Source organism: Cryptomeria japonica, chromosome 3 (assembly GCF_030272615.1).
Source record: "Cryptomeria japonica chromosome 3, Sugi_1.0, whole genome shotgun sequence".
In the NCBI taxonomy this organism is placed as follows: domain Eukaryota; kingdom Viridiplantae; phylum Streptophyta; class Pinopsida; order Cupressales; family Cupressaceae; genus Cryptomeria; species Cryptomeria japonica.
In genome coordinates, this window is record NC_081407.1 from 615,585,166 (window position 1) to 615,657,254 (window position 72,089).

The following is a 72,089-nucleotide window of genomic DNA, read 5'->3' on the forward strand; positions in this document are numbered from 1 at the left end:
GTCAAAAATATTGATGTTACGTATGTTTCTATTATTGTTATCTTTCTTTTTCCTGCAATTGATTAGATTTGAGATTATTCATAACTGATTTAATCTAGTGTAAATTGATTCACCCCCCTCTTTGTTTTCCTTCTTGTTGTTGCCAACAAGTGGTATCACAACTAGATCCTTTGAAAGAAGCTTAACCACTTGAGGAGATCTAGGATGGCAACTTATGTGTTTAAGAAGGAGAGTCCTAGATTTGATGAAAATAATTATACTGTGTAGAAGGACTGGGTGGAAGTTCATTTGAAGTGTCTTGGTGAAGATTATTGGAAGATTATAAAGAATATTTACAATGTTCCTCCGAATGGACCGGTTACTACTGATGAGATCAAGGAAGCATTGCTAAGTGCTTTGATTGATTTAGAGATGACTAATGTGATGGGACTTCAGATTGCACATGAGATATGGAAAAACTTAGAGGTTTTTTATGAAGGAGTTGCACAAGTTAAAGTTGCTAAATTGAAGAGTTTGAAGGGAAAATATGAAACATTAAAGATGGGAGAAGATGAGATCATAACTTCCTTTAAGACTAAAGTGAATGAGCTTGTTATGAAGATCAAATGTGCCAGTGGAACTCTTGAGGAAGATGAGATTGTTGCTAAGGTATTGAGATCCTTGCCTTCTAAGTTTATAAAGCTAAAGTTGTTGCTATTGATGAGATCCAGAGTGTGACTACTATGACAAGAGATTTTTTGGTTGGTAAGCTAGTTGCATTTGAGTTGAGAAAATTTGGAGAATCAAATGGTAAATCAAAGACTGCATTCAAAGCCTTTGTATCCAGGAAGAAACTATATGATCCGGGATAGAGTTAATCTTGAATTTCAAGATATGAAAGAGAGATGGAAGAATAAGAGAAAGAGTTGGATGAGCTTGAAGCACTTATTGCTTGGAGATTGCCTAAGGGAACCGATAAGTATGATGGAAATTTACCTTTGAAATGTTTTTCTTGTAATAAGATTGGACATTTTTCTTCTAGGTGTCCTGAAAGAATGTCTAGGTATGATAAGAATGAAAGACATGACAAGCATGATAAGCCCTACAAGCCCTATCAAAAGTACATAAATAAAAAAGATATGCTATTATGTTGTTGATGAAGGTGTCATAGACAAAGAATAAAACAATGGGAATTCGGGAGATGAGTTTTTGTTTATTGCTATCAAAGAAGATGATTTGGTACCAATGAATCTTGCAAGTTGCATTGTTGAGGAGAAAGATTTGGCTACTAATATTAAAGAGAAAGATGAATGGGTAATTGATAGTGACTGTTCACATCATATGACAGGTGATAAAATCAAACTTCTAAATATAGAAAGGTATGATGGTGGTATAGTAAGATTTGGAGATGATAAAGCTTGTGTGTTTCACGGTAGAGGTTCTATATCTTTTGATGGTAAGAATAACACTGATGATGTCTTATATGTTGAAGGATTAAAACATAATATTTTGAGTGTTGGACAGATGATTGAAAAGGGATATGATTTTCATTTCAAGAATGGTAAATGCAAGATTTTGAATGCCTCCAGTGTAGTCGCAACAAGGACTAAAACTAAAGGTGATATCTTTGATTTGAATGCTAGTGATAAAAGTTGTTTGATTGCTTAGATAGATGAAAGTTAGTTTTGGCATAGGAGGATGTGTCACATTAACTTCAACTATATGGTAAGGATAAGATATTCTCAAGCTATTAGAGATTTGCCAAAGATTATGAAGCCTTCTAATCTAGTATGTAAACAATGTTAGTTGGGAAAGAAAACAAAAACATCATTTAAAAGAAAAGTGTATACATATAATGGACTATTAGATATTGTGCATGCTAACTTGTATGGTCCTACCAGAGTGAGAAGCATGTTGGGTGACAGGTATTCATGTTGTTCATTGATGATTACTCAAGAATGACGTGGGTGAATTTTTTAAAGGAGAAATCCGAAGCATTGGAGAAATTCAAGATATTCAAAGTAGAGGTGGAGACTGAGACAGGGTTGAAGCTAAAGTATCTGAGATCTAACAAAGGAGGAGAATTTACATCCAGTGAGTTTGATACATTTTGTGAGAGGAATGGAATTAGAAGACAATTATCTACTCCTAGAACCTCTTAGCAGAATGGAGTTGTTGAAAGGAAGAACATAACAATATTGGATGTTGCTAGAACGATGCTAATAGAAGGAAATGTTGTGCAAACCTCATGGAAGGAAGTTGTTAGCACTGTTATTTACACATTCAAATGGGTGCATATAAAAGGTGATTCTGGTAAGACTCCTTATGAGATATGGTTTGGTTATGTTCCTACTATTAGATGTTTCAGAGTTTCTAGAAGAAAATGTTATATCAAAAGATATAAGGATATAGGAAATTTTGATGCAAGATGTGATGAAGGAATCTTTTTTGGGATATTCTACTAAGAACAAGGCCTACTGGCTGTAATACCCTAAAATTGGTCATCTAAACCATGGGCCCCTAATCTCGACAACATCACCAAGGTCCTAACCAAGGCAATTAAATCAATCTTGAGCACATTATTAATTCTTTAATTATCAAAAATCACATGGAAAATCAATTACTCAATATTAATTAAATATTTATTTAATTAATTGAATTATTTCCAAGAATATCATTTTGATCAATTATCCTATTTTAATTTATTAAATATCTTTGCATATTTAATTAATTAATAAATTTGCTATTCAATCATGTGAAAAGAATTAATTTACACAAAAAGAAGAATTTATTACAAAACAAAGAGTTGAATTGAAAATTAAATAAAATAATTGAATTGAGAGAAATCAAACTTAAGATATTATTTCTTTTTCTAAATTTAGAACTTGAAATCAGTAAAACAATTAATTGAATTATTAATTATTCTCTTAAATTGGAACTCGAAGCTTTTTAGAAAAAGAAGTTCAGTTGCATTAAAAAGACCTTTTTCTTGAATAAATCAAATATGTGCATGGAATTAATTTATTATTATTTTCCAATGCAACTTGGAATTCTAATTTGAATGCATTTCAATTAAACTATAATTGGAATCTATCTCAAAGTTAAGTCAACCTGATTTCTCAATTATTTTCAATTAATCCTAAATTGAGCTTTTTCTCTTGTGATTCTCTATAAATTCAGTCTCCAACTCTCATTCCAATTCACCCCAGAGATTTTTGAGAACACGCTTGGAGATTGTTATCATGTTGATTTTGCTCTGGAGTCATTGATATATTGTGCTCTTTTTTTTAGATTACTTGCATCCATTATTGCTTGAATTATTCATCCATCTTGCATCCATATAGCTTAAATATCATATAGATTAAATCTTTCATCTTGGTGTAGTCTAGTCACTGGTATTGCTTATAAAAATCTGAGAGCAATATTATACTCGCATCTTTTAGAAGGCAATTGGTCGATTTGTCATGGTTTTCTTATTAATGCTTATATCTGGCTAACCATGCATATAATGACTAAATTGAAGTGTTGTGTATTGCAAATACAGCTCCTTATCCCACTTTTCACACACCCATTTCTGGCGCCCACCGTGGGGCCCGAGACTACATTTTTCGGCCTCCAAGATTGATTTTTTTTTAATTTGTTATTTTTTCAAGTTTTTTGACTTTTTCGATTTTCGGTCGTACAACCTCTGCGTCACCTCGTACGATAATTTTTATAGGCTGAAATGACAAACTTTAGGTATTGTATGAAAGGCAATATTTTATCGTACGAGTAGATTTTTTGTCATATGAGCAAAAATCCTTTGTCGTATGAGCAAACATCATCAACAATCCTATTTCGTGCGATACTAAATCCTGTCTCATATGAGTTGAGAGTCTATTGTACGATTCTGTATTTTTTGGTAAATAGACAAATTTCATGATTTTATACATTTTTTGATTATTCTGACAACTGACCCTGACTGTTTATCCGTATGTCTTAGAATTTTTCACAGCCTAACTAGTTTTTGCAGGATGCTTGTTGAAGAATATGCTTGTCACACAAAGACAATATGACTATTGATTCATTGTCTTTGCAGGTTGCCTGAGGAGAATCGACTAAACATCATGTATTCTTTAAATTCATTTTTAGGCACCTAACTTGCTATCTGGTTAATGAACAAAATCTGTCTTTCATGTTTTAGAAAAATCTGAGAGGTAGGAGAGTATGCTCTTGTCTTCTTTTAGACAATCAGAAATCCAGACCCTTGAAGTGCTTTCTTAAGATTGATTGCAACATCTTTAGTAGGCCTGCCCTCCCGAGGAGCTAATAACTCTATAGCCTTTAGGGCCAGTGAGAGGGGAATAACCTAAGTGGGAATTGCTAGATGCCAAGTACTCCAACCCACTATGAAATAAACATGATTTGATGAAAATCAAGTCAACCTTGGCTTTCAAGGCTGGGAGACCTCTTAATTGATTTTATACCTCAACGCACTGAATGAACCCCTTACTAAATCCAATTAAAATTAGAAGCTACCCGGTTCACCTTTGAAAGGGAGATAATCTTTGTACAAGAGAGATAGTAACTCTCCCAAGATACTTGTCATTTCATGCCCCCATTAGCATTTGGAGTCAGATAATACGACATTGAGAATCTATTGCATGAGACTCAGCAACCATATTCTGATTAGCTATTGGGTGTGTACTTGAGTCTACAAGCAAAGGTTTTCTTTCCTCACCAAATTCCTTAGGGTTTGCATGCTGTGATTGGAGTCACTATACATACTACTTGTTTTCTGTGTTTTCATCCCTGAAACAAAAATTGAAATACCAAAAATTAGTGAAGACCAGAAGCAACTCAGTGAGTCGAAACTCTGTCCATGTCATAAACTAGTCCATCTTAAGTTGAAACTCTGTCCGTGTTAGAAACTAGTTCATCTTAAGTCAAAACTCTATCCATATCAGAAACTAGTCCATCTTAAGTTGAAACTCTGTTCGTGTCGGAAACTAGTCTAGTCTGGTCAAAAATCAGTCCATCTCAGAACTTGTCATACTCAGTTGTCATACTCAGCAGTCAAAAAAATCAAAATTTTTAGTCTCTACCCTGAGAAAAGTCGTACGAGTCTTCTACTTTATCGTGTTGCACCAGTCCTGTGTCGTATGAGTTTACTGATTTATCATTCCATAGTAGATTCTCAGTCATATGAGTCTACATCATTTATCCTCCTACACTATGTCCTATCTCATACGAGATAGAATTGACCTTAGTCTTTTGTCATCCTACGCATGCCCATCAGTCGTATGGTATAAGGCAGCAACTCATATGAAATAAAAACTTTTGTTGTCCTATAACTGCTAAATTGTCGTTTGGTTCAGAAGACCCAGTCATACGAGTCTCTAGTTTTGTCAGACAAAATAGTCAAAATTGCCAAAAACACAGTCTACAATGAACATAATACTGGTTATCATTTTCTTGAGCATAAAATAGACCAAAATAGTGTACCTCTGCCATTTTTTATTGTTGCATGATTTGGTTGATCACCCTTTAGCTAGTTCAAATCAAACCACCTATCAAACTCAAGTCACTTAGATAATGTCTTACATAGGATATATCTTTCCTGAATCAGACTGAATCTTAGTTGCTATTTTAGAATCAACCCAGGTAAATGTCTTATATGAGATAGATCTTTCCTGAAACCAGACAAAATCTCAGTTGTTTCTCTCAAGCAATACTTTAATCAAACAAACTAGCACTGAAATTGATCTTGACCTCTGCATCCAAAGACAAGATTTGGATCACACTAATCCATAAAGATGCCTATACAAACCAGGAGTTCTAGTAAGAAAGAAGCCAAATGTAAGGAACTGGTCTTCACATACTACCATAATCCATTTTATCAGGAAGACCCACTCACTGACATACCTTCATCATCAAGAATACCGACTTTTGATGAATGTCAACCTCCTCCTATATATGAGACAGTATACGACAACAAAAATAAGGACAATAGTAATGTTCACAAAAGTGATGATTCCTCCTCTAGTGACATTGATCAAGATGTTGAACCTTTCAAAAAAAAAATTCTTGACTTACAAAAGGACAAAGACTTTAGAAAAGTGATGAATGCTATCCTAGCTAGAGAGAAGGAAGACTATATCTTAGAATTAGCAAGACAAGGTGCCAAACTTCCTGTTGGATATGATGTTCAGACACTTGTCACCAAAAAGGAAGATTCACCTATCCTCACAATACACAAACAACTACTAGCTTTGAAAACTGAGATCACCAAATTGAAGAATAAGGATAAATCCCTAAAGCAATATTCCTTGGAGACAATATCCCCATTTCCATTTGACAAGAGTCTATACATGCCTCCATTTCCTTCGCAAGTTGAAATCCCAAAATTTGATAAATATGATGGTATCTCAGATCCCCAAGATCATGTCAGAGAGTATTGTGCTGCCTGTATGGAATTCATGCATGATCACACCCATGTCATGCGTCTTTTCCCAAGGAGTCTGGAAGGACAAGCCATGGAATGGTTCTCAAGTCTACCTCAAAGAATAAAATCATTTGAAGAACTAGTCCAACTATTCTTGCAATAATACTCATACAACATTCAACATCCTATGACTATGATTGATCTTTGCAATACTAAATAGAGGATGGGAGAACCTTTTCTCAGTTTCCTCCAGCGTTGGAGAAGAATGTTCTCTAGGTACCCATGACCTATCCCAGACTCTGAGAAAATGGATATATTTGTCAATAACTTGGTCCCAGAATTGAAATATAGTATCCAAATGCAAGTACACCCATCATTTAATAGGATGGTAGACAATACCATTCGAATGGAAGATGTGCTCATCAAAAAAGGGGATATTTCACCTTGGAAGGAAAGACAACTAGGATCTAGTTCTAAAGAGAAGAATAAGTATTGGAAATTTGGAAAGGACAACAACAAGAATGTTGTTAATGATGGAGTAGTAGATACTATTAAAACCACCTCACAGCTTGCAATATTCAACTTGGCTAGTTGTACACAAGCACTCAAAGCTACTGAGATTGCAGCAGAGAATACTCCTAAGAAAAAAGAATGGTTCAAAGAGAAACCTTGGCTCTCTAAACCTAAGCGTTATTTCACTCCTCTTGAAGAATCATATGAATCCACTTTCAAGACTCTATTGGAAAACAACCTGATAACGCTACCAGATAACTCTAGACCATACGATCTAGAATTCAAACCAAGATGGTGAACAGAAGTTGAATAGTGTGATTTTCATTGAAACAAGGGTCATAACATAAACAATTGCATGAAACTAAAACATGAGATTCAAGATCTTATAGATGCTGGTAAAATCATTGTTAGAAATCATCCAACCAATGCTGATCACAAAACATTCAAAGATCCTTTACCTATTTATGAACAAGGTGATTCATCAAAGACCAAAGGAGGTGCTAAGGTAAATTATACCTATGCCAACCAGGACAACGTTATCAACATGATTGAGCCTTCACACTTGGAATATTGCAATGTGATTATAGTTCAAGATAAACCAAATGAATCACAACATGCAAGAGCTCTAACCCAATCTCAAAAGAAAGTCACTCTCCAAGGAGCTAGTTCTTCTAATCCGGCTCAAGAAACATCAAACCCAACAACCTTACCAAATAAACAAAAGGAATCAACCTTGGACAAATTTAAAAGGTTAACTTTGTCATCATCCTCTGGATACAGTGTAGTTGAACAATTAAAAAGGACAAATGCTCAAATTTCAATTTTTGAATTGCTACAACTCTCATCGGCTCACAAGGAAATCCTAGACAAAGCATTGCTCACTACCAACATTCCAAAAGATTTAGACATTGATCGGTTTCAGTATATGGTGGGTCATCTAACTTCACCTCACTATTTGACCTTCTCTGAAGAAGATGAAAATTCATTAAATCATCCACATAACCAGCCATTGCATATTGAGGCCATCAAACATAGAGTCAACTGTGTTTTGATAGATGGAGGCATGAGGTTGAATATTTGTACTTACCATCTACTCACACAACTAGGATTCTCTGAAAATGTTATTGATCCAGGCAAGAAAATAACAATTACAGCCTATGATGAAGAAGAAAGGACCTCCAAAGGTCTAGTATCATTACTAATTAGAGTGGGACTGGTAGAGAGAAGTCCTTTTCTAGGTTCTTGATATTCCATTGTCATACAATATTTTACTAGGCAGGCCATGGATTCATGAAATGAAGGCAGTACCATCAATGTATCACCAATGCTTAAAGTTTCCTTATAATGGAGATGAAGTTAGTATTCCCGTTGATACAAATGTCATCTATAATGCATTGACAAAAGGTGCAGATACTTTTGTGCCTCATAATAGGGAAGCCTCTCCAAATGAAGATTCAGAAAAATTGATGAAAGACTTCGAAAAGAGATTGAAGATTACAGATACCGACATGGATGGCTACAAGATAGAATTGGTACTATCATTAGTTTCTCTTCCTCCATCACCAAAATAGTTGGGCAAACCATCAGAGAACATGAGAACATAGAATTCAACTCCTAATATCATATATGATGGTCTTTTTGTACAGTCTTCTACCTCCTTGGCCAATGAAATAGAAGAGGATGTTGCACTTAATCGACTCTTTAAGGAAGATAGTCAAAATGAAGAGGTATGACACTATGAGATTTCTCCTACTCAGTATGGTCCTGGTTACAAAATGATTCAGTGCATGGGGTATTCTGGTATGGGTCCTCTAGGCAAACAAAAGGAAGGTATTACTGAATGAATTCAGCTACAAACCAAATCCACAAATGATAAGGCTGGACTAGGACATAATCTGAAAAAGACATTAGACCCAAAACATGTTTCTAAGTCTAGGTGCTCGAAAAAGATATCGCCTTTAACATTACATGAAGCAGACACTAAACAAACAAAAGTAGAGTGTAGAGAAGAGAAAGAGGAATCAATAGTCAGTGCTCAGGCTTCGATGGTATCAGCTATGATAATACAAGAAGTTGAGGTCCCTGAGGATATAAGAGATGAAGTTGTAAGAATCAGAGAATTGTTCACACCATTAAAAGTTCCAGTCACATATACTGGCAGGCAACAAGTAGATGATTCAGAGACTGATTCAAACGAGTATGAATGGGGTCCTGACTACCTTTCAGACACATCCACTACAGAAACTCCAAAAGAATCTAGTGGTGTCATAGATGATGCTCAAGAGCTGATGCGTATGAAACTAGACAAAGAAATACAGGAGATCAGATGAAAGAGACAAGCCAATTATCAACAAGCATTGACAAAAGGAACAATACCAGAGAACTTTTCATCCATGTACCCCCATGCTAAAATAGAACAAATCAAGTACAACACTACACAAGAAGAGTTAGAAGATACACAAAATGAACAAGTCATCAGTCCAAAAGATGCTGAATGGAGTAGGTGATAAGAAGTTACAGAAACAATGGGATCATGTCAATAGGTGTGTCAGGTACAAATAATAGATGAACCACAACATGAAGGAACTTGTAGCATTAAAGATGTTGGCATTGATACCATACATATGCTTAATAAATCACCTGAAAGAGGTTTGGAAACTTCATCTGATGACTCTAATGACAATCTTATTCATGATGATATCCACTCAGCTTCAAAATCAGAATCATCAGATACAAACAATGAAAAGTTGCCTATTAGTTTTATTGTTGTTAAACCATGATATGATATCTAGTTTGGCATAGTAAATGACGTTACAAGTATGCCTATTGGATTAGATCGATTAAATATTAACATGAACTCTAATAATCATGATCTAACTTTTCCTAGTCTCGAGACACTAGCGCAAGGTATACTTCTAGAACTCAACTTCTTGATTCGTAGCTATGATAACAATACTGTGAATGCTCTTGAACCTACCCCAAGTTTATCCTTAGTACACCCTGAATTGATTGACTGCACATTACAAAACCAGCCAATGGATGTACCTAGTTTTTCCAATGATTATACATTAGCCTATTATCTCAATGCAGTCGAACCTATGGACTCTTCCACTAGTGAACAAAGTGAAAATATGACTGAAGCAGATATCAAGTATCTTAGTCACAAAAACATAAAAGGTAAAAATAAAAGATCTGATGGTGAAAACCACATTGTGGTGGTGTCAAAATCTAAAAAAGAGAAAATAAAGGATGTACCTAAAGGTGAAAACCTCTTTGAGGTGCCTAAAGGTGAGATACTTGGTATATTACCCAGTCATTTCTAGGAGTGATCTTCCATATTGATCGAGCCAACTCAGCCAGTGAATATCGGGAGTTAAGAAACACCACAAATCATTCACTTAGCTCAATCACGATCAAAAGAAGAATTGAAGGATTTCACTCAGCTATTCTCAGAAAAGAAAATAAACTTTACATGGACATACTCTGATATGCTAGGCTTGGATCCTGATCTCATTATGCACCATCTTTCAATCACACCAGGAGTAAAACTAGTCAAGCAAAAACTTTGTAAGATGCACCCACATGTGGCACTATTAGTCAAAGCTAAATTAGAGAAGCTGCTTAAAGCTAGATTTATCAAGGCGATAGATTATGCTAAATGGATTTCCAACATAGTACCTATGTCGAAGGCAGATAAATCTATTAGAGTTTGCACAAACTTTAGAGATCTCAACAAAGCATGTCCAAAAGATGACTTTCCATTACCAAATATTGATGTGATAGTCAACATGATAGCTAGATATGAGATGTACTTGCTAATGGATAGATTTTTTGGCTACATTCAGATTAAAATCTATCCTGGAGATCAAGAAAAGACAACTTTCACCTGTGCATGGGGAACCTTTTGCTGGAACGTCATGCCATTTGGGCTAAAGAACGCAGGAGCAACCTATCAAAGAGCAGTCACTATAATTTTTCATGATATGATGCATAAGAATATGGAACACTACGTTGATGATACTTTAGTGAAAACTATGAAAAGATCAACACATATTCAAGAGTTAGGTCCTATCCTCAACAGAATGGAAAATTTAAAACTCTAGTTAAATCCAAATAAGTGTGCATTTAGAATGAAATTTGGTAAGCTACTTGGATACATTATTTCAAAAAAAGGAATCAAAGTTGATCCTAAGAAAGTCCTAGCCAAAATGGAAATGTCACCTCCAAAGAATATCTGTCAAATGAGAAGTCTACAAGGATGTCTCCAGTCTATCAGAAGGTTCATTTCTTAGCTAACAGACAAGGCTCAACCTTTCATGAAGGTACTAAGGAAAGGTGTATTATACAATTGGGATCAAGAATGTGAGCAACATCTTCAGAAAATCAAAGAGTACCTGTCAAATCCACCAATCTTAATGCCACCTATTCAAGGTAAACCACTAATCTTATATATATCAGCAACAGATTCATCACTAAGGGCACTTTTGGCACAATAGGATGACAACAAAAAGAAATGAGCTATCTATTACATCAATAGGACATTAGTGTCTTATGAAATGAATTATACTATAATAGAAAAAGCATGCTTAGCATTGGTCTTTGGATCACAAAAACAAAGACACTACATGCTAGCACACTCAGTCAAGTTAGTGGCTAAAATTGATCCACTCAAGTATCTTCTTAGCAAGGCAACACTCATAGGAAGATTGGAAAAATGGGTCATGATCCTTATAGAATTTGACATTGAATATGTGGAACACAAAGCCATAAAGGGACAGGTAATTGCTGATCAACTTGTTGAAGCTCTGATTGAAGACTCACAGCCACTGCGCATAGAGTTTCCAGATGAATCAATAATGCACCTTACACAAAAACCCTGGAAAATGTTCTTTGATGGGTCCTTTACTCAAAATGGTTTAGGTGCTGGCATATTATTCATTATTCCTCAGAAGTACTCCATCCCAAAATCTTACAAGATTTTATTTCCCTACACAAACAATATTGCAGAATATGAAGCCTTGGTAAATGGGATAAAGCTATCCATGGAATGGAAGGTTGTTGAATTACATATTTATGGATATTCTCAGCTGGTAGTCAATCAAATCAATGATACATATCAGACTCGAGATGAGAAGTCGATGCCTTACAAGAGAATGGTGGATGATCTCAAGAAGTACATTGCTTTTGTGTCATTCGAGCAGATCCCAAGGTCCGCTAATAGAGTAGCAAATGCTATGGCCACTCTGGCATCCATACCTGAGTTACAAGAGTTCAATGCTCACTTTGAATTCCTGGTGGAAGAGTTACATTACCTAGCTTATGATTCCCCTGAAACCCAAATAGCCTGTTCTATTATTAGACACGACTCATCCAGATATAGCCACATCTACTCCTATTTATGTAACCATGTTATTCTTGAAAATCTTACCCAAAATGAGAAAAGAAACCTAACTCGAAATGCTTCACTGTATGTTATCATAGCTAACGATTTATTTAGATGAGGTTTGGATGATAAATTGCTTAGATGTCTAGAAACTAAAGAATCTAAATGTGCATTATCGGAAGTCCATGAAGGTATTTATGGCTCTCATTTGAATGGTTTTACTTTAGCTCAGAAACTATTATGGGTTGGCTACTACTGGCCAGATATGGAAAAAGATGCCATTAAATTTGCTAATATTTGTGAGAAATGTTAGCTTCATGGAAATCTCATACATGCCCCGACAAGGGACCTCATACCATTTATAACACACTGGCCTTTTCAGCAATGGGCCTTTGATCTCATTGGTCAGATATATCTAGCTTCATCCAATGAACATAAATTCGTCATAACTACCACTGAGTATTTCACCAAGTGGGTAGAGGTAGTTCCGCTCACCAAAGCAACTGGTAAACAAGTCACCTTATTCATCCTAAACTATATAATTTGCAAGTATGGAATACCTTCATCCATCATGACTGATAATGGAGGACAATTCAAGAATAAAGATCTGGATGAACTTTGTGAGAAATTCAAAATCAAACAACACTAGTCATCAATATATTACCCTCAAGGCAATGGATAGGCCGAGGCATCTACTAAGAACCTATTAACTATCTTGCACAGAACAGTGAACAAATCAAGGAAGGATTGGCATCTGCAGATCAATCCTACATTATGGGCTTACAGAACAAGAATCAGAACACCTACTGGGGCTACACCTTTTTCTTTGGTGTATGGGTCCGAAGCAGTATTACCTATCAAAGTAGAAATACCATCTCTAAGAGTTTCATTGCAAGGCCTCGTTACCGATGAAGATCGTAGAATATCTAGATTGCAAGAACTTGAATTGCTGGATGAGCATCGACAAGTGGTGTTTTATCATCTCAGAGTGTATTAGAAGACAATGTCCAGAGGGTATAACAAGAAAGTTTGACAAAGATAATTTCAGGTTGGAGACCTAGTACTGAGAGAAAATCCAAAAAATCAACAATTTCGCGACAACAAAGGGAAGTTTGAACCCAACTGGCTATGTCCCTATATCATTACTGTCATCTTCAGCTCCAATGCCTATCAGCTCTCAACATTAGAAGGAGAATAGCTCTGAGAACCGATTAACACCATCCACCTGAAAAGATTCTTTACTTAGCATTCTCTGCTCCAACAAATTGTACAGTTGAAAAAGTCCTAAAAAAAAAGAATCCTAAAAATTAGAAAAAGTCCTAAAGAAAAGCAAAAAAAATAAAAATGAAAAGAACAAGAAAAAAAAAAATAGAAAAGAACAAGAAAAAAAAAAATAGAAAAGAACAAGAAAAAAAAATAGAAAAGAACAAGAAAAAATAAAAATAAAAAGAGAAAAATTGCCTTAGTGAAAACCTAGTAAACAGGCACCTTGGTAAAAAAAAAAAATGAATCTCTACCAAGTAGGTGAAAACCTAGAAAACATGCACCTCGTGTATTCAAGCACTCCATCTATCAATGCAACGTTGGCATTTCCCACTTTCAAGCATCTTTTGCTTTTGCTTGTACATATTTTCAGTCACTTTTGTGACATCCTGGTTCATTGGAACCCTCATGACTTGAAACTGATCAACATCCTAGCCTTAGGTTACTCAACATAGCACATTGCATATCCTAAGCATTGTCAACCAAGTCATTATTTCGTTAGTGAAACTTGGTTGTCCACTCTGAGTCAGTTACCTGTCTCCTGACTACTATAGAGTTTTTATCACTGAGTTCACAAGCAAAACAATATAATAGAAAACAATTACTAAACAGTTTGAGCTATGAATGATAATTTTCTTTGTATGCTATCTTTTATATTGATTTTTGATTATTATCCCCTTGAGTAACTCGAGGAAGTTTGTATTGACTAAGAGGTACGAGGATTGGGGGCATAATATTTTCTTTGTTTTCTGCTTGTAGGAATGATCCCGATGATCTGGAAACATACAAATTAGCTGGGTGTCTGTGATAAGAGCCTTCACATTAAGGTGAAATCACCTCACATACCTCAAATCCGCTTATTTGTATGCTACAGGGAGGTCCATATCATTTCTTTGTCTATTTTGAGGGAATTTCTTTATGATGCAAGTCACATCATTTGCGAAAATTTCCAAAGGATATGAACAAAAAAAGGGTCATTGCGTACAAGATAATTAATATTGCACATTGAAAAAGAAAGGAACTCTAACCTGTCTATTGTGTTTGTTATGCTCAGTGATAAATCTTAAATATTTTAAATCCAGTGACTAGGTTTAGGTTGCATTTCATTCTGCATTTTTGTGAATCTAGAGTGATTTCGGTATAGTAATAATCTTTTTATCTTATGAATGAGAGCTGAGAGCATCATCATTTCTTATGCTAAGTGGTCTTTTTTATCATTATTTCTTCGATTGAGTACTTGTGTTTTGAGATGTTTAGCTACATACATGACATTTCATATAGATTCATTCATTCATTTCATTATTATTCATTTATACTGATCTTATTGCATAGAAAAAAAAAATTTGCATTACTCATTACTCATTACTCATTTTCATTCATTCATTTATTTGCATATAAAAAAAAGAAAGAAAAACATAAACATCCATATTCATTTGCATTACATACATTCATGCTGAAATAAATGCATACATATAGAATAAAGCATATAGAAACATCTCATAGTCGATCAACACGAGTACGATGAAGTCAAATTAGATCTCGTATATATATAATGTCAAGTATGAGGGTACAAAATGATGTCCAATGACATATAAAAACTCCCATCAGAGCAAGAATAGTATTGGCTACAAAAAAATGGGTGTGTAAACAAAAAAATATCCAAGCTACAAAAAGAATCATCTAGTTGGTGCCCTCTCCCTCGTCGCCTGGTGGAGGAGGAGGAGCCTGATGCACGAGATCCTGTCTAGGTGCTCGTGCTCCATTTGATCTAGCCATATATTGTGAATAGGGTTGCACCTACTATGCAATAGGAACTGCAACACTATACGCTGCTACATAATACGCAGCCCTACTGCTCTAGAGAAGCACCTCCTATCAAAGAGACTCTATCTCTGCTCTCGACTCAGCTCTCAATGTTGTGATCTGGTGATCATGCTCAGCCCTAATCTCGACCAGCTACCGGTCTCACTCTACTAGCTGAGTCTAAGCCATTGTCAACTGTGACTGTAGCTCTACAAGGCATGCTCTCATCGACCATCCTGTGTCGACCCCCTGCTCTCTTGCAGGCTCTCCACTGCCATCTCCACCTGTGGCTCCACCCTGCTCATCCTGTCGCTACCATACCTACCTTGGAGTTGCCCGCTCCTCCTCTCTGCCACCCAACCTAATGCCTACTCTCCCAAGGGATCCACCCTCACCCCTCTACTATCCAGCATCAGCTCACACTCCACTACTGCTAGCACCAAGATCACCACCAGTTCATCGTGGAGCATTTGGTCTCTGTGCCTGTCTTTGTGCCTGTCCCTATGCCAGTGTAGGGGCATCATCCTCCACATCCTCAATATGAGGAGCATGCTCTCCAAGATCCATAAACCGAGGGAATTGATACTACTAAAAGTAATCCCTATATTGGGGCAATACCCCCACATCTACTATATCATCCAGGTAATCCCACCTTAGACGGTGTAAACCTATCAGCTCCTGCATCGCTAAAGCATAGGATAGCCTAGGTGACCATCCCTACCTCTCCTCATCAGCATATCGAGCATATGTCATATACTCTTGAGAGATCCCCTATGGCTAGTTGTACTACCTCATCACTCATGAAAAAATGAATCGCTCCACAACAGTCTGCAACCTCCCAATCAGTGGGCATGTAACAAAAAGATCTCTCTAAATCGCCCACCAGTCATCCCATGACTCCAACCCCCTGTATGGTCTCCATATGATAGCTATTAGATCATCAAGCTATCATTGCCAGAAGTCTGTCTTGCCCAGATGGGGCTGCATAATATATCTGGCATACCTATAGATAATAGGCTACTCGGGCTCTCTACTATCATCAACTATCGACTGACAAATGGGAAGGTGCTCCCAAGCCCACACCTATAAAATGTAAACCCTTGCAGCGATGCTCCACCCATCTCTATAAATAATCTCATGCATCTCCCAATACATGTGGGCTAATAAGCAAGAGTCCTAGCCAAGTCTATAAGGGGTCTCTATCAACCTCTCCAACATATGACCCCATCCGCTCTGAAAACCCTATTGCCCTCTATCTAGCATCAAGAAGCAACCAATGAAACCTGCTAGGACACATGCCAGTGAATACTCCTCACTATACCTACCCATCAATATATCCCAACTCATAGAATGAGTCAAGATGTCAGGATCCCTGAATATGTTTCTAAGAGCCTATAGTCCAGGTAACAATGCAATATCATAATCCACCTGATCCCCAGCAAAAGGGATACGAAGGATCCCATACACATCCTCAGGAGTGATAGTCAACTCCCCAACTAGCAAATGAAAGGTATTATGCTCTAAATGAAATCACTCTACCAATCCTATCAACATCCCATGGTTCACATGGATATCAGGTAACCTCATCAGGTGAGTAAAGCCACACATATCAATATGAGCTTGCTCGACCTCAGACAAATCACAAACCAAAGCCATAGTGGGAGGATATATGCATCTAAAGAGCACAGGAGGTAAGCACACCTGCAACAATCCAACAATGAAGCATCAGAAAACATTCCAAAAGAGCCTACAAGAGAAGTTCAACATCACGCAAATCCAACTAAGTCAAATGCAAAACCAAAATTTCATGTTTACACTTTCAAAAATGGTCACTATTTTTTGAACAACAAAACATAGTTAAGCAGAATCTTGTACGAGTCAGGAATGGCTCTCGTACAAGAAAATAGCTTCAAACAACACTTTATTGGACTCCGCACGACAAAATAGTCTCCTAACCGACCTGTCATACAACACAAGGGTGGATCTAGTACGACAAATCTAATGGCTTCAAATGATAAAAGAAAAATTGCCAGTTTTTCGTATGAGATAGGATCCTGTCTCGCACGATGAAACGTGACACCCGACCCAAAACCCATGAAAAACGTGAAAAATGCATAAAAAAATTCAAAATTGGAAACATAAATAGGCTTAAGATCGATCACTTACTACTAGCTCATAGTTTTGGGGTTGATTATGTCTTCTCTGGTGCTCAAATCGATGCTGACGAGTAGGGACCACCATTTTTCTTCGCAGAAGGCTTTTTGAATTTTCAAACTTGGAGGGTTAAAATGAATTGAAAATGACACTTTCATCCCATATATAGCCAAACACCTAATTTTTCAACTTGCTTCGATGGACATGAAAATTGTACCCTTAGCTAATGTGCCTGCTCTGATTCCATTTTCGAGATTGAAATCAAAATTAGAGATCATCTTGCTAGTCAATTTCACAATTTGGACCACTTATCATTTTGTTCATCAAATTCTTAGTCTTTCTTCAATTTGCGCTCAATTTCTCAACAATCAACACTGAATATCAATTTCAAATTTACAAATCAACTTTGCGATCAATTTAATCTTCAAAATTCTTCAAAATCACTTCGTGCTCAAATAACTAATCATTGCTCAAAGCCTAAAATCAACTACATTCGCTATTATTTTGATTTCGCTCCCGAGGGGGCATATTCATGACCTTATGACCTCACATCTTACAAGTCAAGAAAATTTTCAAATCTTCATCAAAAGTCGAGCAAAATATTTTTAATTAAAGAAAATGAATCCTTATCACTAAGAGGCATCTCAAATTCATCGCTTCACATCAAGTTGAGATCTCTCGATCATCTGAATATAATCAATCGCTAGGGGCATATTAGTTTCATCACTTCACATCAAACTGATATTTTTCCTTCCTCTTAGCATTAATCAATTTCATCGCTTCAAATCAAACTGATTATTCATTTAAACTTAAACAAAAGTTTAAAGAGTTTCTTTGATCACACTAAATCTAAGTAGGTGTTCAGTATTCATTTCCTGATCAAGCTGGACGGTTTATTCTTCGCTCATGGTGTCTTGATCAATCAAGTTCTAGATCAGTAAGATCCGCTTCTTGATCAATCAAGTTCAAGTTTGGTATCTTTGTTTTCTATCGTTCCTCGGTTCAATCAAGTTCGGGATCAGTATCACTTTAATCAACTTTGTCGCTTCAAATCAAGCTAAACACCTTGCTTTTCATCTAGTTCATGATCAATCAAGTTCAGAACTAGTATCTCCTAGACATCACTCATTCTTTGAACCAACGCACTACACACACATTAATTCAAAGAGGGGCAAATGTAATACCCTAAAATTGGTCATCTAAACCATGGGCCCCTAATCTTGACAACATCACCAAGGTCCTAACCAAGGCAATTAAATCAATCTTGAGCACATTATTAATTTTTTAATTATCAAAAATCACATGGCAAATCAATTACTTAATATTAATTAAATATTTATTTAATTAATTGAATCATTTCCAAGAATATCATTTTGATCAATTATCCTATTTTAATTTATTAAATATCTTTGCATATTTAATTAATTAATAAATTTGCCATTCAATCATGCGAAAAGAATTAATTTACTACAAAAGGAAGAATTTATTACAAAACAAAGAGTTGAATTGAAAATTAAATAAAACAATTGAATTGAGAGAAATCAAACTTGAGATATTATTTATTTTTCTAAATTTAGAACTTGAAATCAGAAAAGCAATTAATTGAATTATTAATTATTCTCTTAAATTGGAACTCGAATCTTTTAAGAAAAAGAAGTTCAGTTGCATTAAAAAGATCTTTTTCTTGAATAAATCAAATATGTGCGTGGAATTATCTATTTTTATCTGATATGCATGGAATTAATTTATTATTATTTTCCAATGCAACTTGGACTTCTAATTTGAATGCATTTCAATTAAACTATAATTGGAATCTATCTCAAGGTTAACTCAACCTGATTCTCAATTATTTTCAATTAATCCTAAATTGAGCTTTTTGTGATTCTCTATAAATTCAATCTCCAGCATTCCAATTCACCCCAGAGATTTTTTGAGAACACACTTGGAGATTGTTATCATGCTGATTTTTCTCTAGAGTCATTGATATATTGTGCTCTTTTTTTTAGATTACTTGCATCCATTATTGCTTGAATTGATTATTGCTTGAATTATTCATCCATCTTGCATCCATATAGCTTAAATATCATATAGATTAAATCTTTCATCTTGGTCTAGTCTAGTCACTGGTATTGCTTATAAAAATCTGAGAGCAATCTTATATTCACATCTTTTAGAAGGCAATTGGTCGATTTGTCATGGTTTTCTTATTAATGCTTATATCTGGCTAACCATGCATATAATGACTAAATTGAAGTGTTGTGTATTGCAGATACAGCTCCTCATCCCACTTTTCACACACACACCAGTGTTACAATAAGAGGTTGAAAAAGGTAGTAGAAAGTGAAAATGTAAAAGTTAATGAATGTTTTGGTAAGCAGATTAGAGCATGCGGATATGAGATTGATGAGGAAGATATTGTCTTTAATCCTACACATATTGAGATCCTTAAGCAGATTAATCTGGTAGAGACAATTAATTCAGTTATTGTTGCTATCGGTAATGGACCTCAAGAGCCTGAGAATAAGAATAATTTCAAGACTTTGAGGTATGTAAAATTGAATCCCTCTGAGAATAAGATTATTAGTGATAAGAACAAGGGTGTGATGACTAGGAGAAGACTTGTTGTTGAAGAGATGTGTCTGATTTCTAAGATTGAACCTAAAGATGTTGTTGAAGCATTTAACAATGACAATTGGATAAAATTTATGGAGGAATTGAATTAGATTGAAAAGAATAACACTTGGGAGCTTGTTCTGAGACCTAAAGAGAAAAATGTGATTGGCGCTAAATGGGTGTTCCAGAATAAACTGAATGAAGTCAATGAAGTGGTAAGAAACAAATCAAGATTGGTATGTAAGAGATGCTCTTAGATGGAAGGTATTGATTATGAAGAAAATTTTACTCCTATAGATAGAATTGAAGCTGTTAGATTATTGCTAGCTTATGTTTCTTACAAGAATTTCAAAGTTTATCAGATAGATGTCAAGTCAGCCTTTTTGAATGGTGATCTGAGGAGGAAGTCTACATTGAGAAACCCGAAGGATTTTCTTTATCAGATGAAGGAGACATGGTATGCAGATTGAAGAAAATATTGTATGGACTGAAGAAAAACCTTAGAGCCTGGTATGCAAGTTACATAAGTATTTGATGAAGTTGGGATTTTGTAAAGGTATTGGTGATAGTAAATTATACTTTAAGGTTGAGAATGATAACATTTTGATTGTTGAAGTATTTGTGGATGACATTATTTTTGGAGGAGATGATGATTTGAGTATGAAGTTTGTTGATGATATGCAAAAAGAATTTGAGATGTCTATGATTGGTGAGATGAAATTATTCTTAAGATTGCAAATTACTTAGACCTATAAAGGTATTTTCATTTCTCAATCTAAGTATGTGAAGGAACTATTGAAAAAAATTGGGTTAGCTAATACTAAACTTGTTGGAATTTCTATGGTGACTGGATAGAAGTTGTCTAAGAATGATAAATCTAAGAAAGTAAATAAGACCTTGTATAGATCTATGGTTGGTGGATTATTGTACATGACTCATACTAGACTAGATATTATGTATGTTGTGTGTCTTTGTGCCATATTTAAAGTTGATCCTACAAAGACTTGTGTTACTACTATTAAAATAATATTTAGATACTTGAAGGGAATTGCTAACTATGGGCTATGATATCCAAAGAACAATGATTTTATGCTATGTGCCTATACTGATGCTGATTGGGCAGGTGATGTAGATGACCAAAATAGCACTACCAATGGATATTTCTTTTTGGGGAAAAAGTTGGTGTCATGGGAAAGAAGGAAGCAAGATGCTATATCTCTATCTACTACTGAAGTTGAATACATTGTTGCTGCTACAAATTGTACTCGGGTAGTTTGGATGAAATAGATGTTGAAAGACATTAGAGTTGTGTATGATGAGCCTAATATTACTTAATTTGACAATTCAAGTGCTATTAATATTTCCAAGAATCTAGTACTGCAATATAAAATGAAGTATATATCAATTAAGTATCATTTCTTGATGGAGAAAGTTAGTGATGAAAAAGTAAAATTGGAGTATGTATCTACAAAAGACCAGATTATAGATATTTTCACTAAGCCTTTTCCTATAGATACATTTGTGTATTTGAGAGACAAATTAGGGGTCCCTGCCCCTCCTGATGAGAACTAGGTGCATTGAGATGAATCAATCTGGTGGATTTCATAATATTATCTCTTTATCTGGGTTGATGAGTTGATGTGGAGTAGTTAGTGAGTTGTTTAGAGTTGTGAATTTATTCTAAGGGGGAGAGATTGTTCTTCTTAGTAGGTGAGAAGCTTGATTAGTTTATATCTTTGGCATTGCTGCCAAAGTGGGAGAGAAGCATGTGAAAAATTGTTTTACCTTTGGAGCTTTGTGTGTATGATCTTAGGGGGATTTTGTTGTAGATTGTTGGTATTGATCTATTCCTTTGCATTGATTATTTTTCACATTTATATGTTGCCATCAATGCCAAAGGGGGAGATTGTTGGATAGTGTTGCTACTAGGATATGTTGTTGTCATTTATGTCAACATATTCCTATGTTTTGAGTTAGTTGTTTGTTGTTCCGATGATTTATTGAATTGATATGGTAGGTTTGTCTAAGGGTAAGTGCAGAGAGATGGTGTCCAGAAAAGTGGACACACACCTAAAAAAACTTGTGAAAACAACATCGTGATCACGGTACTAAAAATCCAAATCACCCCGTATGTGCCAAGGTTCATTGTCCTTGACCCTAAAGGGAAAAAAATGACCATGTAAGTGCTTCGTAGGTCTTAGAACCATGTGCACTACTTTAGGACTTAGCACCGCGTATGCGGTTTTAAGTCCTAAAACGTAATGTACGTGGTACTTGTCAATAATGTTTTTTTGGCAGATTGTGTTTTACTTTTCACACGATCGCAAGTTGGAAATTGGGGTTTTTTCTTGATAAACCATGCATGGGCTCACTCGTTTCTCACCCAAATGCTATGGATCAAGGTTGGTTTTGCTTGATTTTTTTTTTCTTTTGCATTTGTTCAATTCTTTTTATGTTTTGAATTTAAATTCATTTATTTTGATTAGGTTTTTTAATTTTTTGTTACACAAACCAAATTCTAAAAATCCACAACAAGAACAACAAGATGCACCTCCTAAAACCCCAAACAAAACCAATAGAATACACCTCCAGCTCCTCCTTTTGACTGTACACCTGATACACAGGAGAAATTTCTTAATCAGTTAGGGAAAAATGCAACTAAAATAAATAGACTAATTAATAAATTAAAAATATCTGAGGTTGAGTATCATAAATCCCTCGCCACTAGCCTAGAAACTTTAACTACTGGTGCCATTGCAGTTTCCACTCAAATTACAAAATGGGGAAACTATAGAGATAGGTGTCGTCAATTTTATGCTAGTGGGTTATCATATGAGGGAGTGAAAAATAAAAACATCAGTAAACAACAAATATGTGCCCTTTTTGTTGATCCTAAAACTAGTTAGTCATTACCTCTTAATGCAAAGAGGTTTCCCATACATTGGTGTACCAATGTACATATGAAGAATCTTTTTTGGCAGAGGTGGTGGATGGTGTTTGATGAACCACCTTGTAATAATTTTGAGGTGCCATTGTATTTTTTGAGGAAAGTATACTATGAGTTTTTCCTTAATGTGCTGCCTAATTATTTTGACATGAGAGAGTTTCATGGCAGAGGTGGCAACTCTGTCCAAGATAGACCTAGAGCCTATAGGCGAGTAGCCTAGGAGAGTCGTCACCCCCTAACACCCAAAACCAAGGTCCATTTGACTATCCCAGTAGACTTGAAAGAGTCAATGGAGCAACAAACTCTTCAGGCAACCACAACATTGACTGATGTGATCATCCAGCATGGGACATAGTTAGCACACCCTCTTGTACTGGATGATGAGCCATTAGTTGCCACAAGTGGCGCTAGTGAGCCCATTTAGCACGTGTGTTCCACTTGCTCAAGGGTATGCACAGGAATGGATGATGAGGCCATTGCAGATCGATCCACATCCCATTCATGCATGATTTGCGAGAGTAGATGTTAGACCTACATGACTGAGGATGTGGCACTAACAGATGAGTTGATAGACATGTTGTTTGGCAGTCAGTCGTAGATACAAGTGTGTTGATTTGAATTCATAGCATTTTATTTATCAATCACTTAAAATTTAGAATTGTAAATGAATTTTCATTTATAGATCAATTTAAATTGATACAAATAATATGCATTTCAGGATGTAGTAGCAGCATCTGATATTCCTCCTGCAATTACTGCAATGACAACTTCGACGTCTAAGGTATAAATTTTGTAACATGTTAAAATAGAATAGTACACTTTGAATTCAAAAAAATTACAAGATATACTAACTATCTTTAATGCTTGACAATTTTTTGTTTGTAGGCATTGTTAGGGGACCAAATGTCCTAGATTGATGATTTCACACTCTCAGTGATCGATTATGGCCTACAAGGCTATATGATATCATATTTTATACACCTTATTTCATGTATTCTTTTGATGGAATATGCAAGTCATTTCATTTTATATTTGTTAAATTATGTTTAATATCATCTATACTAATATATCACATTAATTTTTTTTTTTTAGAGTACCCCCACCTGTGTGTAGGCCTCACGTCCTCAACAAATCAAATACTTGAGGATGCCAAAATGTGGGAAGAAGGTAATTGAACACATTTTTAGTTATACAATTATTTGAAAAGGTTGAAATTTTCTGAGTTGGGATTTGTAGATTGATTAGTGTTTTTTGTCTGTTTTATATGTACAATGCCCATTAAGCTATGTAGATATGTTGAATGTACCTGATACGTCTGAGGATCGAGTGAGGGCAAAGGTATGTATCTCTACTATATTTTCTTGATCTGATGATTATATGCACATTTAAATGTGAACTTGTCATAAATTATAATCTTATCATTTTTTCATACAGGAAATATCCATAGTTGCTTCATCAATGGTGATCCCTCCTCCGTGTACTGGAGAAACATCTTAGGCTCTGGTACACTTTTCGTTGATATATTACATTAATTGTTTTTAACCTACAATACTTATCATTATATTAATTGTATTTAATATTGATCATTTTTTTTACAAGTAATAGCAACAACTACTCCATCGATTGTGAGCCCTCAGTCTATTAGAGAAGCATCTCAAGCTCCAGTATAGTTTTATTCTCTATATTGTAGATTTTAAGTATTTTTTAAGTATATATGTTAGTACATTGTGTTTCATGTAAAATTCATCTTTATTCAAAGTATCAATTAGAAAAAAAGGGAAATCACGAATCCCTATCTAATCCAAGAATTCTAACAAACAGACAATGAAATAATGCAATTAAGAAATAGGAATGTAAAATATATTAATCAAAACTCCCTATTCCATGATTGCATATAACCTCCATTGCTCTTCTCTTCTCTGTGGTATGATGGCTCTCAGATATTGCATTGGTAACCTACAAATGACACAAAGATTCAAAGTTCGTGATTGTTGAAAAATGGAGATTGAATGCTCAATTTATATATTTTTGGAGAAGATTGATTGAAAGGTGGAACAAATTGATCTAGAGGTGGAACTCAAGTGAGCTCACATGAAAATTGATAGTTGAACTGCTGATTTAGAGGTGAAACAGAATAGATTGAATAGATTAAGTGAGTTAATTGATTGAGAAAAGGCTAACTGAACGAAGAAAAAGAATGATTGGAGGAAAATTAATTGATGACAAAGAAAGCTTTATTTAGAAAAAGCTAACTAGAAGATGAAAATAAAGATTAGAAAGATAATTGATTGAATTAATTAATTTAGCATGTGCTTGAACTTTAACTTAGATTTTCAATTTAATCCTTGCATGAGATTTATTCAAATAATTGAATTTATTTTAAATTCAATTTTGTATTTGAATATATTTAGAACTTGACTTTGATTTTTAATTTGATTAAAATCATGCACGTGTATTTGAATTTAGAAGAAATTAGAAGAAATGTGAAATTAAAAGAAATTAAATGAAATTAGAATTTGGGGATTTGGAATTGAAGAATTAATTAGCTAATTAAATAATTTAAAGAAACTATTTAACTATTTTAGAAAAGGAATTTAATTAAATAATAAAGATTATTTAAATTAAAGGATTACATCACAATTAATTAAATAATTTTTAATTAGTATTTAGAAAAGGGTTGAATGATTAATGATTAGAAATAGAAATTGAGAATTAATTAATTTAAATAATATAGATTATTTAAATTGGGGAATTAATCAAAATTAATTAAATAATAAATATTTAATTAACATTAGAAAATGGTTAAATGATAAAATGATGAAAGAATAAGAAATAGAATTAATTAGTAAGATGATGAGGAAATATGAAATTAGAAGAATAAGATTAGTTAGTTTAATGAAATAATTAAAGAATTATTTAATCAATTAGACGAATAATTAATACATGATCAATAAGACATTTTTAGGTGTCTATATTTGCCCCTCTTTGAGACAAAGTCGGAACGACTTCATTTCAAAGAAAAGGAAAAACTCTACCTTAGTATGCCTTCGTGTTGAAATGTGGCGACTGATCAACAAAGTACTATACACTCAGCACGTATCCTCGCTATTTTTCATTGATGAAAACTGACATTGTAATAAAACCCTAAAATGGTCGACTTTGTTTGTTGCCCTAAAATGCATGTTATAAGCGGTTGGGATGCTTAAGGCATTGTAAGGTTGATGTACTATTTTTGCTAGATAATAAGAAAGATTGGATGACTGTGTATGGTGGACGTAACCCATTTTGGGTGAACCATGTTAAATCTCTGTGTTATCTATGTCTTGTTTTATTTCTTTATCTTTTGTATTTAAATCTGCATATAATTGTTAGTTCATATTTCCTTTGGATCTGCTTGAAACCCTAACAATTGGTATCAGAGCGAGGTTTTCTGTAAATTGGCAGGACTTTCAAATTTGAGTGGGAGCAATGGAGGATTCCAAATTCAAGGTCAAAAAGTTTAATGGCCAGAATTATCAGTTATGGAAAATGCAGATGGATGATTACCTGTATCAAAAGGATTTGTGGCGGCCATTGGAAGGAAAGGCAAAGAAACTGACCACAATATCAGATGAAGAGTGGGACATTTTAGATAGAAAGGCACTGGGATCCATTCGATTGTGCCTTGCATCGTCTATAGCATTCAATATAACATAAGCAAAAATGACTATAGATTTGATGGCAACATTGGCTAAGTTGTATGAGAAACCCTCAGCTTCGAATAAGGTATTTCTTATGAAGCATTTGTTTAATTTGAAAATGAGTGAGGGAGGATCTGTAGCGGAGCACTTAAATGAATTTAATACAATTACCAGTCAATTGCCTTCGATAAAAATTACCTTTGCAGAAGAGGTTAGGGCTCTCTTGATTTTATGTTCTTTGCCAGAAAGTTGGAATAGCTTGGTTATGGCTATAAGTAACTCTGTCTCTGGTAAAAATACTTTGGTATTTGATGATATTGTTGGTGTTATCCTAAGTGAGGAAATGTGAAGGAAAAGCACAGGTGAGACTTCAACATCATCGGGTAGTGTTTTGAATGTGGAGAACAGAGGAAGATCAAAGGAAAGAGGAAAAGGCCCTGGGAATGAGAAGTCACAAGGGAAGTCAAAGAAAGGATGCTCTCAATCTAGAGGAAAGAAAGATTGCTGGTACTACGGAAAGCCTAGTCATCTAAAGAAAGATTACTGGTACTACGGAAAGCCTAGTCATCTAAAGAAAGATTGTTGGTCTCGAAAAAACAAAGAAGGAGACAAAACTGAAAATGACAGTAAGGAAGCTAATATTGCAAGTAATACTTTACAAGATGCTTTAATCTTATGTTTGGATAATGTTAATGATTCCTGGGTAATAGATTCTAGGGCTTCATTTCATGCTACACCGCATAGAAAATATTTTCTAGATTATGTTCAAGGTGATTTTGGAAATGTATATTTGGGTGATGATGAGCCCTGTCAAATTGTTGGAAAAGGAAAGATAAAGATCAAGTTGCAAAATGGTAATGACTTGTTTCTGCAGGAGGTAAGACATGTTCCTAATTTAAGAAGAAATTTAATTTCTGTAGGGCAACTAGGTAGTGAAGGTTGCATAGTTACCTTCTTAGACAGTATGTGGAAGGTCACTAAAGGATCATTAGTAGTAGCTAAAGGTGCGAAGGTAGGCACATTATATCTATGTACTAGTAACACTTACTCTACCTTAGCTGCTATAGATAAAGTTACTGCAGGGACAACAACAATAAATGTTGCAAGAACAGATTCGATAATGTGGCACCATAGGCTTGGGCACATGAGTGAGAAAGGGATGAAAATCTTTCACTCCAAAAATCTATTGCTAGGACTAAAGAAGATTGATTTAGAGTTTTGTAAAAACTATGTTTATGGTAAATAGAAAAGAGTCAGATTTCTCAAGGTTGGGAAAGAGAAGAAGAGTGAGAAGTTAGAGCTTATACATTCAGATGTATGGGGACCGACTCAGGTATCATCTCTTAGTGGCTCTTGTTATTATGTTATTTTTATTGATGACTTAACCAGAAAAACATGGGTATATTTCCTAAAACAAAAATCAGATGTTTTTGAAACTTTTAAGAAATGGAAAGCTTTGGTTGACAATGAGATAGGAAAAAAGTTGAAGTGTCTTAGATTGGATAATGGAGGTGAGTATTGTAGGAAAGCATTTGAAGATTACTGTTCCTTAAATGGGATTTGAAAGCAAAAGACAGTTCCAGGAACTCCATAGGAAAATGGTGTGTCAGAGAGAATGAATAGGACCATCATGGAATGTGCAAGGAGCATGAGATTGCATGCTGGATTGCCCTTACATTTTTGGGTAGATGTTGTACATACTGTTGTCTATTTGATAAATAGAGGACCTTCAACCCCTTTGGATGGTGGTATTCTAGAGGAGGCATGGACTGGTAAAAAGGTAAATTATTCTTTTCTAAAAACTTTTGGTTGTGAAGCTTTTGTCCATGTTGATAAAGAAAATAGAACCAAGCTTGATGCTAAATCTCATAAATATACCTTCATTGGATATGGGATAGATGAATATGGCTATTGGTTATAGCATTTTGAAAATAAGAAAATAATTAGAAGTAGAGATGTTATATTCAATGAGAAGGTTATGTATAAAGAAGAAATGCAGGAAAAGAAGCATGAATAGGACAAACAAGAATATGTGGTGTTGGATGAGATTCCTGAAAATGAAATGCCATGGGTACCTGATGCTCAGCAACAACAGCTTGTCCCACAAACTTCTGCAAGTGTTAGACATTCTATGAGGACAAGTAGACCCCCTAAAATATTTTCTCCTTCTTTGTATTCTATTTTATTAACGGATTCTGGTGAACCAGAAGTATATGAAGAAGAAATGCAGGTGGATGCCAAACAACAGTGGCAGCTAGGCATGAAAGAGGAGATGGACTCCTTGATGAAAAATAAGACTTGGGACTTAGTCCCTTTACCTGCAAAAAAAAAGAGCCTTGCCTAACAAATGGGTTTATCAGCTGAAGGAGGAGGAAGGAGGTCAGAAAAGATACAAGGCCAGACTTGTGGTAAAAGGTTTTGCACAGAAAAAGGGTATAGATTATGATGAAATATTTTCTCCAATTGTAAAAATGACTTCAATTAGAACTGTACTAAGTCTTGTGGCTGCAGATGATTTACATCTTGAACAATTAGATGTTAAAATAGCTTTTCTCCATGGAGATTTGGAGGAGGAAATTTACATGTTGCAACCATAGGGATATGAGGTCAAAGGTAAGGAGAACTTGGTGTGCAGGTTGAAGAAAAGTCTGTATGGCCTAAAGAAAGCACCCCGACAATGGTATTTAAAATTTGATAGTTTCATGGCTGAACACAATTATCATAGATGTCATTCTGATCATTGTGTATATTTTAAGAGATTTGATAATGGTAGTTATATTATCCTGTTGCTTTATGTTGATGACATGCTTGTTGCTGGGTCTAACATGCAACATATAAATGATCTTAAACAGAAATTAGCCAGGTCATTTGCTATGAAGGATTTGGGTGCAGCTAAGCAAATTCTTGGTATGAGGATTACACGGGACAGGAAAAATAGAACCTTGAATTTGTCCCAAAGTGAGTATATAAAGAAGGTGTTGAAAAGATTTAACATGCAGGATGCAAAAGTAGTTAGTACACCTTTGGCTAGTCATTTCAAATTAACTAAGGAGATGTGCCCAAAGGCACAAGAAGAGGTTAATAAAATGTCTAACATCCCATATTCATTAGTTGTTGGCAGTCTGATGTATGCAATGGTATGCACAAGGCCACATATTGCACATGTAGTGGGAGTTGTGAGCAGGTTTATGAGTAATCTGGGTATGGAACATTGGAATGCTGTGAAATGGATTCTTCGGTATTTGAAAGGAACTACTACGAAGGCATTATGTTTCAAAGGATCTAATGCTACTCTAAGTGGATTTGTTGACTCTGATCTGGCGGGTGATATTGATTCATGGAGGAGTACTATAGGGTATGTTTTTACTATAGGGGGAACTGTAGTCAGTTGGATTTCTACGTTGCAAAAGGTTGTTGCACTTTCAACCACTGAAGCTGAGTATGTTGCTGCTACAGAAGCCAGCAAGGAGATTATTTGGTTGCAATGTTTTCTAAAGGAATTGGGTCAGACACAAGAGGATAGCCCATTGTATATTGATAGCCAGAGTGCCATTCATCTTGCAAAGAACTCTACTTTTCATTCAAGGACAAAGCACATTCAGCTCAGGTACCACTTCATCCAGATTGTTTTGGAGGAGGGTCAGTTACGGCTTGAGAAGATTCACACAAGTGAGAATCCTGCTGATATGTTCACAAAGGCAGTTCCATAGGAGAAGTTGATTTCTTCATCAGTTTCTGTTGGTCTTCTTGATTGATAAATGTGGAATTTATACTAGTCAAGTCCTAGTGTTTTATACAGTGGATGTTGCATGTACAATGGTGTCGTGTAGTATTAGTCTCCAAGTGGGAGATTGTTCGGTGTGGAGCCTGATCAATCTCCAAAAGGGAGATTGTTGAAATGTGGTGATTGATCAGTAAAGTACTATACACTCAGCATGTATCCTTGTTGGGCTGGGCCCCGGGTAGGGGTTTGGGGGCGACAGTCCCTGAGAAAAGTAGGGGTTCGGGGGCAGTAGCCCCCGAGAAATTTTTTTTTTGCCATTTTTTGTTGATGAAAACTGACATTGTAATAAAACCCTAAAAAGGCTAACTTTGTTTGTTGCCCTAAAAATGCATGTTATAAGCGGCTGGGATGCTTAAGGCATTGTAAGGTTGATGTACTATTTTTTCTAGATAATAAGAAAGATTGGACGGCTGTGTATGGTGGACGTAACCCATTCTGGGTGAACCACGTTAAATCTCTATGTTATCTGTGTCTTGTTTTATTTCTTTATCTTTTGTATATAAATCTGGATATAATTGTTAGTTCATATTTGCTTCAGATTTGCTTGAAACCCTAACACTTCATACCACTATAGTGTAAATATGCCCCATCGGAAAAGGTGGTCGAAAAATTCAAAAATTGAGACCATATTTTTGATATTAGTATAATAAGTAATCATGTGAAGTTTCATTCAATTTCGAGATCATTTGAGTAGGCTACAAGTTGTTTGAAGCTAGCAGGGACCATAGGTGTCGAGGTGTCAAAAAACCCTAATTTTGAGCTATAAATAGAGAATTTAGGTTTTCATTTGCTCATTTGCAATTTGGTAAGTTCTTGGTTTTCTCTATGAATTTTGTGGTTTCTTGCGAGTATTTGATCATCATGGTTGGCTATAGAGCTCAATTACACCTATCTGACTGAGTACATTCATATCAAAGACCTCCTGGGACTGGTGGCATGGTATTTTTCTAAATTTTTGCCTATTTTTTGCCTATTTTTTGCTATTTTTCCAAAAAAATAGCAATGTCCAATTTTTCCTTTCTGCCATGCAATAGCTTGTCAGTTTTTATGCATTCATGCTTAATGTTATACAAATTCTCATAATGTTACACATTAGTTCTAATCATATTGCATTCATTAATTTCTTTACACAATAGTGTTTATTATTATGCATGCGCTCATATCATTACGCATTAGTTCTTAATGTCACACATTCTCCATATATGTACCGCATTAGTAATAAATGTCACAGATTCATTGTATGTGAATGTTTTTTGTCATGCGTCTGATAATTTTTTACTTTCTCGTGATTCGATATCTGATGTTTTGAACTTTTTCTCTTTGCAAGAGAACATTGGAGTGCTATACTGCCAATAAAGAAGACCCAATGGACTTGATCTTCATGTTGATTTACCTGATGAGGAGATTGAGCATATCCAACAACTTGGGTTATATTATGTGTTACACTTGCGAGAGGTTATGGCCAACAAGGCCATGATTACAGCTTTGATAGAGTGGTGGCATTCTAAGACATGTTCATTCCATCTACCTACTAGGGTGGCATCCATTACCTTAGAGGATGTATGGCATATATTGTGTATTCCAATTCATGGTGAGAGGGTTGCATATGACCATGACAATGGCATTGCTAGGTTGTGTGCACTTTTTGAGTGTGAGATTCAGGACTTGCAGATCAGTGGTTGGTATGACATCCCTTGGGATCATCTAGATTATGATGACATGACTATTGTACTATGCAATATTGTCGATGGTTTGTTGATACCTGACAAATGAGGTCATGGATTTCTAGTAGGATGTGGCAGAGTGCTCATGATATGATTGTGCATCGACAAGTATATGCTTGGGGTCCTTGTCTTCTACCCATGTTGTATTAATAGATACACAACATTGTATATCTTGGATATCGGTCTATCAGTTGCTGGGTGACATTGATCCAAACTTGGGCATGGGAGCACATTTCCATTTCGATACCTATCATTCATGTTGATTTGTAGCCTGGTGAGCCTTATGCTTATAGGTACACAACGGGTATTAGGCATAGGGGATCGGGTAACACCTTGTATTAGAGACAACAACTTGACATTCTACAACATTTTATTTGGAGACCATACTTAAACTACCCCAGTTGGGTGGATGATGCAGTAAACTTGCCTTTCTACTGACAGTATAGATATCTGATTGGTAAGACATTCGAGACACAGTGGATCATTGAGATGTCTCTTCCAAGATGGGTACTGAGATAGTTTAGGGAGGTATAGGTTACACCGGTGGTTACTGCTTACTTTGCACATGTATCTTAGGAGGTGTCTAATTGGGGGGTTTGTATACAACCACATGTTTCTTCTGTTGAGTTTTATGCTCTTCAACCATTACTTTGGGGGTGGGGTAGAGGTGCAATAGATCCAAGGACTATGCCAGAGTATGATGCATGGTGGGCCAAACATAGGCCTATTCCACTTACTAATCCTGCTATTCTGATTACAACACAATAGATACCACATCCTAGATAGTGCCTGAGGATAGACAAGGAGGAGAGAGTTAGAGGAGGAGAGGAGGGTGGATTAGCTAAGGGAGGAGATGAGGGAGGTGGAGGAGATGAGGGAGGAGGAGATGAGGATGTAGACATTGGTGGAGGCACCGAGTCTACTAGCAGTGGGGATGACAATGATTCTTTAGGGTCATCGAGCAGTGAGGATGGTGATGATGATGAGATGCTGGAACTAGAGGACGTGCCTATTACAAAGGGTGGGTGATAGAGATGATGATCTGTAGTTCCTTAGAGTGTAGATTTAGAGTCTAGAGCAGGAGGTCACTAGATGGGATGTCAAGTGAGAGGCTTACCGTGTAGACTATGATTCTTTAGAGACTGAGAGGGATCATCTCTAGAGGGAGAGAGATGAGGCAGTCAAGAGAGCTCAGATCACCATGGATACACATGATCATCTGACCAGTGACTAAGGCACATAGCCAAGTAGATAGGTATTTTGTTGCTGCACAAGAGGCTATTTATTATTGACAAGCTTATGAGAGAGCCTAGTTTTAGTACCTTCATGGGGAGGAGATCAAGTCGATCTACTTCTCGATGAACTAGCAGTGGAGGAGTCATGGGTTCACTTTGACATCCTGGGGTGGGATCTAGTGGGAAAGACCCACCTGTTGATAGAGATATTGTCGGTTGAGACATTTTGATCATGTTATTTGAGCCTTTGGGCATGTTTATTGTATTCACACACATTATCATTTTTGAGTTATATATATGACATGCAATTTTTTGGTGGCGATTGATTATGTTTTGTCTTCCATGTATGTCTATATGATGCTATGAGTTATATGATGTATATCTATTTGACTCTATATGATTCATGAATGCAATGGTTACTACATGATTTATCAATGATTTTTATGAATGCAATGGGATTTATATGTATGCATGAATGATGTTTATGAATGCAATGGGATCTATATGTATGCTTGAATGATGTTTATGAATGCAATGGGATTTATATGTATGCATGAATGATTTTTGTTTTGGGTAATGTTGGAACAATTTTTTAACTCAGATGTACCTTGAAGAAATGTTAGTAAGATGAAGGAGAGAAGAGATTGTTGAAAGAATAATGTTAGAAAAGAATATGATTTAGACAAAAGATGGGAAATCAATAGATTATCAAGAAACAAATGAGATGAGAGTGAAATTGAATGAATCACAAACCCGTGCCATTTATTTTATTGTGCAATGTATATTCATCATTGAGCCTTATTATTGAACAATGAAGCTTAGCACATCATGGTATAAGGAACCAAGATGTAAAGATATCTCATTGTAGAAACAAACACATAGAATAAAAGGAGTGAACCCCTCCATTTTGGGAAATACACTAGGGGTCGAGGTATGTGTGGCATTCAATAGTTGAATCTTCCTATCATAGACACCCACCAGAGAAATTTCCCTAGAACTTCATCAGTTCACACCACAAACAACAAACAAAGAAAAAGATAATGCCCATCATGGCTCCTCTAGTCACTTGTGGACATCCTTGAGTAGCATAGGAACATAATTTGTTGCCAAATGATAAAAGATAAAGACTGACTCTGACAAAATTCAGCAGCTATACTGACCTTGTGCCTTCGTTTTTAGTTGCTTGATGTGATGGTTAATAATGTCTGATCTCAGAAAGTTGTGGACCCTGTTTAAGACTGACCTGTCTAATTTTGAGTGTATCCTCTCTTGTTTAAGACAAGATAATGATCACTTGATATGGATATGATAGAATTGATAAGACAATTTGATCAGTTGATTGCAGATGTTTGACTGGATAGTCTTATCCTTTGTTAATTTCGTGCGAAGCATTTGCTAGATATCTGCTAGGGTATTTGTTTCTCACAAGACATTTTATTGCAAGTTTTTTGATTGACTGATTTTTTATTTTTAGTTCTTTTCCAAGATCTTTTTCCGATGTTTTTGACTGATTTTTTTAGGACATTTTCTAGATGTTTTTGGTATTTTTAAGTTTTCACATATTTGAATGTTTTTGATTGATTTTTTCAGGACTCTTTCCAATGTTTTTGGTATTTTCAAATGATGTTACTTGAATGTTTTTGGTATTTTCACTATTATTTCCAATGTTTTTCGGTATTTTCAAAGAAGTTATATGAACGTTTTTGGTATTTACTACTCTTTCCAATGTTTTTGGTATTTTTGAAGGACGTTATATGATTTTTAGGATTTTTTCAAGACTTTATATGATTTTTAGGATTTTTTTCAGGACTTTATATAATTTTTAGGATTTTTTTAGGACTTTATATGATTTTTAGGATTTTTTCAGGACTTTATATGATTTTTAGGATTTTTTCAGTTATGCCCCTAGTGTGCAGACCTATATGACATGATGATCTGTATAATTCATGCGAAGACAATGAATTTTTGACATGACCTATGTTAGTGCAATATGCATGATGAAGATGCATTTCCTATTCGAACTTTGTATGCATGATATTTCAGTTATATATCATTTCTCTTTTTCCTTGAGATGGATATTTGGCATAGCACTTTTTATTTTTATATTTTCTTGCCTTAACTTGTAAGTAATGAAACCTACTTGCGTGTGACAATTACAGCGATGCTGAAGTAGAATTTTAGTTTTTTCACTAGTCATATGATCAACTAGGTGTCTAGAATGAATTAGAGATTTATTGTATTTGATATATAGCAATTGATAGATTCTGGGTTAACAAGTCTCCAATAGTGAAATCACTACCCAACCATAAGTAAAGCATTGTCATAGGGTAATGTTGAAAATGAATGACCTTAGGATCTCAAAGACTTCATGTCCAAATATCTAAGAAAGGAGATGATCCTTATTTCTCTAAAATGTAAATGAATGACAAACTTGGATAGTTGTCTTGTTTTATTGGTGCTACTATATGAAATTTCAAAAACTTTGTGCATGCGAATTTTGAATATGATGTGCTTTGGAAAGAAACTATATGTAATGCAATGCTTTGAATAATATGATATGCAATGCGAAAAGTAAAACCTAAACTAACCTAGCCCTTAGGTATAATATCATTTAAGGTGCATGCTATTCATAGGGCCAGAGTGTGGATCTCCCTCCATGATAGCAAATTGTATGCTTCATTTCCTATAACCCTTGTTATGATGAAAGGACCTAGCTAGTTAGGTTCAAATTTCCCTAGCTTTTCTCATTCTGCTAGATTCCTTTGGGACTCTTTGAGAACTAGATCTCCCACTTCAAAAGTTCATGGGCAAACTTGTTTATTATAACTCCATCTCAGTCTATTTTGATAACCTTGTAGATGATGGAAAGTTGTTTGTCTCTTTTCGTCAAGCGTTTCTAGCTCTTGTAATCTTTCCACCCAATTATTTTCCTTTGATATGATGTTTTGTAAGGAGAATCTTAGAGATGGTATTTCTATTTCAATATGAAGTATTTCTTTTGTACCATAGACCAAGGAATATGGTGTTGCTCCTGTAGGGGTGTGTATTCCTGTTCTATAAGCCCAAAGATTAGGATTTAACTAGAGATGCCAATCCTATCCTGTGTCAATGACAAATTTCTTAAGGATCTTCAATATTGTCTTATTGGTTGCCTCTGCTTGTCCATTTCTTTGTGCATAATATGGTGTTATAAATCTATGTTGTATTTGAAATTAGTCACACAATTATTTCACTTCTTGATTTTTGAATGGATGCCTATTATCTGTTATGAAGCACATTGGAATCTCGTATCTACAGATAATGTAATTGAGCATGAACTTTTCTATTTTCTTTCTAGTGGTGTATGTAAGAGGAATTGCCTTGACCCATTTGGTAAAGTACTCAGTAGCTATTAAGATGAACCTGTGCCCATTGGAAGAAGTAGGATTGATTTTACCCACTAGATCTAATCCCCATTGTGAAAATGGCGATGGTGATGTAATAGGTTGAAGATATTGTGTTGGCGCATGAATGAGATCTCCATGCATTTGGAATTGCTTTCATTTCTGTACCTATTTATAGGCATCTTTCTCCATAGCTGGCCAGTAATAACTTGTTCTTAACAATTTCTTTGATAATGGTGGGCAACTTTGATGCACCCCCCAAATTCCATCATGGACTTCCTTTAAAGAAAGTTGTGCTTCATTTTCATCCAGACATCAGAGAAGAGTTCCATCAAAGCCCTTTCTATGCAATGTATCAGCTATGATAGTGTGTCTAGATGCTTGACGAATGAGAGTCTTTTTTTTTTTTTTTTTTTTCTGGACAGATCTAGTGACATGTACTGGGTGTGTAAATATGTGTATATCTCATTGTACCAAGGGGATTCTGGACCCACAATTGCACATACATATTCTATTGAGGGATTCTCATATGCCGACATCATCAAATATTCAATAATAAACTCAAACTGGGTTTCATTAGCAAGCATATTTAGAAGAGATCCTATTGTAGCCATGGCATCTGCTACCTTGTTTTGTATCCTTGGGATCTATTCAAAAGTAATTTTGCTGAAGTGCTCCTTGTAATCTTCTATCATTTTCTTATAAGGAATGAGTTTTTCATCTTTCATGTTGTAGTCATCATTGACTTGGTTTACAATCAGTTGCGAATTACCATAGAGTTGTAATTCTTTTATTCTCCACTATACAGCTATATGAAGTCCTATGAGGAGAGCTTCACATTCATCTTTATTGTTTGTGAATGGAAAATTTATCCTAAATGACTTAGGTATAGAATCATTTTGGGGGGTGATGAAAATAATCCTTGCTCCAGACCCATGACTTGTATATGACCCATCAAAGTATAATTTCCACATTATAGATGTTGACAATGTAAATACTAATTCATCTAGAAAGTCTATGAGCAATAGGTGACTGTCTTGTAAAGGAGCCTCTGCTAACTGATCTGCTATAATTTTTCCTTTGATGGCCTTTCTGTCTATGTACTCTATATCAAACTCACTCAGGATCATGACCCATTTGGCCAATCTCCCAGTTAATGTTTCTCTACTCAATAGGTACTTGAGTGGATCAAAGTGTACAATGAGTTACACCTTATGACTCAGCATGTAATGTCTAAGCTTTTGAGATGCGAAGATTACTACTAAGCATGCTCGTTCTATAGGAATGTAATTCAGCTCATAGCTGATCAAGGTTCTACTTATATAGTAAATAGCTCTTTCTTTTCCTTGTTCATCATGTTGTGCCAACAAAGCTCCTAAAGTTGAGTTTGTTGCTGATATATATAGTAACAAAGGTTTTCCTAGGGTAGGTGGCACTAATACCAGTGTGTTTAGAAGATAATCTTTCAGAGCTTGGAAAGCTTCTTGGCATTGTTTTGTCCATTTAAAAGTATCTCCTTTCTTGAGTAAATGCTAGAATGAATGACATTTATTTTCCAATTGTGCTATTAATCTCCTTATGGATTGCAGTCTTCCTTGTAACCCTCTTAATTGGTTTAGTATTGACGGAGGTTGCATATCTATGATCACTTTGACCTTGGCAGGGTCTACTTCAAATCCTCTGTTAGACGCAATAAACCATAACAGTTCTCATGTTGTTACACAAAACACACACTTCTTTGGGTTTAGTCTGACATTGTCCTACTCCAATCGATCAAATATTTGTGCAAGGACCGCAAGGTGACCTTCTCTTGTTTGTGATTTAGCCAATAAGTCATCCACATAATATTCCATTATGTTGTGGATCATGTCATGAAATAGCATTGTCATGGCCCTCTGGTATATTTCTCCTACATTTTTGAGACCAAATGGCATCACATTCCTGTAGTATGTTCCCCATGGGCAGGTAAAGGCCATTTTATGTTGATCTTCTGGTGCAATTTTAATCTAGTTGTATCCTGAGAAACCATCCATTAATGATAGAATTTCATTTCTAGCTGTTAAATCAACTATCATATCAATATTGGGTAGTGGGAAATCATCCTTAGGACAAGCTTTATTTAGATCATGGAAATTAATACAAATTCTTATACCTCCCATGGGCTTAGTCATAGGTACTAGGTTGGATATCCATTTTGCATAGTTGATAGGTCAAATGAAACCTACATCTAGTAGCTTTTGGAGTTCTATTTTAACTGGTAATGCAATTTGTGGATGCATTTTTCTTAATTTTTTCTTGTAAGGTTTAACTCCTGGTAGCAAAGGTAAATGATGTAACACCAACTCAAGATCTAAGCCTAGCATATCTGCATAGGACCAAGCAAAGTTGATAGGTCACTACTTGAAAAAATGACTGAACCTGTCCTTTTCTTCTTTGTTTAATTATTTTTCTAGGTTTATGTTATGTACAACCTCTCCTTTTGCTATGGTTACCTCTTCAGTTTCTTCTATAAGAAATGCTGAATTTTGTCTTTCGATAGGGAGGTTACCTAACTCGCTATTGCCATTATGGTTATTTTGATCTATATCTTCTATTGTAGAGGTACTTGCCTCTCCAAAGTATGTTATCCTATTTAGGTCTACAACAAATCTTGCTTTGTGGTCACCTTGTGGAAATCCCTCCCTGACTCTAAGGAATTATGCAATGGCTTTATCATTTTCAAACCAATCTAGAGTTGGTTTTCCTTCTTGCCCCCAATCAATCATGTGTGAGTGTATAAGGGCTAAGTCATTACTCCCTTCTATACTAGATTCTAATAACATGAGGACTTGATTGTTTGATTGACTTGGTGTATTTGCATCTTGTATAGGCTTTATTTGATACCTTAGCATGACACTTGTTCACGGTCTAGAAACATGAAGTGACAAGAACTCATAGTCATGAGAGTCTATCTCACTTTCAATGTATGTTTCATCGTCTAAGGTATTATCACTTATCTCCTCTTGTTCCTACCTCTGATCTTGTTGTAGATTGACTGGTCTTCTTTGGATAGTAGTTACCCTTCTTAAGCCTAGTATAAGCCGTTGCAATCTTTCTACATCTGATTCATTTCCCATGGCAGAAGTATTGATAATAACTAGGGGTTAGGTTCATCTGCTGGTGGTAAACCTACATCTATTGCAACATTTGCTTATGTTGTTGTGTCAAGAATTTTACCATTTTGTGACTTAGTTTTGGGCTTTTGCAGGAGTTGTCTCATGTCTTCCCCACCTGATTCTACACTAGGCGATGTTGGTACTTGATTGCTTGTTTGAGATGAAGAGGGAAACACTCATGTGGACAACTCCATTTGAGATATGTAGTCTGACGGTATCCTTGGTCTGTTTAGTATATCTAGGGTTCATTGTCTTGATTCTGTGATATGAGGTACATGCCTAAACCTCGATTTCTTGGATTGTCATTAGGAACAAGAGGTTTTAGTCTTCCTTGTTTCTGTAACCCCATGCCTATGGTACCATCATATCCATATCTCTCGAGCATTTTGAATCCATTGCCATACTGATCTAGGGGTATTATAGGTATTGTCATATGATCCTCTTCTCTATATATCCAATGGTTGACATCTTCATTCAGGGATTCTTCATGTAAGTCACCCCATCTAATGAAAGAGAATGAGTCTGTGTATCTAACAATTTATTTTCCTTTGTCTTGTTTTTGTACTACATTTTTAGGCTTCCCAAAAGACTTAGGAGATAGAGACAATTGTTTTCCATTTGATGTATTTGCAATAGAGTACTCTCCACAACCCATATCTTGCATCTGTAAAGAAGATGTTGTAGGCGTATCCTTCTTTGTTTCTATGATTGTTAATGCATCTAGTTGTGTAGTGAGAGGTGTTGCTTGATTAATAGGTACTTGATGTTAGGTCTCAGAGACAATGGAGAGGGGGGGGTGAGTCAGTTGTCAAATAAATTCAAACCAGAAACAACTTAACCAACCTTAATGCTTAATACTGATAAACCAAACTTTATGCCAGTAGACAGTTTATCAGTTAGTTGCAGTACTGATAAAGGTTAAAGCATGAAATAGAAAGACAATAACATCCACAACACATAATACCAATATTTGTATGTGGAAACCCTGTAAGGGGAAAAACCACAGTGGGAAACCTTACCCACAATTAGATGATACTACTATAGATAGTATGTGTATACAAATGGGGTCTACACATGTAGAAAGGCTAAGCACCTAGAGCTCACTGCTCAAACACAAATAGGAGTCACAATGACTACAATTGGATGGTTAAATCCAATAATGATGTACTTCTCAAAATAGCATCTTCATATGCTAGATTCAATACCGGTTCAGTTCTGATATGCCTTCACAAAAACCTTCTTCACCTTCAAATGATGTCTACATGTATAGCTCTGATTATTCTCACATATAACTTCTTACAGTTCCTTTTTCCAATCATACATCAATCTTACAAATAAGATCTTACATATATACCATAACCTAAGACCAATTTTAGTAGGTCGGCTCTAAAAGATATTACAGTAAAATCAATTACAAGTAAATCAATAACCGATGCAATATTTGATTCAACATGTTAGCTTAATGCATTTACAATAACAACAAAATCATCTCCAAAGTGTGTCATGCTGATCTAGAATAGATAAGCCTATCGGTGCTTATTCTGGACCTATTTGCCGGTAACAACAAATATGCAAACATGAATATGCCAATGAAAAAATCTCCAAGACAAAGTTTCCAAATGATGTCTTTGTCATAACCAAGTATTTTCCATGTTATTCCAAGTGTCGGTGAACAATATATCCTGCCAGTGTACTAGATACTGATGACTCTGCATAAGTCACTTTCTTGCCAGTGAACATTGCCAATCCTGCAAAGTGCTACATTTGATAAGTGTTAATAGGTGTTGACATCAATGACAAAACCATATCAACATATCCAAAATACCAACACCTGATTATCCACACTTTCTTTCAAGTAATTGCAGTGTTGGAAAGGATTTGGATCACCTTTTATAGTGATTTCAATGCTAGATTTCAATGCAAAATTATGAACCACTGTATCGCATTCTGATACTCGTACCCAAACCAATAACTTAGCCACATACTTGTAAGTTGTAATAGCACAAGAATTAGTGATGAGATGCTATCACATACCCTTCTTAAAGCTTTTCACCCAATTGGATTTTATCTAGAGGAACCTTGGTGTTGTGTTACTTTCTTCTTTATTTAATTATTGCATTCTTTCTGCTATTTCAAATGTTATTGCTGTTTTAGTTATATACTGGCAGGGCAGCAATAAAGAAAATAGTAGGAGCGATTTAGTCTTAGATCCATAAAGAGAATAAGAGTGATTTAGTGTATCACTATGGTTATCAACCGTGTGGTTTATTGATCACCAAAATAAATATTCTTACAAGATTTATCCTCTAGAATTTGTAAACAATTATTTATCAGAATTAATTTGACTTTTATCCATTGCAAAACATGCATGCCTCAATCATTTAAGCTAATGAACAACACAAGACCATTTTTTATATTGCTTCCCAAGAAAATCATTAGGTGCTTAAATGAAATAGGAGAAAAACACACCTTCATTTTCACTTGTATGCATGAATCCTGACATCACTGACAGTCCTCTGATCATCCTCGGAAGTAGACTCTTCCGGCTTCATCTTTTCATAAGTGAAGGGAACACCCATGTCAACTAGCTTATTCCCTTTAATTGTTGATACACTAAATCACTCTTATTCTCTTTATGGATCTAAGACTAAATCGCTCCTACTATTTTCTTTATTGCTGCCCTGCCAGTATATAACTAAAATAGAAATAACATTTGAAATAGCAGAAAGAATGCAATAATTAAATAAAGAACAAAGTAACACAACACCAAGGTTCCTCTAGATAAAATCCAATTGGGTGAAAAGCTTTAAGAAGGGTATGTGATAGCATCTCATCACTAATTCCTGTGACACACTGATGAAATGTCGATGGTACTGCTTGCATGGTGTGAATCCATGGGTGGCCCAATAACATGTTATATCCCAATTTCCTGTCCAAAACTTGAAAAGTAACCTCTATTGTTATAGGTCCTATTTGCATAGGTAGCATTACTATACCTTTGGAGGGACATTCTTCATCATAATATGCTTTAATATTTATTCTCTTTGATGAATCAATATGAAGCTCAGAATATCCCCATGCCTTAACTAGCTTTAAAGTAAAAATGTTGAGATCGGCTTCTCCATCTACGAGTACTATTATGATTCTTCTCTTATGTATGTAAGCTTCTAGGTGTAGTGGGTCATTATGGAGCAATTTGTCACTAGGAGTGTCTTGTTCTATGAATGAAATGTGAGTGCCCTATGCCAAATTCCCTACCATGGATTGGAAGGCATTTTTGTCTATATCTTTTTCCACTACTGAATCTTGAAGTGCTTTGTCCAAAATAGCTTTATGTGTGGGTGAAATTTGTAGTAATTCAAATAGTGATATCTGTGTCAAGGTTTTCTTAAGTTCATCAACAAAATTGTAAGTCCCTACTATTGGTGGGTGATTTGGTGGTAATCCTTGTAAATTTACCTTTGATCTGCAAGTAACTACCACATGGTCTCTATCTCTAGGAGTTATTGTGATTGTAGCCACCATATCATCTCTTTTGCAGGTATTGTTGGTATCATATTCTGTGTTGTCAAGGTTTATGTTAAATCCCTCCTCATAGTTTTCATGTGTATGTTTGACATCCATGATTTGTTCTATAAGTTCATCTTCAAACCATCCAGAATGAAATGGTTCATCATGCCCCCAGTCTCTGAGACAAATATTTATATCTTCATCATATTTTGGTGCCTCTGACAACATCCAAATGTTGTTGTCATCTACGTGAGCATCTAGATACTACTGATCTTGATCAAGTGTTTCTTGTGAATCATTGTTTACTACATCTCTTGAGATAATGGAATTAATAGTGTAGTCATATAAGACCTTTGTGTAGTTAGCTATATTATCTTGAGTACCTGATGTAGGAGCCTTCCCTTTATCATGTTTGACAAATGGATCCTTAAAGATTGTGTGATTCGTGTTTGCTGAAGTTTTATCCATATTGATCATGATGTCACCTTGGTCTCTCATATCTTGGACCAAGTTTTTCAACTTATAGAAACTCTCCATTTTGTGACCTTTAGTACGATGATAATCACATAAATCATTATCATTCCACCATGTAGGTTTGAAAGGACCTGGTTCATATACTCTTATTTCTGGCAATGTGATCATGTTTGTCTATATTTACTTTTTTAGCACTGATTCAATAGGTTCCCCTAGAGGTGTGTAATTCCTTCTTGGAGCATTTACTCTGGGGTATTTTGTGTTCATGTTTTGTGTAGCGTTTACATTTGTTGAGGTAGTGTTATTCTCTATATGCAGATTTGATGATTGACTCGTGCCTAGAGATAAAATTGGTTGAGTTCTATTTACTGTTCGAGTGTCTACAACACCATTGTTGGTCACATTTTTGTTTTTCGATCAAAATTTGGACTTATCATTGTTGTTGTTGTTGCCATACTTAATAAGATGTTGTTCCACTAGTCCTTTCTCACATTTTAGAGCTTTTTCAATGATTTGTTTAAATGTGGTCAAACATTGCATTTGTATTGGGTACTTGATCTTAGGGATTGAGTTTTCTGTGAACATATCCACTTGCTCTATTTCTAGAATAATAGTTTTGCACCTCCTATAGAACTCTCCATCATTGTATGAAGGATGCAAATGTTTCATTCTCATATTGTTTCACAACACACAAATCCATTAAAGTGAGTAGGGTTTTAGTGTTATGTGAAAAATTTGCAATAAAGTGTTAAACTAATTCTCCCCATGACGTGATCGTTGGTGGGAAATGTGAAAACCACGCTAAGGCTGAGCCTCCTAGAGTTTTAGGAAATAGTCTCATTAAGTAAGTGTCCTCTATTGCAACTTCTTTGCATGCCATAAAAAACTCTTTGATGTGGTCTCTAGGATCACCTTTCCCTCGGTATCTATTGAATTTGGGAATTTCAAAATGTGGTGGGAAAGGTGACATGTACAATGTGTGATCAAAAGGATAAGGATGCAAGTCCTATAGTGTGTAGCTCTTTTTATCATTATCGGTTTGCATAGTGGTTACTTGTTGTTGCAAATTGTGTAACTGTTGTGTTAGAATATCCGTTTGAGTCAAAGGTACACCTTGTGTCTATGCGTGTCCCACAAAAGGATTCGTGGTAGCATAACTAGGAGGTTGTTGGAAGGTACCATGATTATATTTTATCGTGTTATACATTCCACTAGGTATTGTGAAATAGTTGATATGTGAACCCATGTTAGGTTGAGTTTTAGTGGTTGTATTTGCAAGAACTATATTTGCATTTTGGTGACTATATGTCGATCCTATAGAATAGGAAACTGGAGGTTGGGTCACACTCATTGTATGAGGAATCCATGTTGAAATAGGTGTTGAGATACTTGATATTATCAGTATGATCTATGTTGGTATGCTAACATTTATCATTGAAGATGATGCACTTGATTGAGAGTTTGCATTTGTACTGACATTTGTTTGTGTAGGTGCATTCTGAGGAAAACTGGAGGTCATTTCTTGTATATATGTTATATGTGGTATTTGATTGTTATCTTGACCTAAAGTCTTTCCTACTGGTAAGATCTTTGTGACATCAAAATAGAGATTACTTTAGTGGTGAATATTCAACAATGGCAAATTTTTCACATTGGCCATGTTGGAAATGGCAAATATTTTGTACCATTTGGGGGTGGCCATGCTACCAGAACATTATCAATTTCTATCAAAGTCACAGCCCGATCACCATATGTTTTATGCAATTAAATGTTTCTATGTGATGATTTCGCCAATACAATATATGGTGGACTCAAGGTAAATTTAATTTTTTCATCTACACTCTCCGAGGTTTCCTTAATAGATTACCTTAATTCACCTATAAGCATGTGAAGATTTGTTAGCCAGGGGGACCCAATTCGCCCAACATTTTGTGATGCCTATCTCCATTCACCCTAACTTTTTCCAACTATATTGTATTCACCTATTATTTGGATGATCTATAATCACCTCAAAAATTACATAAGTCATGTTATTGTTACGCAGGATTCGCCAAATATTTGTATACCATATAAAATTCTCACAGAATTCACCATATAAGGATTGGTATAAATACATGCAAAGATTAGATCTATGTCAACACAATCTGGTGGGTTCTAGGCTCTAAATTATGATCAATAGAGAAGTTTCAGACCAAGGAAAGTTATTGTTGTTGATTGTATTGGTGACTGTTAGTGACCTAAAGCCTAAAGGTGAGCGATCATATTTTTGAAGTGGTATATTATACATTATAGTCTATTATTGCTTCTTCAGCAAATTGATATTTTTTTGGCAGCCTTTATTTCATTAGAGATGTCAAACAGGAAGAGGGGTAGGAAACCTGAATGTGGGGAAGGCCAGGAGAGGCCAACAAAAAGCATAACGTTGTCTTCGTACTTTGGCATTGGAAAATATTATGGTACTAGTGAAAATCAGGAAGGTACATCATCACAAGTACAAGTACAAAATTCACCATACACTGCATGTTGAAGACGGTGGTGAACCTGATATCTCAGATCAGGATGATCTTGAAGAATATTATCTGGTAGATACCCAAGTTAGCCGAAATGATATAATCGACTTGGGTGATAATGCCATTGATGATAATGCATGAAAGGGGAAAAGAAAAGCCATATCAAAAAAGGGTGAACCACAATCCAAAAAGGACTGGGAGTGGGATATGTCAGTGAGGAATTCTCAAATTAATTGCACATCAAAGTATCCATTCATTGAACAAGTGGAGAATCCAATTGAAGGCGAGCCTCCAATAGAATGCAGGTGTAAGATTTGCACTTGGAAACATAACAAGGAAATTAGGTTGCAACTAAAATTTGACACCATAGAAAAGCATATGGGTAAAGTTTATGAAAAACAAATGATAGACGGGGTTGAAAAATCAGTGATAAGATGGAAAACAAAGGATGAATGTAATCATGTGAGGAATGTCAAAGAGTATTATTTTCATGAGAAATTACAGATGAAGCCTACTGAAGTTAAAGGTTCTATTGAAGCTATTTTGGAAAAGCAATGCAAATAGAACAACTGGGAAAAGTTGTTCAGTTAAGCGTTGTTTTTCATATTTTGAGTAGAGGGCATGCTATGATAGATTTCCCATCAATTAGTGGTTTATATACACTTTTTGAAAGTTCCTAACTATCCTAATAGACACTAGTTAGTAAATAGTGGATGGGAATGGGCAAGTTGTCTTGCTGAGGTTGAAAAAGAAGACATATAGGAAAAAATAAGAGAGTCAAACTTCGTTGCATTTTCTTTAGATGAAGTTACGATAGTAGACAATACTTCATGGGTATGCATGCATGTTTATATTGTAGAGAATCATACTCACCAACCTCATCTACTATCTGTTGCTAAAATGAAGGAGAGTGCGACAGTGGAAAATTTATTTCAACTAGTAAAGAGAAGTTTAATTGAATATGGAGGTATGGATGACATGATGGTAGCCAAAAAATTGGTTTGTGTTGGAGCAGATGGAGCTTCAGTAATGCAAGGTCATAGGAATGGTCTTTGTACAAAGATTGAAACTTCATTTGCACCATACATTACTGCAATTTATTGCCTGCCTCACAGAATGAATCTAGCTTTTGGAATTGTGAGCAAGTTTGCTTTGGTTAAAAAAATCAAAATTTTAATTTGAGAGCTCTACTCACACTTTTGTTGAAGTCCCAAGTGATTTATGGAATTTTAACACTTTGCTGATGGATTAATTGATGGGAACAAGCTTCTCAAGGATAATGATACTAGATGGATCTCTTTGGATGGTCCAATGCATCGAGTGTTTTCAGAATATCCATCCTTGATTGGACTATTTCACACAACTCGCGATGAATCAGATCAACCAAAATTTCCTGAACTTCTTGGTAGGTTAAGTAATTTAGAGACACTCTTAACTTTAGCAGCTCTTCTGCCCATGCTAGAGGAAATAAGGAATATTATGAAGGCTGCCCAAAAAAGATCTCTATATATTGCAGAATATGTTATGTTGCATAAGATGACATGCATGACCCTCGACGATCTCTATCGAAATCAACCAACACTATGTGATGAAAAATTTGTTAAGTGGCAGACACTCACATATTTGAACAATCCCAATAACTTTTTACAAATCAGTGCAGATGGGGAGGTATGTGCCAATGTACAGGGAGTTGAGATACCAATGCACTTCTATGCCATGGTCAACCTCGAGGAACCAGGAAAGTGCCCAAGGAAGAAACTAGCAAGAGTTACAAAGGAAGATTTCGACAAGATTGTTGAGACTGTAACTACTTCTATGAAGAAAATTGCATATGATCTTTCCTCACAAATTAGAAACAAATTCCCTCTTGAAAATCTACTCGAAGCCATGTCTATTGTGTTTCCTCATTATTGGAGCCTCAACAGTGCATCTGATTTTCGAAGTAAGCTACTAACTTTGGTAAAACAATTTTGCATATCCAGAGAATTTAATGGAGTAACTATAAATGGAATATTAGATGACACTCATCTTTGAGAGAAATCATCTCATTTTGCATACACTATGAAAGAACAATATGCCAAAATGGAGAACCCCCGTGAAGAGGGATCAATAACAAGGCTTTGGAAATATATAGCTGAGAATGCATCCTTGTGTGATTCAATGCTAGAATATTTGAAGCTTGCTGATTTATGTCTTACCATGATATTGGGTTCGGTGGAAGATGAGAGAGTTTTTAGTGCTTTGGGGTTCCTAAAATCAAAGCTAAGAAACAAACTAGACAAAAATTTGGAAAATTGCTTGAGGCTCTATACATCTAGGTATGATGCCCACACTTTTCCGTACGATAGGGCACTACAAATCTGGAGGTCCAAATGTGAAAGAAGAGGTTTGGGAAACACTTCAAACAAAAGTGCTAGTGGGACTACTAGACGTACTGGTAGCATTGAGATGCAGTTCGGTGAAGATATGCAGACTCAGACTCAGATTAAAGAAACCATAGACGAGAATCAAGAAAGCACTGAATTCGATGAGGATGAATGGCAACTGTAAGAGATTGGTATTTATTAATCTTATTACTATATCTCATCATTCATATTACTTTTTGCAATTATAATTTAATATTGATTTGTAATTGTATTTTTCAACTTTCTATTTCCAGATATAAAATAGCATAATAAAAAGAAAAACCATAATGTGTTTATTGATATAGAGATGTTTATTGTTTATTTATACATGTTTGAGTCTCAAATCTATGTGATACATTTCAGAACCATATGATACAATTCATTCAATAGTAATACACATGTTGAGAACTTAGATTTTCATTAATTCTTTCAAAATATAGCCATATGATACAATTCATTCAAGAGTAATACACCAATCTGTTTGATTCTCCATGTCAATTGCAAAAGTGAATACAAAGTTTTAGAACCCTTTGCAAATGACCCTGATTCCCTTTTATAGAAACAAGAGAGAAACAACAACTCCTATGTGATTCTCCAATGTCCATGCAAAAGTGAGTACAATGTTTCCGAACCCTTTGCAAAATTGCAAATGACCCCGAATTCCCTTTTATAGAAACAAGGGAGAAACAACAACTTCAGGTCGAATTGCAAGTTTGAAACATGTGAACACTGAACATCAAATCACAAACTCAGTACATATTTATATGGCCATCACAAGTTGTGTTAGCAATTTAACATCTGCTACATGTTTGATGTCTCCTTTTCAAAAAATAGAGTTCAAAATTAAATATTAATTCATGCCATGATAAATTAAACATAGATAATAGCAGTGCTTAAAACCTACTAATCATAAATAGAGAAATGCATAAATGTTAAAGTAAGGGAGAATTTGAGAATACAAATTTACTAGCTGAAGTTTTGCACTGTGCATCATAGATTCATAGGCTGGATTAGCAAAATAGCAATAGCGAGTGAATCATAGATTCATAGGCTGGATTAACAAAATTAGCAAACAGAAAAAACATAAAACCTTGAAATTAAGAATAAAAGAAGAAAATTGTGCAATACATACTATGATTCTTAAGAATTATGTGCCAGTTTTTGTAGGGTGCTCCACTCTTTGTCTGATGGAAGGTCAATATTCTATAAACTATGGAAAGTCAACTCCAACTTCATCAACATTCCATATTTAGAAGATTTACTTGACATCACTATTTCATCCAATATCAGATTTAGAGTTGTAAATGGTTGGATGAAATCCAAAAAGCTTTTGGGAGTTGTGTCCTTTGGAAGCAAGTCTAAATCAGACTTCATTTTTATTTCCATGCTTTTTTTGTAAGCTTCTTCTCCAATGAATTTATTTGATGTGTCAATAGGCTTAGGCAAACCAAGTTTAATCAAACCATTTTTCTTTTCTTGTAGCTTCACTATCTTTTTTCCACAACTATCCATAACTTCTGATGTTTCCCTTAGCTTCTAGCATTTTTGAATGATAGATGATGTCTTAACTGTGGCATCAATGTAGCTCTTAATTCCCTTGGATGCCAAGTAGCTGTCACTGGAACTGTAGACTACTTTCAGAATCTTTTTTGCCATTTCCTCTTTTGAATAAACATGTGTACTCTTCTCATAGTGCCCTTTGATTTTTTTTAAAAATTGTCTCATACTTTCAGTCAATTGAAACCATTCACACAAATTCTCACTCCTTTGCATTATTTGCCTCCAAATGTTTTCTTGTATATACTTCGTTGTATTTTTCATATTATTTTTTAATCTATCCTCCAAAGTTTTTATTTTATCATTTTCATTGTGCAAGTCTTCTTTCATTTGTGCACATTTTTTTCTTTCTTCCTCTACTTCCTCTTGCAAATTTTTTTCTTTTTCCTTCCCATGATCCAATAGGTCCTATAATTTTCTCATTTCACTGGCAATAGACTCATAACTTTTGTATAATTTTTTAAAACTGGCTTATTCCTCAACAATTTTTTTACTACTTTTAGCTAGTTTTTCTGTCAAGTTCTTCAATTCTACATCCTTCTTCTCCTGCTCTACAATTTCTACTACAGAGCCCGAATTTTTTATCCCTTTCTATAAATCATTGCACTTGCTATCTACTGCTTTCCTCCTTGATTTTTCATTTTCTAGGTCTGCGTGTAACTTTTCTATTTGTTTCCCTAGTTTATTTTTCCTCTCTCCACCTTTAGTAGTGAAGTGTAGACCACTTCATTAGTCCTTTTAAACACACTAATTTTTTCCACATTATTTACTTTGGAAAAATCCATTTGGAGGGTGCTAACTTGAAATTGAGAGGGATCTATCTGACTGTGTGGTGGATTTTTATCTTTAAATGGGCCCAGGGGCATAACAACCATGAACTCCATCATATCTTTCTATGGGTCATATGTTGGAAATACCATGTTCCTTGTAGGCTGTTCATTTACAACTTTAGACATGGAATTCCTATGAAATGCTTTCTTTTTTTCTTTATTTGCTTTTGTTGTGTGTTCATATTTTTCATAGTAATCACGAAATTGAAAATATGGGCTTGCTGAAGCAATTGAATGTTTGAAAGGTGACATAGGAATACTATAGGCTCTAGTTCCACTTATTCCTGTGGTTTTAACTAATGCTTGACCAAGATTACCAACAATAGTTCCTGATGTTGTCCCACTCCCACAGATACTTTCATGTGTATTTTTCATAGTCTTTTGAGTTGTGTGATGTGAAGGTACAAATGATTGATTTGTAGTGTTAGTGGCACTTGATATAGGATTCTCAATAGTATGAGATTGAGTATCTATCTCTAGTGGCCTCTTGTGAGAGATATTTTGTTGTTGCCCTTGTCCAACACCAAGAAAACTATTATCAGTAGTAGTACCCATGCCAACATCACCAATCACAGCAGCACTTGACTAGACAATAATAGGAATACTATCCCCAGATTCCCCACCAGTGGTAGTGGCACTTGATTCACCACCAATGGGAATACCATGATGTGGTGGTGGTTGTGGATTTGAACCTGAAACAAATGTAGGTGGATTTTGAGGGTAATGAGTAGTACCTATTGGTGACAAGTCTGAAGAATCAAGTCCAATGACTGGTCTATAAGGACCTTTTGATTTTGACCCTAATGGAATTTGTATCTGAAGTGGATACCAAATGCCCTCTCCTCTGGGACCTAAACCACCACCTTCAAATCCCATTTTTTCCACAATGCTTTCCGCTTTGATATATTTCTCTTTCATTGCCTCATTTATTGCACCTAATATTTTAGGGACTGTAGTAGTTGTTTGAGTGGGCTCAACCTCAAGCTCATACTGATCAACATCTTCACTCTTGTCATATGATGTTGTGGGATGCTCCATATTCAACAATTTTCTAAACTCTGCATCCTTGTCGATGCTCTCAAATTCTGCACTTGTCTTTGGTTCACTGAGATTCCTCCTCACAGTCCAAAATTCATTTATTTTGGTTTGAGTCCAATAATTCTCTTTGCATTCGTGCATAATTGATTTGGGAATAGTTTTCTTAGATGGATTAGCATATTTTAGGTAGAAATTGTAGGACCTCCTATTTTGGATGCCCTGGCCCTCCTCTATTGTCATTTGTGTGTGCAAAGCCATAATTTGTGATGAAATTTCTTCTATTGAAATGTTATTGTCAGCTGCAATTTTCTCCATCTCTTTTTAAACTTCATCCTAGGAGTCCTTGTTTCTAAGCTTTTCTAGCAATGGTTTACTTTCATGTTGACATAACACTAAAGAGTTCCCATTTTTCTTAAGCCTTGCTTGAACTACACCGATTGGATCATACTGCCAGAGACCCTCATCACCAAAGTTAAAAACTGTCAAAAAATCATGTGCCACATTGAATGCTTTTCTCTCAAATGTGAACCCTCCACATGAGAAAGGCAAGGAAGGAAATATGCTCTTCTTTTGCTGACCATGGAAGTGCCTATTTGTGCTCTCCAATTTCTGTACATACTCTAATGCAAATACCCTCTCTGTCATATGCATTGGAAGTCTATATGGTTTTATTGCCAATCCGTAAAACCCTAACAAAGTGAATTCTTCCATGAAGAACCAGTCAACTAATTCTATTTGACTTCTAAGTTGAATGTAATCTCTACAAGACATAGACAACCTAGGCATTGGAGTGCTTGTAATTTCATTATACATTGGTGCCAAAAATAAGTCTACAAAATGGTTGTAGTTCTTTTTGTTATCATGCATCCTTATCTTTGGGGTCCAATCATATATTGGACACTCTGTTCTCTTCCCAGTCTTCTCATCAATCTTATAGCTCATAATTTGAAGCTTGTTGGTCTCAAATATTGCATGATACGTGGATAGAAGGAGATAGCACAAGTAGGATGAGAACCTAAATGTCTTACAAGAACCTTTTTTGATCATTAATAATTGTTTTTGCATGGATTTTACAATGTGCTCAATAAAATTATATCTTACTAGCTGACCTACACAATGGATATTATAAATCATTTCAAGAAGGCTTGCACCCACTTCCCTATCATTTTCCAATCCCAAGAAAAATGACAACAAGGAAATAGTATCCCCAACCCATGGAACAAAAATTTTAGAATCATAAGGAGGCTTATGATTCTAATCCAACACAATACCAGTACTAATCTTTATTAGAGCTTTGATAAATGAATCTTTGTGACTTGGATTGAGACTCATAATTCCCTACCAGCTTTTCAAGGTCAATTTGGACGTTTGAATTTTGGGCTTCAAATTCTAGGTTCAACAAACGAGAAAATTCTCCCTCGTTTATGGATATAATTTCCTCTTTTGTATTTTTATTGACAATTGTTTTTTTATCTTCATCATAATTTTTAGCACACACCATGACAAAATCAGGGCAAGGGAATACTAAAGGTAACACCATGCTTCCCAATCCAACATCCCACGATGCGATTTTATTTGTTTTTTTTTGTAACATTGGGTTGAAAACAATAAATTTTGCCCTGGATGCATCTACCACCTTACTAGACAATGTATACCTAATATCTATGATACGCTTTTCACCATGGATAGCAGGGTCATAAATATCATGGTATTCATTAGTGAAACCTGGTGTTTTAACCTGTTCGGTTAGGTACATTTTGTTTTTCACTTGGCTTCTTGTTGAACTATTGCTTCCCATTTTCCCCATCACTATCATTGTTAATAATTCAAAATAATGCTAGATAAAAACCTAAAAATGCTAACCCTCAAATTGGACCATGAGATTACCAAAAGCAAAAAAGGCGAGATGTAGGTGTTCTAGATTTTACCCAGAAATTGGAATTTCTATTTCACTAGATTGGCATAGACAGTCTTTGTTGAAACTTGCATTCCTCAATCTAGTCGCTATTTCTGAATCTCCCTTGATTTACAGGTTTGTCCAAGAAATGAAAGACGATTATGATTTACGAGTCTCTTATTTTGAAAACTCTAAAAAGTAGAAAAGTAAAACCTAAAGGGAAAAATATCTAGAATCATGTTGTAATTTTATTAATTACTATTAATAACTTCTCGATGCTGAAGGACCAAACATTCATTACTTCAGTATAAATTCTGAGGACATTAAGAATCATGTTGTAATTTTATTAATTATTATTAATAACTATTCGATGCCGAAGGACAAAACATTCACTACTTCAGTATGAATTATGTGGACATTAAATGTACGTTCAATTACGGGTGAAGTTCTCCTAAATGTATTCACTTCCCACATTCGAGCCGAAATCCACCCTAAGTCATTGATCTTTGCTCATCCAACGGACGAGGGATCAAGGTACCTATTGTGACTTTACGGGTCTATTTTTTAAGTCTATTTAATAATTTTAAACTTCCACCCAAAAAAGTGCTTTATAGACTTACTTATATTTAATTAAATTTAAAATATTTCAATTCCGGGTGAAGTTCTCCCAAATGTGTTCACTTCCCTCATTCGGGCCGAATTCCACCCTAAGCCATTGATCTTTGCTCATCCGATGGATGATGGTACCTATTGTCAGTTGTCATGGGTCCCATGACTTCTGCCAGTTTTTAGGCACGTCACCATACTCGTGTAACTTTTCTAGGAAAAGTTCTCAGAAATCTGTTCACTTCCCACATTCGCCCCAAAATCCACCCTAAGTCATTGATCTTTGTTCATCCGATGATCGATGGTACCTGTTTTAAGATGCAGTGGGTCCTATGACTTCTGCCATTTTTCTGGCACACCACCATACTTGTAGTCGTGTCACTTTTTCAGGTTTGATTTTTAGTCTATTTAATCATTTTAAACCTCCGCCCAAAAAAAAGCTTTATAGACTTAATTATATTTAATTAAACTTAAAATGTCCAATTCTGGGTGAAGTTCTCAGAAAGATGTTCACTTCCCACATTCAGGCTGAAATCCACCCTAGCTGTTGATCTTTGTTCATCCAATGATTGATGGTACCTGTTTTAAGATGAAGTGGGTCCCACAACTTCTACCATTTTTCTAGCACGTCATCATACTCGTGTCACTTTTCGGGTCTGTTTTTAAAGTCTATTTAATCATTTTAAAATTCCACCTGAAAAAGAGATTTATAGTCTATAGACTATAGACTTAATTCTATTTAATTAAATTTAAAATGTTCAATTTCGGGCAATAGTTTGAGATAACTATTAAATATAATGTTAATATTATTTGTAAAAATTTGAAATTCAAAAATACTATAAAACATGAAACTTAGTTTCTAGAATAAAACAAATAACTAAATATAAATATAAATTTTGTTATACAATTTGAAAAGTAAAAGTTTCATATTAAAGAAAACATTCAATATTAAATCTAAAATATTAATTTAAAGTTTAACAAAATTCTTTGAAAATAGGTTTATGATATATAATTTTAAAAAATAGTTTAAAAATATATATAAAAGTTCAACATAAATTTAGTGCATTAATTTTAAAAAATGTGCAACTGCAGTCCTCAACCTATTAAGGTGAGCAAATTTAGAAAGTACAAATGCCAAGGTGGTGATTAATTGTTGCAGAAGGAGTTGTCTGTGGCATGTCGCACAAACGGAGGAAGGGGAGGATGGTAGGAAATCTTTTTCCTGATCTCATGGCATTAATGCCTTATCATGCACATTCATTACCTAGCCTATAAGACAGAGGCAGAATTTATTACCTTTTGATCTATGTACCCATTTTTGCTTTGAAGCAGAACAAATTTGCAGTTCGTAGAATCGTACCTTCTGTAAGACTTTTTTTGTAGGAAGTGATTTTGAAATTGCAGGTGACCATGGAGGCCAATTTCACACTTCAAATAGACAAGAAGTTGGTGCCCTTTTTGGGAAAAGTATCTGATAAACTAATGCAAGGACTGTTCAAGTTTAAGGAGGAGAAGTTGTGGGTGGCAGCTTGACTGATGCTTGCAGAGGAGGTGGTACATATTAGTCACCGGTATCAAACTAACATGGAGGTTTACTCTTTGATTCTGGCGTGGGCCTGTGAATTCAAACTGAAGGTGGAAAAGATAAAACTCACATTGGTCAAATTGATTGATGGGGAGTTTTTGATTAACCTGGATTCAATCTTGGACTGGGTGGTGCCAGGAGTTGGCATTTGAATTAAGGAAGAGGACAACCAGGAGGAATTGCTTCCTTTTATTCATGGCCTAGAGGATGAAATTGAATACCAATGCTGTGAACGAGCCCAAGTGGGGTGGGAAGCGATGAAACTCTTTGTGAAATTAATGAGGGTGGATGAAGTCCTGAAGGCTTTGCATGTGGTAGCAAGGATGGAGGTTGGTAGGGAATTGAGAGATAGGGCTGAAGAAGGAAGGGCCATACAGCTACTAGCAAGCTTGGAGGGCGACCCCAACTTCAGGTGCCTAAACTGTATTCCAAAAATGAAAGCTGAAATGGCAAAAGGGAAAGCCAAAGCATCGACCTTCGAGGAGGGAAGAGACTAGGAGGAGGTGACCCAGGGGGATACTGAGACTGAGTGAACAGCCTATCGGCAATGAAATAGTTTTTTTGTCTACTTGCTATAAGCTATGGGCAGTATGGTTTTCTCTCTATCTATGTTTATGCATGAATGACTGCGAATTTTGTATCTTGAAACTTTTGAATTAATAGAATGAAAAAGCCTTTACCGATAAACTTTTGTATCTTGAAACTTTTGAGATTTTGTATTTTTAATGACTATATAAAATATATTTATAAAATTATAATCAACCATAATCAATGTACAAATCACTAATGGAATGAATTGTTTTTTTTTTATAGCATAACATAAAAAAGATCACGGTATTAAATTTATTTCCATTGTTTAACAAATAATAGAAATAATAGAAATAACATAGCTCATATTAAAATTGAAAGAAATTAATTAATAAAAATGAAATAGAATTATAGAAAGCATTTTTATATCCATAAGACTGTAAGAGGCAAACTGAAACAAACTAGAATTTGAAAAATTATCATTAATATTTATGCTTTTGAAATTTACAATTTTTTCGTCAGAGACTTGAGTCCCATAAAAACTTAAAAGCTAAAATGAGTGAGCCACTACCACTCAGCCTGTTAGGGTTCAAGGACATAGGGAAAAAAAACTATAGGGGGGCAGGGCTAGGGCACAGGTAGTGGAATTGTTTACAATTTTTCCCTAAGAATCTGACCCTCCTTACATGTAGAATTCTTCAAACAGCATAAGCTGAGAGAATTCTTCAAGCCACATGTAGTTTGGAAAGTCATCTAGGAGGAACCATTTCTAGAGGAAGTCTCTGCCAATCCGCGCCCATTTTCTATGATGCGTCAGCTTCTCTGCATTCAAGTTTAGGAGAAATAGTTGCCTGGCCACTGATAGTGTTTGGTTTGGGAGGAGAAGCTTGGATAAATCACTCACCCAAGGGATCCCCACCCCTACTTCTGCAAGAATGACAAGAGTAATGTCATCTCTGAGGAAGTCTTCCTTAAAAACCTTCCCCAACAGCATCAACATATCCACCTTGTCTCCTCCCAAGTCGAGAAGAGACGCTAAGAAGTGGGATGTAAGGTCTGTGTTAACATGGTACCTATTTTTGTTTCACTTAAATTATCTACAAAAATGCTTCTCAAGTGGATGGGAGTGTCCATCTTGAGAAAATAGATTAACAAATTAAACAACCTGAGCAATGAGCCTATAAACCTAAAATACTATGAGCTCTGATGATTTATCTACCAAATGGCAAAGGTTAATTGAAGATGAAAGAAGAAGAGATCGTATATAAATTGTTGAAGCTCTTGATTGTAATAATTACTTCTTTAATAGTATTAACTACTATAAATTTTTTAAAATCTTTCGTATCTCTGTAAATCTTTCCCATAAATGTACAAGTGTGTGAAATTGGAAATAGCTATGAACTAGTACCAAATTGGCAAGTATCACATTGGAAGTCATGGGGATAGAGTGGATTGCTGTAAGTGAATAGATATATATTAAATGAACGAAATTATCAATCGTGATTCATGACATTTAATACGTGTCTATTGAATCCAATTCCATTTCAGGCACTTTTTGGTGAACTATGTTCTCTTCAGAAAATTAAGCCGAAATATAACTTCAGCCATTGATCTATTATCATCGAACGGTTTAAAATCATTGATAGATTTTAGGTATGTGTCACCATTTACGTGTCAAAGAGGTCGTGCTTATTGATACATTGTGTAGAGTTTGGACTCAATGTATTATGTGATGTGATGTGCCTTGTCTATGAATTTATGAAATCGCCAATGAATTATATATTGTATCATAAATAACAAAATATTTGCCAAAACAAATTAAATAATTTTCAAGCAGTGGATAAAAATCACTAATACATTTAAATAATTTTCAAGCAGTAGATAAAAATCGCCAATACATTTAAATAATTTTTCCTTCGGAGTAAAATTTTTCACTCATACAATTATATATTTGTTCCTTTTAACAATAATTATTCGCCTCCCACAATAAATATTTTCCCCATAGAACAAGATATTATTCGCTAGAAATTTATGGCATTTTCGTACCCTAGAAAAAAAATCAGCAATACAAAATAATTTTTTCCTCATTTTAAAAAAAAAATTCGCCATCGATATGAAAATTTTCCCCCGAAAATAATGTCTGATTCACCAGGATTTTACACAGTTGCCTGGGGGGGTTTCTTAAAGTGCATCTAAGATCATAAGGACATATGGATCTTGTTGAGATGACTCAATTTATTCTTATGTTAAATGTTGTTGTAGTTCATGTAGTGTAGACATTGACTAAGTACCTGATTGTTGATTAGTAGATATGCCCATATTCCAAGTTGGATTTACGGATAAGTTGTTTGGGTGCATTGTACCTTTTTCCTTTTGTGACCTTGTGATGGGCATTTAAGACTTCTATATGACAGTGGTTTTAGAACTTTATGCAAGATGACCACTAATGCTAGACTCTAGACATAGGTATGAGGTACGCAAAACTAGACTAGACTCTCTATTGGGGATTTTGACGCGAGACTTGTTGAGTATTTTGGGATTTCTGTAGTGCTAGTTTTTCCATGTCTTCTCTTGGACATTCTGCAAGAATTTCTCTATCAATTCTACAAGCAATTTTATACTTGATATTTATCTTGTATTCGACTCTTATATATAGGGGTGCATTTCTCCTTGAGTCCCAAGCTAAGTTAGCTAGACCTTCAATAATTTCTCGCTGACCACCATTCGGCACTAGATTAGGTTGCTCGAAGGGGAGAAAACCATCACCTGGGAGACCCATTAAGATGCATGCTATGACTTTGTAGGATGATTATGCAAATGACGATGAACTAAGACATGCATATATGAGGTCTAGACAAGGACTTATATGAGTATGATAATGAGGACTTTGCAAGGATTTAGGATGTAAATGAGGACTATGCAAGGACTTAGGACTATAATAAGGATGTAAATGAAGACTATGCGAGGACTTAGAACAATAATAAGGATGTAAATGAAGAATATGCAAGGATTTAGAACAATAATAAGGATGTAAATGAAGACTATGCGAGGACTTAGGATGATAATAAGGACATAAATGAGGACTATGCAAGGACTTAGGATGATAATAAGGATGTAAATAAGGATTATGCAAGGACTTCCTATGGTCACAAGTGTATAAATCTTTTAGTTTTGAGTTCTGAAAATGGGCTTGGTTTTCAGTAATTCTGTGTATAGGACAAGTTTCATGGTTTTTTCAAGTATGAGAACAATTGTTTGGAGTTAAATATAGCTGACTAAATTGGTTTTTCAAACTATCTTAGAGAATTCAGATATACGCAGGATAGGGCCTGAAATAGCCCAAATGACTGACTCAATATTGGTCTAATACAATGATACATATAAAGACACAGAAGACAAGCTTAGGCTGGAAATTGGAAACCATTCAAATGAGACCCTTACAAAATATTGAAACAAAACAAACAGATAGAGAGTCTGGTAGCACTGGCTCCACTCCATGGCACACACTTCTTGGGCATGCCAGTCTCTCTTACCCCAAAGATCCAAAGATCTTATAACCGAGGGATTTTTGTATCTTTATGCAAGGTACATGAATAGTATCTATGGGGTATGATCCACACTCCTGGAATCACTAAATTTAGGGTTTTGGGCTACTAAGTTGGTTCTTATTGTAAAATTTTGAGGGATCTTGATCCAACGATGGATTCTCAGAGCAAGCCACTTAAGACTTTAGTTGATCTTATCGGTGCAAGGAAGGCCACCACATATGTCAAATTCACTCAACACTTGGGCCGCTTGACTAGTATGTTTATATAGTGGCTAAAAAACCCTATTCAAGAGTATGATGGGAGAGATTATATCCCCAATGCATCCCAATTAGATTTACCTTTGTGGGGTGATGAAATCCCTAGTCAAAGATACGCCTCACTACATGGAATAAAATAAAATTGAGTGTTGTTGTCACCTCCCTCCTTTCTCCCAAGACCCCAAAGGTGGGTGGAAAGTTAGTTAATGCAACAGTGGGTCCACCCCAAACACGATAAAAGTTATTTCCCTTAAGAAAATCAAATGTGATTTAATCTATATGCAGCTTGATTCACATTCATTTTAAAGGCCAAATTGAGATGTTGAATACACATGTGCATGTCCATTTTAAACACCAAATTGAAATGTGAAGGCATGCATGTCAATTTTAACCATTGTTGATTTTAAGCCCAAATTGAAGTGTTATACATGCATGTCAATTTTAACCAATGTTAATTTTAAGCACCAAACTAAAGTACTATGCATACATGTCCATTTTAGCCAATATTAATTTTAAGCACCAAAAGATGAAGTGTGAGATCATGAGTGCAATTGATCTAATAATAATTTGATTCTTTCTATAAATTCACCACAGGCTACAGATAGATGATTAGCAGTAAAATCAAATCAACAAAAAATAGAGAATCCAAAATTGATAGAAACAAATGCGTAATTATACCTCCCCGATTGTGTGACCCTACATAAGCGATTGTGTAATTTTGTCAGGTCAAATGCGTGATTCTGATAGAGCGGTTGCGTGACCCTGATAGGTTGATTGTGTGATGATAACAAGGTGATTGCATGACACAGAGGCAAATAACACACACAAAAAAAATTGAAACTAAAGGTGATCAGAAACCTACAAAATAGATTGTGAGGCCCTAGCTAGATCTCTCATCATCCATTCAATTTTAATCAAATCATATTTCACCTGATATGAGAGAACTAAGTAGTTGTATCTGTTGATGGCTAGTTTCTCTTCCCAATCTTGTATTTTATTTTCTACTTTGAGAATCCTCTAATAGCATTTGTCTTGTCTTCTCTGCTCCTTTGTCCTTCTGGCACCTGAAATCCTGAATTGAACCTTATGTGGCATAAACTATTAAATAAAAAACATGCAATAAAAATAATCTATTTCCAGATTTACTCAATTTCATGCAGAATTACATAGATGAGAGAACAAAAAAGGAATAAAAACAGAATTATCAGAACATAAAAATTCAAAATGAATGCGTGATAGTATCAGAGCGATTGTGTGATGAGTTCCGCATGAATGTGTAACCCTGTCTAGTCGATTGTGTAGCCCTATCTATGTGATTGCATGATGATGCAACCATGAATGCATCACGAAGAGATCTTTTCTCAAAATCTGTGCAACCTGCAAAAAAAGAAAGAGATAATCCATACAATCTACAAAAATGCACAAACAACAAAGAAGGTTAATTAGTTGTTGTTCATGTCAGGTTCACCAAAATGTCACATGTAAAATTCATCTTTATTCAAAGCATCAATTAGAAAATAAAGGGAAGTTACGAATCCCTATCTAATCAAAGAATTCTAACAAATAGACAATGAAATAATGCAATTAAGAAATAGGAATGTAAAATATATTAATCAAAACTCCCTATTCCATGATCGCATATAGCTTCCATTGCTCTTCTCTTCTTTGTGGTATGATGGCTCTCAGATACTGCACTAGCAACCTGCAATTGACACAAAGATTCAAAGTTCATGATTGTTGAAAAATGGAGATTGAATGCTCAATTTATAGATATTTGGAGAAGATTGATTGAAAGGTGGAATAGATTGATCAAGAGGTGGAACTCAGGTGAGCTCACATGAAAATTGATAATTGAACTACTGATTTAGAGGTGAAATAAAATAGACTGAATAGATTAAATGAGTTAACTGATTGAGAAAAAGTTAACTAAAAGAAGAAAAATAATGATTGGAGGAAAATTAATTGATGACAAAGAAAACTTTATTTAGAAAAAGCTAACTAGAAGATGAAAATAGAGATTGGAGAGATATTTGATTTAATTAATTAATTGATTGAATTAATTAATTTAGCATGTGCTTGAACTTTAACTTAGATTTTCAATTCTTGCATGATATTTATTCAAATAATTGAATTTATTTTAAATTCAATTTTGTATTTGAATATATTTAGAACTTGACTTTGATTATTGAAATCATGCACATGTATTTGAATTTAGAAGAAATTAGAAGAAATGTGAAATTAAAAGAAATTAAATGAAATTAGAATTTGGGGATTTGGAATTGAAGAATTAATTAGCTAATTAAATAATTTAAAGAAACTATTTAACTATTTTAGAAAAGGAATTTAATTAAATAATAAAGATTATTTAAATTAAAGGATTAAATCACAATTAATTAAATAATGAATATTTGATTAATATTTAGAAAAGGGTTGAATGATTAATGATTAGAAATAGAAATTGAGAATTAATTTATTTAAATAATAAAGATTATTTAAATGGGGGAATTAATCAAAATTAATTAAATAATAAATATTTAATTAACATTAGAAAATGGTTAAATGATAAAATGATAAAATGATGAAAGAATAAGAAATAAAATTAATTAATAAGATGATGAGGAAATATGAAATTAGAAGAATAAGATTAGTTAGCTTAATTAAATAATTGAAGAATTATTTAATAATTAGATGAATAATTAGTACATGATCAATGAGACATTTTAGGTGTCTACACATTGTATTAATTGTATTTAATCGAAGATAGGCCCCTTCATGGTTCGGCCATAACTTGGAGCCTTTGAAGAAGGTATTCAAGAGAACCCCTAAGGCTAACAAGGAGAAGACAGAGAAGATAGTAGATCCTAGATCAACATATGAGGTAATCTACATTTCTATTGCAAATAAATTATAGTTAAATGCAAAGTTATGTTGATAATTGTGAAATTTTTTCTACAAGAGGATTGTAACTTGGCTTTTGAATTGTGAGCTACGTACTGCATCAAAGAGGCTCGATTTTGATGATCCACTAGATGTATAGGATCATATAGTGTTAGTTGTGGTCATTGAATGACCAATACATGTAGATATATTCTATATTTTTATTGTATATCAATTTGGACATGACATATGCCACATTTTTGTAATACTTGTATTTACTTGGCATACATGCCTTTTTTGATATATATAAATATTGATATTTGATCCAATAAATGTGTGTTGAGTTCATTATTGTGTATTCATTGTATTTGGTGGATGCCCTTTTATAAAGTTAAGTGACTATTTGCCTATGTAATCAACAATATGAATATAAACAACAAAAAGCTATGACATAAAACATTACAATCGTGGAATATGATTTGATAAACTTTCTAAAATGTTGAATTAACACTACAAAATTCCTTGTATTGAGTTCATTATTGTGTATTTGTTGTATTTGGTGGTTTCCCTTTTATAAAGTTAAATGAATATTTGCCTATGTAATCAACAATATGAATATAAACAACAACAATCTATGATATTAAATATTGCAATCCTGGAATATGATTTGATAAACTTTCTAAAATGTTGAATTAACCCTACAAAACTCCTTGTATTGAGTTCATTATTGTGTATTCATTGTATTTGGTGGCTGACCTTTTATAAAGTTAAATGAATATTTTCCTATGTAATCAACAATATGAATATAAACAACAAAAATCTATGATATTAAACATTGCAATCATGCAATATGATTTGATAAACTTTCTAAAATGTTGAATTAACCCTACAAAACTTTTTGTTTCAATGAAAATGAAATTAAATGGTTATGGTCATATTTGATCCATGCTAATGATCAGTGGATGCTTTTGATTCCTTTCATTTATATTTGTCAATGTGTGTGGTGTGAGAGCACCCTCATGTTCGCAATGGTCAAATTTTGGTTCTCATCTTGTTTTACCATTGTTTTATCTAAATAAGGTAATTTGGGACCATTAATGATCATTTGAAGCCATTTGTGAAAGTTTGGGATCATTTGGATAAAAGATGTAAAATTCACTCAATTATTGTCAAAGTTGCAAGATAGGATAGAATTGATTCCATTCATTGTGTGCACAAACCAACTTCATGAGCACGTCTATGTGGGTACTCCTATCATGCCTCCCAAAGTGTCAGAACGTTGAGAGCCATACCCTACCAACACAATCTCTCAAGTGTCCTAAGTCCAAAAAATTGTCAAACTTTGATGGACTATTTCTCCCAATCTAGGATACATATGATCGATCCATTTGAACTTGTAGTGTCATGTGAGGCTTGTCTACAATGAACTATATTAGTTTCTGACGACTCAAAGCCATTTTCAAATGGTAACATTTTTCACCTACTTGAAAAACCATTAGTGGCATGCAATGGAAAGTTGCAAGATAGGCTAGAATTGATTCTGTTTGGTGCATGCACAAACCAACGTCACGAGCATATTTAGGTGGGAAGGTTTATGCTAGGCATTCTCTTGTCGTGCCTTCCAAAGCATCAAAACATCGAGAGCCATATTTAACTCCATATGTGAGTGTCTTGTATTTTCCAAAAGAAACTAGTTTCATACCAATTTCATGTGTGCTCTCCAAATCTACACATCTTGGTAAACATTGCAAACCACCACATATAGCACAAGAACCTTCCAAACAAGGAATCTTATAATAAATGTAACCATCATGTCTATTACATAGCACACTTGAAATAAATTATCTTGCCGACTTAGGAGGTGCTTGTATATTGCATTCTTACAAAATATCGTTAGTGTGCAAAGTAGAACAAATATGAAAAAAATATCATAGTGCATGGAAAATTCAATATGAATCCTACAACAACACGTGGTGCATACATGATTAACCTTAATATAAAAAGGTTTTATCATTTCAAAAAATCTTTGAGAAATTCTTATTTGAGGAAACTTTTCAAGGAATCTTTCATCAAATTTTGTTTGAGTCATATCCAAATAGTGTTTGGCATGTAGCTCATGATTTGTAGACCTGATTTTCCTTCTAACAGCATCTCTTTGATTGGGTAAAACTCTTGTGTTGTCATGCCAAAAAAATTCAATAAATATTCTTAGTGCATGAACAACAACTTTGTCTTTGTGTGGTAGTCTACCCAAGAATGTACAAAGAGAAATATTGTTAGATTCCTCTATTTTTTCTCACCTTTGTAATCCTTTACTTAATGTTGTTCTACTAACATTTAATGACTTACTTGTTTTTCTTATCAAATGATCTTTTTTTTATTTTCTTGCTCATTATGGTTGATGTAATGACACATCGAGTAACATTAGAATCTTTAGTACATGATTTTGAACCAATATCTTGATATGCATCAAATAGATTTCTCACAATAGTTCTTTCACTATTACTTTCAAATGATCTTAGGCCTAGAATTTTCATTGTCTCTCTAAAATTAAATTTTTTTAATCATTTGAACAATTAATTGACATCTTGCGGTTTGATTTAAGTTTTCAAAATAGTTTTGTCATATTCTTTTAACCATTCTCCTACAATTTTGTTCATTCATTTTAGCGAGCATTGGCTTTAATATATTCTCATCAATGTCAATTAGATACTTTAGTTTCCTACGAATGACTCTAGGAGGTGTTAACATTGGTGCATTGCGTGCATTGTGTACATTCAATTCATCAAGTAGAGAAAGTGTATGTTCATAATTTAATTGATTATTGAATGTGGTCTCTTCTTCAATTGCATTAGGTTCATTATGTTCATTTGGTGAATCGAATTGAGATGTTGAGGATGACATACCTTCTTGTCCCATTGTTCTTATGTCATGTAATTTCTTCATACATTTCCTTTGTCTTTCCTTTTCAGCCTCTCATTGTTCCATCATTCCTTGCTTGTTATTTCCCATGGTTGATATCAGTTGTCCTAAATAGAATTATATTACATATATATGTAAACAAAAGTTCATAAACAATCAAATAACCATAAATATCCATCTTATCATTATTTTTTTGAATCAAAACTATTAAACAATCACAATAACATTGACAAAGCTAATAAGAACACAATTCAATCATTTGAAATCATGCAAAAAAAAAAAATTCACTTACTTCTATGTATAAAACAGTCATAGAAGCCTTGACACAGTTGCAGTGAGGCCTTCAATGACTTCAAAAACTTATTTTGAGGTTGTTGAGGCATTTGGGCAACTAAAAGTATATGTCACAGTACTACGTACACGGTCTTTTTAGAACCCCATATGCATTATTTGGCGCAAAAATTTTTGCAGACCAACGTTAATATTTTTGGTACCCCATATGCATTGTTAGGCCTTAAAAATGCTTAGCAGACCAATGAACTAATAGTCCTAGTACCCCGTACATGCTTTTTGTAGTAAAAAAAATGTGAAGGAAAAGGGAGGGAGGGAGAGGGAGAGGGGTAGGAAGAGGGAGAGGGGGAGGGAGAGGGAGGGAGAGGGGGAGAGGGATAGAGAAAGAGATAGAGGGTGAGGGGGAGAGAGGGAGAGGGAGGGAGGGAGAGAGAGAGGGTGGAAAAGGGAGGGAGTGAGAGGGGGAGAAATGGAGAGAGGGAGAGAGGGAGAGAGAGGTAGAGGGGGAGAGAGGGAGGGAGAGGGAGGAAGAGAGAGCTAGAGAGAGGGAGAGAGGGAGAGAAAGGTAGAGAGAGAGAGAGAGTGAGAGAGAGAGAGAGAGAGAGAGAGAGAGGGAGAAAGGGAGAGAGGGAGAGGGGGAGAAATGGAGAGAGGGAGAGTGAGGGAGAGATGAAGAGAGAGACAGGGAGAGAGGAAGAGGGGGAGAGGGGTAGAGAGGGAGAGGGGGAGAGAGGGAGATAGAGAGAGGGAGAGAGGGAGGGAGAGGGAGGGAGAGACAGAGAGAGAGGGAGAGGGAGGGACAGAGAGAGAGAATGGAAAAGTGAGAGAGAGGGTGGAAAGAGGAGGGAGGGTGAGGGGGAGAGAGAGGGTGGAAAAGGGATGGAGGGAGAGAGAGTAGAAAAGAGAGAGAGAGAGAGAGAGAGAGAGAGAGAGAGAGAGAGAGAGAGAGAGAGAGAGAGAGAGATTAAAGTTTAACTATCATTAATAAAATATATATACACATATTTTAAAGAACTCTTATATATTTGACATGACTAAAAAATGTGAGGGGGAGAGAGAGAGAGAGAGAGAGAGAGAGGTAAGGGAGATAAAGGGTGTAGGGAGAGAGAAAGAGAGGGGAGGGAGAGAAGAAGAGAGAGAGGGATGGGGTATGGTGGAAGGGAGAGAGGGGGAGCATGTTGGTTTGTTATTCTTTTAAGCAATGGTGTTATGTGGGGTCATACAGTGTCCTATGACCCCTTAGGTATCGTTATGGGTCATGTAATGTGTCCTTAGGGGTCATATTGTGTCCTACCACCCTTTAAGACACCATATGGTGTCATTATGGGTCATATAGTGTTCTAAGGGGTCATATGGTGTCCTATGACCCCTTAGGTGTCAAATTTTGTAAGCAATATTGGCACTTCTTTTTATATTGTAATAATGGTTCATCTTGCCACCTCAGGACACCGTATGACCCCTTAGGACATCATATGCTCCTAAAAGGTCATGTTGTGTTATGTGGGGTCTAGAGAGAGAGAGAGAGAGAGAGAGAGAGAGAGAGAGGGAAGGGACAAAGGGAGAGAGAGGGAAAGAAAAGGGAGGGAGGGAGATGGGGGGAGAGGAAGACATGTCACATGATGTCATTAGGGGTAACGTGGGGTCCAAATTGAGCCACATGTGTGTTACAACACCATATGACCCCTTAATAAACCATTTGACCCCTTGATATATCATACATGGTATGAAGAGGTCATTAGGTGCTATGTGGGGTCTTGAGAAAGAGTGAGAGAGAGAGAGGAATACAATATAGTACAATAAGATATCAAAATACAGTATATATCAATATACATACATACACATACATACACACATATGTGTATATATATACATAATATATAATATATTATTCTATAATATATTATAGATATTATATACATATATATAATATAATATATTATATATATTATATACATATATATAGTATATATTATATATATACACATTATATAACATGAAATATCACATTTTATATATTATACATGTATACATATATGTATGCACACACCCACATTGTTAACACAAGAAGAAGTGTGTACATGTTGTTTCTAGCTTTAACACTACGTACGCATTGTTGGCATGATTGGCATAATTGGTGCAGATGAAGAATGATGACTGAACCAGTAAAGGACTATTTATGATGACATTATGATGAAGAGATTGAGATTGCATGATTGGATGAATTTGATCAGTTATCTGTGTTGTCATTGATGGCAACTAATTTTTACTGAGTTGTATTTTGTCATCTAAGTCTTTTTGGTCTACTGAAAATGCCTTACCAGTATTAGAGATAGTGAACTAGGAATTAGGACCTTAATCAGTAAATGAGGAAATGTTTTGATTAGATTTGGTGATTGGTGATGATTGAAGTGTTGTGGTTTGGAATGTGATTTTGTATCATTGTAATATGTATATGACCAAAACCGCATCATGTTTTAGTTATTGCAAATCATGGTTATGATTTATGTTGTATTTTTTCTAGGGTTTAAGGACCAGCAAAGAATTCTCTTAACCGGTAATGATTTTTGGTTCGACAATGATCTACATCAAGTTCAAATGTTGGTGATGACATGGCTCAAACAATGTGAAGAGTTTAAATTATGTTTTGGCACGTTTGGAGAGAAAATTTCTTAGGAATATGCAAAGTGCTTAGCGGAGTATTCTAAGGGTTTGATTTTGTATCAAATCGAGATGTGGTGATCATTCAAAGGTTGTAATTGATTGTAATGATCCATATGATGATCAATGATGATCTATAATGAGTTGTAAATATCTGCAATGATCTATGTTGTAAGTCTTAGGGTTTTGTAATTGACAAATTTGAAAAGGTTATCTATGTTGGTACATTTGATGTTTGTAGTGTCGGTGGTTTTGAGAAGAGTGTGAAGCCAAATCAGAGTATGAGATCTGCCAGAGTGTAGCAAATTTTAAGAAAGAATTACATCTGATCAAGAAAGCAGTTAAGTGCTATACCCAAATCATTCACTATTGTTCTCTAACAATTACAACAACAAAATCCCTTAACTGGGTAGGTCCTAACAGGACTTTCATTGTAAATCCTCTTTTGAGGTTGATCCTAATAGGCTAAAGCTCCTAACAGGGATCATCATCTAAATCCATTAATCAGGTGACTCCTAACAGGGCATCATTGTAAGCTTCTAATCGGGCTAAGCTCCTAACAAGGCGCATTCTGAAAGAGTGCACAATTTTTGTGGGTACCAATTCCCACCATGGTTTTTCCCTATTTGGGTTTCCATGTGAAAAACATGGTGTTCATATGGTGAATGTTTTTATGTGATGTTATGTTTTACTTTTAGTTTATGCATGTTGTTGAACACTTAATGAGCAGTTCTAATAAACCAATTTAACAGTTGGTTATTAGTGATTACAGATAATGGTAAAGAGTTTATTACTGGTTTATGATTTATTTGGTGAAGTTTAATAAGTTCAAGTTTTAAGTTTAAAATTGTTGTTAATATTGATTCACCCTCCCTCTCAGTATTAACCAGATCCTCTAAGATTAAGAATTGGTATCAAAGCATTGGTCCTCTGTGTGTAGAAAGCTTAACAACTTGAGGGAAAGATCCTGAAGAAAGATGATGAAGGAGGGTCCCAAGTTTACCAAGGACAACTACTAGATATGGAAAGACTAGATGAAAATATAGATTAAAAGATTGGGTGCTCAGTATTAGAATCATATGATGAACAAGTATGTTGCTCCTACTACCAGCCCCTTGACACCGGATGAGTTTAAAGAAAAAAAAGAAAACATAAAATCCTTGGAAGCAATTGTAAGTACTTTATCTGATTCTGAGTATATAGATGTTCAACACTATTTGAGGTATGGAGAAATTATAATTGATTTATGGAGGAGATGAAAATGTTCAAAGATAAAAAGAAAGTTTAAGAGGCAAATTTGATGACATGAAAATGGTTGATGGTGAGAAAATTGTACAATATGGTCAAAGGATTAAGGAAGTTGTAGGAGGTATTAAGAGTGTTGGAGGTAACATTGATGATGATATTATTGTTGGTAAAATGCTTAGAACTCTCCTACCACAATATGCTATTAGAGTTTCTACAATTCAAGAATTGAGATCTATTTCTAAAGATAAAGTCACTGTTGATTCTCTTATTGGAAAGTTGACCACATTTGGGTTAAACATCTTTGATAATAGTGTTTCAAAACCATCTGAATCTTCTTTTAAAACTTCTGTAACTAGTACATCTATTAGAAAAGGAAAGGATATTTGTCATAATCATGACTGTAGGTCTAGTCATGGTGGTAGCAAAGGTGATGATGATAATGAAGATCATCTGATGGAACTTGAGGTACTATTGGCTAAAATATTTCCTAGAGGCACCAATAAGTATAAAGGTAAATTACCTTTGAAGTGTTTTTCCTACAATAAGACTGGACACATCATTGCAAATTTCCATAATAGTGATAGGAAAGAAAAGTTTAGGAAATTTAAAGGAAAAGGACATAAACATTGCTATGTTGCAGTGGATGAAGGTGTGACATATGAAGAATCAGAAGAAGATGACAATGAGGAGATAGTGTTTGTCATTGTGAAGGAAGATCCAATTGATGAGAAGGCATTGGTGTCTCACATGGATAGCAGTAATGAATGTGGTTTCTTACACCACATGGTCGGTGTTAGAAACAAGTTCTTATCCCTTGAAGAATTTGATGGCGGTGTGGTAAGGTTTGGTAACAACTCACTCTGCATGGTTAAAGGTTAAGAAACTATTTCATTGAATGGAAAAATAATTGTAGATGATGTCTTTTGGGTTGATGGATTAAAAATAACCTTCTGAGTGTTGGTCAATTAAATGATAAGGGATATCTTCTAGATTTTAAAAGTGGAGTGTGTAGGATTCTTGGAAATAATGGATAATTGATTGCTACTAGAAAGAAGACAAGAGGTAATGTATTTCATCTAAATACTAATGTGAATAGTTGTTTGGTGGAAAAGATTGAAGACAACTGGTTATGGTACAAGAGGTTTTGTCATATGAATTTTGACAATTTGATAAAGGTTAGTAAATCAAGTATTGTGAGAGGTTTGCCCCAACTTGTTAAACTAGATAATGTGTTATGTAAGGATTGTCAGATGGGTAAGATGACTTATGTATCTTTCAAGAGTAAGCCTTTCTCTTCAGAAAATATTC